Source organism: Panthera onca, chromosome D4 (genome assembly GCF_046562875.1).
Source record: "Panthera onca isolate mPanOnc1 chromosome D4, mPanOnc1 haplotype 2, whole genome shotgun sequence".
Classification (NCBI taxonomy): domain Eukaryota; kingdom Metazoa; phylum Chordata; class Mammalia; order Carnivora; family Felidae; genus Panthera; species Panthera onca.
In genome coordinates, this window is record NC_138351.1 from 32061760 (window position 1) to 32133848 (window position 72089).

At 37.0% G+C, this 72089-nt stretch overlaps 1 protein-coding gene and 1 pseudogene across 6 annotated transcripts; one reads left to right on the forward strand and one right to left on the reverse strand.

Annotated features, from left to right (window-relative positions):
- Positions 1–10131: 10131 nt before the first annotated feature.
- LOC132663397 (L-lactate dehydrogenase B chain-like) lies at positions 10132–10936 on the forward strand (annotated as a pseudogene).
- Positions 10937–16059: 5123 nt separating this feature from the next.
- Positions 16060–34615, reverse strand: ZNF658 (zinc finger protein 658). 6 transcript variants are annotated; one of them, XM_078436874.2, is made up of 7 exons: positions 34452–34558; positions 32336–32434; positions 32106–32164; positions 30260–30413; positions 26925–27051; positions 26533–26628; positions 16060–19867 (listed from the first exon to the last, which is right to left on the reverse strand). In XM_078436874.2, exons 4-7 carry the CDS (start codon positions 30269–30271, stop codon positions 16974–16976), a joined length of 3129 nt encoding a protein of 1042 aa, XP_078293000.2. In that variant the 5' UTR covers positions 30272–30413; positions 32106–32164; positions 32336–32434; positions 34452–34558; the 3' UTR covers positions 16060–16973. The 6 variants fall into 6 exon arrangements, with proteins under 6 accessions (XP_078293000.2, XP_078292997.2, XP_078292996.2 ...); XM_078436871.2 differs by lacking the exon at positions 30260–30413 and having other exon boundaries at positions 34504–34606; XM_078436870.2 differs by lacking the exon at positions 30260–30413.
- Between the last annotated feature and the right edge of the window lie 37474 nt (positions 34616–72089).

Sequence of the window (72089 nt, forward strand, 5' to 3'; positions counted from 1 at the left end):
CCTGGTGGAAGGTCCAAAACATCACAACAAGTAGGGAGATAAAGCAACCAGAGTCAGAACAACAGACAGCATGTAACACACTCCTAAAAACACCTCTTGAAGGGCCAGGCCCTGGACAGTGAGTGTATGACCCCTCTTTAATATAGTAGCACTCACAGGTACAGGACATATAACAAGCTTTCAAAACACATTAGGGACAGAAAACTAGCTAAAAATGACAAAATAGAAGAATTCTCCTCAAAAGAAATTCCAGGAAGAAATGACAGCTAAAGAATTGATCAAAACAGATATAAACAGTATATCTGATCAAGAATTTAGAATAATAGTCATGAGATTAATCTCTGGGCTTGAAAAAATCATAGAAGACAGCAGAGAATCTATTGCTGCAGAGATCAAGTAACTAAAAAATAGTCATGACAAATTAAGAAATGCTGTAAATGAGGTGTAAAAAAAACTAGATGCAGTGACAGTGAAGATTGAAGAGGCAGAGGGGAGATGAAAGAGAAATAGAAGATAAAATTATGGGAAAAGATGAAGCTGAGAAAAAGAGAGATAAAAAATTCTAAACCATGATGGGAGAATTAGAGAACTAAGTTATTCAATAAAACATAATAGTATCTGTATCATAGGAGTTTCAGAAGAAGAAGAGAGAGAGAAAGGGGAGGAAGGTGTACTTGAACAAATAATAGCTGAGAACTTCTCCAGTCTGGGCAAGCAAACAGACATTGAAATCCAGGAGGTACAAAGCACTCCCTTCAGATGTAACAGGAATTGATCTTCTGCATGACATATCATAGTGAAACTGACAAAATACAAAGATAAAGAGAGAATTCTGAAGGCAGCTAGGGACAAATGGGCCTTAACCTACAAAGGTAGACACATAAGGGTAGTAGTAGACCTATCTACTGAAACTTGGCAGGCCAGAAGGGAGTGGCAGGAAATACTCAATGTGCTGAATAGGAGGAATATGCATCCAAGAATCCTTTATCCAGCAGGGCTGTCATTCAGAATAGAAGGAGAGATCAAAGTTTTCCCAAACAAAAACCAAAGGAGTTCATCACCACTAAACTAGCCCTACAAGAGATCCTAAGGGGAACTCTGTGAGTGGAATGCTGCAAAGACTACAAAGGACCAGAGACATCAGCACAAGCATGAAACCTACAGATAACACAATGACACTAAATCCAAATCTTTCGATAGTAACGCTGAATGTAAATGGATTAATGCTCCAATCAAAACACATAGAGTACCAGAATGGATAAAAAAACAAGACCCATTTATTTGCTGTCTACAAGAGACCCATTTAAGACCTGAGGACACCTTCAGGACCCCTCACCTTGAAAGTGAGGGGATGGAGAACCATCTATCATGCTACTAGAAGTCAAAAGAAAATTGGAATAGCCATACTTATATCAGACAAACTAGATTTAACCTAAAGTCTGTAACAAGAGATGAAGAAGGGCATTATATCACAAGTAAGGGGTCTATCAATCAAGAAGAGATAACAATTATAAATATTTATGCACCCAATTTGGAGCAACCAGATACATAAAACAATTACAAACATAAGCAACCTTATTGTTAAGAATGCAGTAATTGCAGTGACTTCAATACTGCACTTACAACAATGGACGGATCATCTAGGCAGAAAATCAATAAAGAAACAGTGGCCCTGAATGAAACACTGGACCAGATAGACTTGACAGATATATTCAGTGCATATGGAACATTATCCAAGATAGATCACATACTGGGTCACAAAACATTCCTCAATAAATATAAAAGAATTGAGATCATACTACACACATTTTCAGATCACAATGTTAGGAAACTTGAAATCAACCACAGAAAAAGTCTGGAAAACCTTCAAATGCATGGAGGTTAAAGAACATCCTACTAAAGAATGAATGGGTCAACCAGGCAATTAAAGAAGAAATTTAAAAATATATGGAAACAAATGAAAATGAAAACACAACAATCCAAACCCTTTGGGCTGCAGCAAAGGCATTCCTAAGAGGAAAATGCATTGCAATCCAGGCCTATCTCAAGAAACAAGAAAAATCCAAAATATAAAATCTAACAGCACACCTAAAGGAACTAGAAGCAGAACAGCAAAGAAACCCCAAGGCCAGCAAAAGAAAAGATATAATAAAGATCAGAGAAGAAATAAACTATATAGGATCCAAAAAATAAAAATAACAACAACAGTAGAACAGATCAATGAAACTAAGAGCTGGTTTTTTGAAAAAGTAAAATTGATAAATCCCTAGCCAGACTCTCAAAAATAAATTAGAGAGGACCCAAATAGACAAAATCACAAATGAGAATGGATTTACCATAACCAATCCCTCAGAAATACAAGCAGTTATCACAGAATACTATGAAAAACTAAATACCAACAAACCTGAAAGAAATGGACAGATTCCTAGACACCCACACACTACCAAAACTCAAATGGGAAGAAATAGAAAATTTGAACAGACCCATAACTGCTGAAGAAATTGAATCAGTTATCAAAAATCTCCCAACAAATAAGAGTCCTGGGCCAGATGGCTTCCCAGGGGAATTAACATTTAAAGCAGAGTTAATACCTATCCTTCTCAAGCTGTTCCAAAAAACGAAACAGACAGAAAACTTCTGGACTCATTCTATGAAGCCAACATTACCTTGATTCCCAAACCAGACAGAGACCCCCAAAAAAGGACAATTATAGGCCAATATCCCTGATGAACAGAATGCAAAAATTCTCAATGAGATACTAGCAAATCAAATTCAACAGCATATAAAAAGAATTATTCACTATGATCAGGTGGGATTCATTCCTGGGCTGCAGGGCTGGTTCAATATTTGCCAATCAATCAGTGTGATACATCACATTAATAAAAGAAAGGATAAGAACCATATGATCCTGTCATTAGATGCTGAAAAAATATTGGACAAAATACAGCATCCTTAATAAAAACCCTTGAGAAAGTTGGGATAGAAAGAACATACTTAAACATCATAAAAGCCATTTATGAAAAGCCCACAGCTAATATCATCTTCAATGGGGAAAAACTGAGAGCTTTCCCCCTGAGATCAGGAATATGACACGGATGTCCACTCTCACCACTGTTGCTTGCTTAACATAGTGTTGGAAGTCCTAGCATCAGCAATCAGATAACAAAAGGAAGTCAAAGGCATCAAAATTGTCAAAGAAGAATCAAACTTTCACTTTTGGCAGACGACATGATACTCTATATGGAAAACCCAAAAGAGTCCACCAAAAGTCTGCTAAACCCAATACATGAATTCTGCTCAATGTCACTCCTCATCAGGGAAATACAAATCAAAACCACACTGAGACACCACCTCATGCCAGTCAGAGTAGCCAAAATGAACAGATCAGGAGACTATAGATGCTGGTGAGGATGTGCAGAAATGGGAACTCTCTTGCACTGTTGGTGGGAATGCAAACTGGTGCAGCTTCTCTGGAAAACAGTGTGGAGGTTCCTCAAAAAATTAAAAATAGAACTACCCTATGAACCAGCAATAGCACTACTAGGAATTTATCCAAAGTTACAAGAGGGCTGATTCACAGGGGCACATGCACCCCAATGCTTATAGAAACCCTTTCAACAATAGCCAAATTATGGAAAGAGCCAAAATGTTCATCAACTGATGAATGGATAACGAAGATGTGGCTTATATATACAATGGGATACTACTAGGCAATGAGAAAGAGTGAAATCCTGTCATTTGCAGCAATGTGGATGGCACTGGAGGGTATTATACTAAGTGACATAAGTCAGTCAGAGAAAGACAGATATCATGTTTTCAGTCATATGTGGACCATGAGAAACTTAGCCTTCTGTTAAGACTGGGGGAAGGGAAGGAGGAAAAGTTACAAACAGAAATGAGGGAGGCAAACCATAAGAGACTCTTAAATACAGAGAACAAACTGAGGGTGAATGAGGTGGGGGAGAGCAGAAAATGGGTGATGGGTATTGAGGAGGGAACTTGTTGGGATGAGCACTGGGTATTGTATGTAAGTGATGAATCACAGGTATCTACTCCCAAAACCAAGAGCACACTGTATACCCTGTATGTTAGCCAATTTGAACAATAAATTATATTTTAAAAAATAAGTAAAATAAGAAAGTTAAAAAAAGAAAATCCTGTTAACTTTTTGTTATTGATTTTAATTGTAATCAGAAAACATACTTTATATGACATAAGTGATTTTGGTTACTTACTTAATTACATTTTGAAATGAATTAAATACATAATTTTTCAACTTATTTAATCTTTTTGTTTAATTGATTTAATTAAATAACCCATTGGTTGTGGTTTATTTTATGGTCCATCACATAGTACATAATTTTTTCCCCTAGTTATAGTCTTTGCTCTGAAACCTACTTTGTCTAATATTAATATTTACACTTCAGCTCTCTATTGATTTCTGTTAACATGATATGTATTTTGCATCCCTTTACTTTTAGCTTATTCCTTTCTTTTTTGGGGGAGGTGTCCAGTTTATTTCACCCCATGCCTCATGTGATATTCCCTAAGTTTTTATTCAAATTCCAGTTAGTTGAGATACAGTGTAATATTAGTTTCAGATGTACAATATAGTGATTCAAGGCTTTCTTACAACACCTGGTGCTTATCACAATAAGATATCCAGATTGCCAACAGACAAATGAAAAGATGCTCAACATCACTGATCATCAGAAAAATACAAATCAAAACTACAATGAGATATCACTTCACAGCTGTCAGCATGGATAACATCAACCACACAGGAAATAATAGATTTTAGTGGGGATGTGGAGAAAGGGACTCCTTTTGGACTGTTTGTGGGAATGGAAACTGGTGCAGCCACTGTGGGAAAAAGTATGGAGGTTCCTCAAAAATTTAAAAAGTAGAACGACTCTATGATGCAGCAATTGCACTAGTAGGTATTTACCCAAAGAATATTTATTTCTTTGTTTAAAAAAATGTGTTTCTTGTAAGCACCCAACAGTAGAGTTTGATTCTTTCTTTTATTTTCCTTTTCTTTTTTCTTTTATTTCTTTTCTTCTTTCCTTTCTCTTTCTCTCTTTCCTTCTCTATTTCTTTCTTTTTATTAATCTGACAATCTGACCACTTTAACTGTGGTGTTGAAACCACTTATATTTTTAATGTCAATATTTATATGGCTCATTTTGCTTTTTGTTGCTGACCTATTTTATTTTCCTCTTTTCTGATTTCCTTTTGATTAGATATTTTTATTGTTACATTTTATCTCATTTTATAAGCTCATTACCCAAGATGTAATGATATACATCTTAAACTCATTGCAATCTAACTTAAACTAATATACCACTTTACATATAGCATCAGAACACTACAATAGTGCACCCCACTTCTCTCCTTTCAATTCATATGGTTTTGTTCACTATATATTTTACTTATACATGTATTATAATAATGTGATATTGTTATGTTTAAGCACTCAATTATCTTTAAAGAAAAATAATAGGAAAATAATTTGCTCATGAAGTTCTTTAAGGAACTACAAAATAAACAAAGCCCAAAGTTAGCAGAAGGCAAAAAATAAATAAATAAATAATGAAGATGAGAGGAAATAAATGAAATAGAGACAAGAAAAAAAAATAGAGAAGATCTTTCCTATTGGAATAACATCTGTTTGTTTGTTTTTTTAAAGATAATCAGAATTGACATTTAGCAGATTAAAGGAAAAATTGATTCAAATAAATGAAATCAGAAATGAAAAATAAGACATTGCAACTGATATCACAGAACTACAAAGGATAATGAGTCTGCTATGAACAACTGTAGGTCAATAATATTGAATAACCTAGGTTAAATGGATAAATTCCTAGAAATATATAATATACCCCAAATTAACCATGAAGAAATTTAAAATCTGAATGGGCCAATAACAAGTAAGAATATTAAGGTGGTAACAAAATCCCCAACAAAAAAGCCTGTTCCAGATGTCTTCACTAGTGAATTCTACCAAACGTTTAAAGAAGAATTAACACCAAGTCCTTTCAATGTCTCCCAAAAAAATTAAAAAGGAGGGAACACTTTCAATCTCATTTTACAAAGTATCATTACCCCGATACCAAGGCCAGACAAGGACTGAAAGGAAAGAAAAGTATAGGCCAATATCCCTAATAAACACATGAAAAAATCCTCAACAAAATACTAGCAAACCAAATCAACAGCACATTAAAAGAATAACCTATAATGAGGTGGAATTTATCCCTGAAATGCATGGATGGTTCAACGTACACAATTCAATAAATATGATATATCACATTAACAGAGGGAAGAATAGATATTATGTAATAACCTTAATAGATGGAGAAATAAACACTTGACAGCATTCAACATCCTTTTCCAAAATTTTATTTAAATTTTAGTTAACATACAGTGCAATATTGGTTTTAGTAGAATTCAGTGATTTCATCAATTACATAGAACACCTGGTGCTCATCATAACAAAGGTCCTCTTTAATATCCATCACCCATCTAGCCCATTCCCCACCTAACTCAACAAATTAAGTATAAAAGATATGTACCTCAACATAATAAAGACCATATATGATAAATCCATAGCAAACAATGTACTTAACAATTAAAGACTAAAAGCTTTTCCTCTAAAATCAGGAACAAGGATACCACATTTGCCACTTCTATTAAACATAGTATTGGAAGTCCTAGCCAGAAAACCAGGCAAGAAAAAGAAAAAAGAAAAAAAAACACTTAAATCAAAAAGGAAGAAGTAAAATCGCCTCTATGTGCAGATGATGGTGTTATATATAAAAAAATCCTAAAGACTCCACCAGAAAACTATAAAACTAATAAATAAATTCCATAAACTTGCAGGATACAAAATCAACATACAAAAATCAGTTGTTTCTATACATCAATAGCTATCTGAAATAAACTATCTGAAAGATAAATTAAGAATGCAATACTATTTACAATAGAATCAAAAACAACAAAATGCCTTGGTAAAAACTTAACCAAGGAGGTGAGAGATTTGTACATGGAAAATTTAAGGTACTAATGAAAGAAATTGAAGAAGACATTAATAAAGGAAAAGATATTCCATGTGCATAATTAGGAGAATTAATATTGTTAAAATATCATACTATCCAAAGTGATATACATATTCAATATAATACACATCAAATTCCACTGGCATTTTTCACAGAACTAGAAAAAAATTCCTAAGATTTATATGGAACCCCAAAGTCCCAAACATCCAAATCAATCTTGAGCAAGAAGAATGAGGGTAGAGGTATCATACTTCATGACCCCAAATTATATTACAAATCTATAATAATCAAAACAGTACGGTATTGACATAAAAACAGACATATAGACTAATGGAATAGAATACAAAGCCCAGAAATAAACCCACACATATATGATTAACTAATATTTGAAAAGGGCACCAAAACACAATGGAGAAGAAAAGTCGCTTCAATAAATGTTACTGGAAAAAGTGGATATTCACATGCAAAAGAATGAAACTGAACCCCTATCCTATACCACTCACAGAAATTAACCCTAAATGAATTAAAGATTTAAATAAAAGATCTGAAACTGTAACTCTCCTGGAAGAAAGCATAGGAAAAAATCTCCTTGGTATAATTGTTGGCAATAATTTTTTGGGTATGACATCAAAATTACAGGAAACTAAAGCAAAAATGAAACAAGCCAACAATGACAAAACAAAAACAATGACAAAAAAGCGGGACTACATAAAACTAAAAGGCTTCTACATTGCAAAGGGAAAAAAATCAACAAAAGAAAAATGTAACCTATGAACTGGAAAATTATATTTGCAAACCATACATCTGATAAGGAGTTAATATTTAAAATATATACAAAACTCCTATGACTCAATAGCTAAATAAATAAACAAATAAATAAAATTCTGCCTAAAAAATGAGCAAAGGACCTGACTGGCATTTTCCAAAGAATACATAACAAAGCTAACAAGACATGAACTGATGTTCAAAATTATTAATCATCAGGGAAATCTAAATCAAAATCACAATGAGATATTACTTCACAGTTGTTAGGATGTCTACTATCAAAAAGATAAGAAATAATAAACACTAGTGCGAATGTAGAGAAAAGGAAACTTGTGTACACTTTTGGTGGCAATGTGAACTATCTAGCCACAATAGAAAACAGTATGGAGGTTCCTAAAAAAAAAAAACAACATAGGGGCGCCTGGGTGGCTCAGTTGGTTGAGCTTCCGACTTCCACTCAGGTCATGATCTCACAGTCTGTGAGTTCTAGCCTCACGTGGGGCTCTGTGCTGACAGCTCTGAGCCTGGATCCTGCTTCAGATTCTGTGTCTCCCTCTCTCTCTGCCCCCACCCCCGCCCCCGCTCATGTTCTATCTCTCTCTCTCTCTGTCAAAAATAAATAAACATTAAAAAAAATTAAAAAAAATACAACTACCATATGATCCAGCAATTCCAGTTCTGGGTGTATATCTGAAGGAGACAAAATCATTACCCCAAAGAGATATCTGTACTCCTATGTTCATATCCAAGGTATGGAAACAACCTAAGTGTACACTGATGGATGAATGTGTAAAGATAATGTAGTATATGTATATATACAATGGAATAGTATTCAACCTTAAGAAAAGAAAATCCTGCCATTTGCAACATCATGGATGAAACTGGAGGGCACTATGCTAAGTAATGAAGCCAGACAAAGACAATTAATGTATAGTATCATGTAGATGTGAAATCTAAAAAAAAAAAAAAATTTTTTTTGAACTAATAAAATGGTGGTTGCCAAGATGATGGAGGAAATGGGGAAATGTTAGTAAAATGATACAAATATTGTTATAGGATAAATAAGTTCTGAGGGTTTAATGTAAAGCATGTGGACTATAGTTGATACTGTATTGTATACTTAAAATTTGCTAAGAAAATAGATCTTAAGAGTTCTCATACACACACACACACAACTATGTGAAGTGATAGATGAGTTATTAATGTGATTGTGATAATCATTTCACAAAGTATACATATATCAAATCATCACATTTTACCCTTTAAATGTATACAATTTTGTCAATTACAACCCACTATAGCGGAGGGAAAATATATGAAGAAAAATTATATTTATCTTATAGTTTCTTAATGGTTGCCCTACAGCTTAAAATGTATTCTAAGTCTACTTTTAAATATCACTATATGACTTCACATGTATCATAGGTACCTTATAAGAGTATTCCCTAGTTCTCCCTATGTCCCTGTGACATTCCTGTCATTCATTTTACCCTCCTATATCCTATAATCACCCAACACATTGTGATAGCTATTGCTTTTAAAAACATGTTTTAGATCAATTAAAAGGAAAAAACATTAAAGTTTTAATTTTAATTTCACACCTTCCTTCTTTGAAGTATTGACATACCTTGAAGTTCACTGATTCTTTTTATTCTTTTCTTGTCTATAATGAGTACACTAATGAGCACATTAAAGGCATCCCTTATTTCCATTACTGTATGTTTTATTTCTACCATTTTTTATTGTGCTAAACTACACAGCATAAAATTTACCATTTCAATCATTTAAAATATGAAACTCAATGGCATTATGTACATTCACATTGGTGTGCAACTGCCACAACATCCAATCTTCAGAACTTTGTCATCATCCCAAATTGAAATTTTGTACATATTAAAAAATGACTCTCCATTCCTCTCTTTCTCCACCTTCTGGTAACCAATATTCTACTTTCTGTCTCTATAAATTTGACTATTGTAGGTACCTTATATAAGTGAAATCATACAATTTTTATTATTTTGTCTCTGGCTTATCTCACTAAGTGCGTTTTTAAGATTCATCTATGTTACGGAGGGAAGTGTAGCCCCTCTAAATTCATATGTTGAAATCCTAGCTCTCAGTATTTCAGAATGCCACTGTATTTAGAAACATGGCCTTAAAAGAGGTAATTAAGGAAAATGAGGTTATATGGATGGGCCCTTAGTTCAGGCTGCTATAATAAATTATAGATTAGATGGCTTAAAAAAAACATTTATTCTTCATAGTTCTTAAGGCTATAAGTCTGAGAAAAGAGTGCCAGAAATCTGACATTGTCTCCTTCACATGACTTTTACAGACATTTCTTTCCTGGATACAATGGCAACTCTTAAGGAAAAACTGGTTACACCAGTTGTAGAAGAGGCAACCGTCTCAAACAATAAGATCACTGTAGTGGATGTTGGTACAGTGTGTGCCATCAGTATTTTGGGAAAGCCTCAGGATGATGAGCTTGCCCTGTGGGCATTTTGGAAGATAAACTCAAAGGAGAAATGATGGATCTGCAACATGGGACATTATTTCTTCAGACACCTGAAGCTGTGACATGACAGATAAGGATTACCTGTGACTGCCAGTTCTAAGATTGTGGTGATAACTACAGGAGTCTGCCAGCAGCAGAGAAAGAGCCATCTCAATCCGGTGCAGAGGAATGTTAATGTCTTCAAATTCATTATTCCTCAGATAGTCACATACAGCCCTTATTGATTCATAATTATGGTTTCCAACCCAGCAGATATTCCCACATATGTCACCTAGAGGAAGTGGGTGTAATCTGGATTTTGTTAGATTTAGATATTTTATGGCTGAAAAAACTTGGCATTCAACCCAGCAGCTGCCACGGATGGATTTGGGAAGAACATGGTGTCCCAAGTGTGACTATGTGGAGTGGAGTGAATGTGGCAGACGTTTCTCTCCAGGAACTGAATCCAAAAATGGGAACAGAAAATGACAGTGAAAATTGGGAGGAACTGCATGAGATGGTGGTTGAAAGTTCCTATGAAACTAAAAGATATACCAAACTAAAAGGTTATACTAACTGGACTACTGGATTAAGTGTGGTTAATTTAGTGACCATCTAATAAACAATTAGAATTAGCAATTTAAATATCTGCTTCAATACACAGGGTAGCAAAAGATAGAAGCACTATCTACAAACCTTCAGCATTGTTTTGCAATTTAACATGAGGGACTTAAAGTTGAGTCTTGATTAGTTAAATCACTGTTTTATTGGTAGTACTGGGAAGATAGAATACAATGTCTTAATTCAGACTGCTATAACAAAACACCACACATATGGTGCCTTAAATAACAAATATCTATTTCTCAGTTTTGGAGGCTGGAAATCTGAGATCAGATTGGTAGCATGGTGGGGGTTCTTGGTAAAGGTCCTTTTCCTGGTTTACAGATAGCTTCCTTGCATGCTATATCTTGACATGGAGCAAAGTGCGAGGGCTCTGGTCTCTTTCCCTTATAAGGACATTAAGCCAACATGGGGGCTGCATCCTCATGACTCAACTAAACCTAATTACCTCCTAAATGCTCCATATCTCAAATACTACCACACTGGGGAATTAAGCCTTCAAAGTATGGATTCAGGGGTGGGGTGAGGGTGGGTAGGGACACAAACATTCAGTCCATATCATAGGGGATGAAAAATAAGTTTACATACAACTCATCTATACTTTACAATTTTATTTTTTAAATGCCATATCTGGAAGGCCCTAACAGGGCTAAAATTAAGGTGTAAAAACATTCTAAAACCAGAAACTATGTGTATTAATTTGACTAATAACAAGAATTCCCAAGATATTGATGGGATGGACAAAATTCTCTTTATATTTCACCTAGTTGGGCTTGACTATGCAAATATTTTGTTGCCTAGTGGGTTGAATAGATATATTTCTCTGTATTTATCCAATCCAACTCTATATGATTGGGAATGGCCCAAAGAATAAGGCCTGGTAATCTCATCTTGTTACCGTTACCATCACTGACTTCAAGGAGAAAGGTTTATTTTTCAATTAATGGTAAGTGAGTACAATGTGAGATTGTTGCTTAGTGGAAAGTAGCCAACCTTTGGGTGTTACAAGGGAGGAAAATCTAAGATCACTCTGGTGCCTTTTGAAAAGTTCAGAACAAGTGAATGATATGCTCTTTTAGCTTAGATTTAGATGTCCCTTGGGACAAAGACTACCAAAATTCTTCTTCTAAAAAACGAGGGAGCTGGGGCGCCTGGGTGGCTCAGTCAGTTGAGCTTCCGACTTTGGCTCAGGTCATGATCTCACGGTTCGTGTGTTCGAGTGCGTTGGGCTCTGTGCTGACAGCTCAGAGCCTGGAGCCTGCTTTGGATTCTAGATCTCCCTCTCTCTCTCTCTCTCTGCCCTCTCCTGCTCATGCTGTTTCTCAAAAATAAATAAACATTAAAATTTTTTTTTAATAAAAAAAAATGAGGGAGCTGTACAATGGCTAATTTAATAAACATACTTCCAGGATGGTTTTATGTACTCCTAATCAACAAATAGACCAGAGCTCAGACAATGACTGTGTGGAATAATACTAATGTGTCTGTCTCTTACGGTTTTCATTTCACAGAATACTATTCTATGAAACAGAATTGGCCTACAGATTTAGACTTAAGTGATGATAGATTGACTAGGGTTCTTAATTATTTAATAGATGTATACCAAAAAGTACAGATAGCTATAGATCAGGGAGGCAAACAAAAGGGAAAAATATAAGACAATTTGTGCTGCATTATAGGATGGTTTAAATGATACAAACCCTCCCTGATTATTACAACTCTTTGAAATATGTATATGTGTTTTGATTATCTATTTGATTATATGCTATTGAAAGACACATCTACATGATTGCTATCAAACTAAGAATGAATTTTGTTGTTGTTGTTTTTACTCTTGTTATAAAAGGCTTTGACCCAAAATCAGGATGGTGGACTTTGCTGTGAGGGTTAAGTCCTGCAGACCCAGAATAGTCCTGAGCTAAGGTATCTGCACATCATTACCTGTTGTTTAAGGAATGAAATATATTAACAATGTTTCTTTGTAACCAGCAGTCCAAAATGTTTGGAGGCAGGTTTTAACAACTTATCAACAGTGTTTATTAATAACAGTGTGATTGATGATTTATACCTGTTTTCACTGAGACCTTCAGAGTCCTCTGCTTTTGGGGCTGATTACATAGCAAGAATATGCTTACATATCTGGCAGGGGAAAGAAACCTCAGCAGTAAATCCATTTTGAGCTTCTGAGTGATTCTGTGCACATGGCTCTTTTCTGGCAGTGAAATTGTGTTCATACAATGGAGGAAAATGGGAGCTGATGCCTGGCCATTATCCAAACCTTGTGGTATGAAGCAGCCTTTGGCTGTGATGCAAATCCTTACTTTTAATGACATGCTATATTGCGCCCCTTTCCCTTAATAAATTGCACACTTGTCAGCATTGTCATTTTGGGTCCTATGAGTCTTCTTCAGCACTTTAATCCTGTTTAACTGTCATTGTTAGTGCACCACATTTTCTGGCAATGTGGCAGTATTGTCATTTTAGACTTTGTATTCATTTTTCAATGTGTAACTTTTTTCTTTCTCTTGTCTGGTCACAAGTCATGTATAATCTTTTTTTTTTTTAATGTTGTTTATTTAGTGTTTTGTTGCCTTATTTTCTATGCTAACGACTTTCTCACTGTTCTTGCTGGTTTCTGATCTATTTCTCTTGGATTTACTGCACTCTGGCCATCAACAATCTTCTCTGGATTCCAGAGTAGTGTAGTAAGTGTCTTATTCTTTATCTCAATAGGGACATAATTACATTCTACCTGTGCTATTGCATTACTATCTTCTATCAGAGGCATATGCCTGTTTTGAGAACTTGTTTATCAACAAAACTGTTTTCCACATATACTCTAATCAGCATAGTTTTCTCCCAGAAGTGTTGCTTTTATAAGAATTCCTATTAGATTTTCATTTACACTTATGTTGGACAATATGCATTATATGTGTGCAGTAACATATGCCCATGTGTTCTTGCTTCACTAGTAGCTCTTGCTTCTCTATGATCCTTCCATTGTTTAGTTATTATCTGGGTGTAACCTGCTCCTTCATCTTTATATATCTATGTCATCTACCTATGGCTTTAGCATATATTTCTAAACTTAGCTTTCTAATGATAACACACCCATTCCTTTTAAATCTTCTGACTAGTACCATTCAATTTATCAATGCTTTTGAAAGACCCTATACAAGCTAAAAGCTTTTAATACTCCACCTTTCTAAGTTTTACTTATTTCTCCTATTATCAGATTTCTTAGTTATGATGGCTGGTCATTGTTCATATCTCCTATTGTTATCTGGGTTAATGCAATGATCTGGGTTGATAAGCTCATGAAACACAAACTTTCAGTCTTTTCATTACTCAAAGTCCAAGCTTTAGCAATTAAATGGTTTAGAAGAATTGGGCACTACTCTGATGATGATGTATGAAAATAAAATTCTGAAATTAAATCCTTGGGGTCAAAGGGCAATGATTCATTCATATTCCAATAAACACTAAAAACAAAAATTTTGGACTATATACTGGATCAGTGTGAAGTTTTTAAATTCTTGGTGTTATAATTTTTATCTATCTGTATTTATAGTTTCCAACATTAAAATCAGAAATATATAAAAAGGATTCTGATATTAGTTTGTGTACAATATAAACTAAATAAGATAAAATAATATTTTACCAAGTAGCATAGTGCTCACCTACACAATTTTGAGGGATACAACCTAAACCAGGTGATCAAGCTTAGCATTATCAGTGATTATTCATGTTGATAGCATATACTATTAATATGGTAAGAATATCATTTTATCTCTGTGATCTTCCTACAAAATAAAATGAATACACAAAACAAATCTGTAGTGCCAGTGCAATCATTAAAAAAAAAAAAGATATAAGAAATCCAAATCGAGAGGTATTCTATAAAATACTTGACAAGTCCTTCTCAAAACTGTCAAGGTAACTGACACATGGAAGGTCTACAAAATTGTCACAGACTAGTGGAAGATAAGGAGACATGACTATTAAATGTAATGTGGTATCCTGAATGGCATCTTGAAATATAAAAAAAATATTAGGAAAAAACAGTGCAATCTGAAAAATGATGTTTAGTTAATAATGTATCAGTGTCATTATTTAGTTAAGACAAATATACCAGAGTAACAAAAGATGTTAATAAGAGGAACTGGGTGAGTATATAGGACCTAGTATTGGTAATTATTTAAATCTAACACTATTCTAAACTGAAGTTAATTTTTTTAATGTATTCAAGATTTGATAATTTCCTTTTCATACAGTTTTCTGAAAAAATCAGACATGTGGAAAGAGATGTTTTTTTCCTTCATTTCCCTTTGAACATTGTGCAATAAGCTCAAGTTGCATCAAGGTATCAGAGACTGAGGAAGAGCACAGAGACTGAGGAAGAGCAAACATTTTCTTAGCTGCTGGAACTTCCTTGTCACAAGGAGTGCTGATTCAGTGGCTGGTGTAGTAGCCCTGGTACTATGATGATACAGCCTTCATCCAATGGCTTTCTTTGGTAGTGATGCCGCTGGGTGGTAACAACCCACTGTCAAAAAAATACCTGTTCTCAAGTTAGTCTGTTTTTCAATATCAGTGTGGTACTTATGACATGAAAGTAGCCTTTTTCATTCCAATTCCAAAACCTACTGTCCTAGCAGGATAGAAATAACACTGGTTTGCAACGCTGCAGTGTGAGCATACATTATGAGGTTGGAAAACGAGCCTACACGAGATGCCCAGGCTACATGCATACAAGAGGGATGAGGAGATGATTTCCTTTATAATTACACAGTGCAAAATAAGCCACTAGTGCGATATAATGAAGGCCAAAAAACCATGTAAGAATCAACATTCAGCCCACTCACCCATCCAGATACACGAGGATACTTAGGAAATCTTATGGATCTCCAATATCCTAGAAAAACAGGGCCACACTAGCAGGCAGGCCAAAATCTCACAGCATCAACAGCATCAAGCTGAAGGAAGCCAACAGAAGAACATAAATTATAAATCAAAAAGGAAAATGGATTAGGTCCAGAGGAGGTTTGGTTGCTGTCTTCTACTAGAACTCATCACCAATAATAAATTATTACACAAACTAATACAGATGTACCACATAGCTCAGAGACTAGCCACAAACATTTATTGGGGTTGTACACAGAATTTAAGTTATTCCTCCATCTTTAAAACTTCACATTCCACAGTGAGTTTCTGTACAGGTGAATATTTTATTATATATTTTCTATAAAACTTGAAGTTATATATAAATCACAAATTTAGGTACAACAGTTCTGGGTGAAGATTTTATCTTCAATTCTGAAACTGATACATTTCCTCAGGAAAAAAAATCTGAAACAACTGTTCAATATGCATTAAAATATAAATTATCAAATTATAAGATTTTGGTCAAATCTTAATTATTTGATGTTTAACATCTAGTAAAGGCTTTTGTGTTTTTCCCTGAGATTTCTCTAATTTTTAATGAAGGCTTCTGATCACTCAAGATGTTGACAGCTTTTCTCCTCATATGAAATCTCTGATACATAGTGACAGGCTGAATTTTATAGGTCTTCCTGACATTTATATTCATAGGGTTTTGTCCCACCATAACAGAATTATCTAAGCTATGTGTGTTTAACCAATAGAACAAAATCCGTAAAAGCTCAACAGAGTACAACTTGATGTTTTTCTTTTAAGCCAATTTGTGAAGATGTTAGTGGAGATGCTGTTTCACCCAGTTATTCAGATTTGGCTTCTTTCACCTTATGTTCTACCATATTTAATACATGGCACTGAAGTCTGCCCTGGAAATATCTCTATACAGTATAAGACAGAAAGAATGTAAGGTGACTTCTGAAGGTTAGACTTAGATTAAATGTAATAGTGTCATATTCCATGACCAGCCTCACTTGAATGAAGGACAGATTGTGAAATTAGACAAGCTATGGATGTGCCTAGTGGAAAAGGAAACAATTTGCCAGTCTATGTGACATGAGCTTCTTTAATATATGTTATCCAATAAGATCTGAGTCCCATTAGGACTTCCCAAATTCACTACATGTAAGGGTTTCCTCTCTGGTGTGCATTCTGGTGTGATGTACTCTAAGAGCTGCCTTACGGACAAAAGTTTTTCTGCATTCATTACATTCATAGGGTTTCTCTCCTGTGTGAATTCTCTGGTGTACTCGGAGAGTTGAATTTTGTGCAAAAGCTTTCCCACATTCATTACACTCATAGGGTTTCTCCCCTGTGTGAATTCTCTGGTGTGCACTTAGGTGTGACTTCTGGGAGAAAGTCTTCCCACATTCATTACATTCATAGGATTTTACACCTGTGTGAATTCTCTGATGTACTCTGAGAGTTGAATTATGGGCAAAAGGTTTCCCACATATATTACATTCAAAGGGTTTCTCACCTGTATGAATTCTCTGATGTGCAATAACATATGACTTCTGGGAAAAAGTTTTCCCACATTCATTACATTCATAGGGTTTCTCCCCTGTCTGAGTCCTCAAATGTGCTCTGAGGTGTGATGTCTTGGAGAAAGTTTTCCCACATTCACTACACTCATAGGGTTTCTCCCCTGTGTGAATTCTCTGATGTGTCCTGAGGGCTGAATTATCAGCAAAAGTTTTCCCACATTCATTGCATTCATAAGGTTTCTCCCCTGTGTGGATTCTCTGATGTGCACAGAGGTGTGTCCTTTGGGAGAAAGTTTTCCCACATTCATTACATTCATAGGGTTTCTCTCCTGTGTGAGTTCTTTGATGGACAATGAGAGCTGCCTTATAAACAAATGTTTTCCCACATTCATTACATTTATAAGGTTTTTCCCCTTTGTGAATTCTTTCATGTCCACTGAGGTATGATTTCTGAGAGAAGGTTTTCCCACATTCACTACATTCATAAGGTTTCTCACCTGTGTGAATTCTCTGATGTGTACTGAGGTGTGTCTTCTGTGAAAAAGTTTTCCCACATTCATTACATTCATAGAGTTTCTCCCCTGTGTGCATTTTCTGATGTGCTCTGAGGGCTGAATTATGGGCAAAAGTTTTTGCACATTCATTACATTCATATGGTTTCTCTCCTGTGTGAATTCTCTGATGTACTTTGAGAGCTGAATTATGGGCAAAAGTTTTTTCACAGTCACTACACTCATAGGGTTTTTCTCCTGTGTGAATTCTCTGATGTGCTCTAAGGGCTGAATTATGGGCAAAAGATCTCCCACAGTCATTACATTCATAGGGTTTCTCACCGGTATGAATTCTCTGATGTGCTCTGAGAACAGATATATGGGTAAAAGGCCTCCCACATTCATTACACTCATAGGGTTTCTCCCCTGTGTGAATTCTTTGATGTGCTCTGAGGGTTGAATTATCAGCAAAAGTTTTCCCACATCCATTACATTCATAGGGTTTCTCCCCGGTATGAATTCTCTGATGTGCACTAAGGTGTGTCTTATGAGAGAAAGTTTTCCCACATTCAACACATTTGTAGGGTTTTTCGCCTGTGTGAATTCTCTGATGTGCTCTGAGATGTGATGTCTTAGAGAAAGCTTTCCCACATTCAATACATTTGTAGGATTTCTCCCTTGTGTGAATTCTCTGATGTTCTCTGATATGTGACGTCTTGGAGAATGTTTTTCCATATACATTACTTTGACAGAGTTTCATCCCTGTGTGTGTTCTTTGGCATACTACGAGAGCAGACTTCTTGTAAGATTTCCCACATCCACTATTATCATAAGGTGTCTCCTTTGTGTGAACTGTCAGATTTTCACTGAGGTTTAACTTCTGACAGAAAGTTTTCTCACATTTACTACATCCATAGAGAGTGACCCCTATATCAGTTCCAGGATAATGAATAGGGTGTGAATTTGAACAAAAAGATTCCCCACATTCCTCAGGTCTCTCCCCTGGATGGGTCCTCTGATGATGAATGAGTTGTACTTTCTGGTAAAAGGATTTCTTGCATTCATTACATTCAAATGACTTCTCTCCAGTTTCACTTTGCTGATGTACACTAAGGGCTAAGTTCTGATGGAAGGACCTCCTGTATTTACCACGCTGGTACAATTCCTCTTCTGTGTGAGTTCTCTGACATACTATAAGGTCTAATTTCTGGTAGAAGGTATTTATACATCCATTATACACACAAAATTCATCTCTAGTTTGTGTCTTTTTTTGTACTATATGGGCTGAGCTCTGGCTCAAGTTTTCGTCACACTTATTGCTTGCAAAACTAGTCTGTTCTGTAGCAGTTCTCTGAGATTGAGTGAGAGATGAGATACTGCTGAAGTTATTCCCACTTTCATTACATTCATAGTGTGCCACAGCCACGTGAACTTTATTATAATTCTCAATAGTGGTTTTGGATTTCCTACATTCATTAAGATGAAAGCATTTCTCTTTTGTGCCAGTTCTCATGTAGTTATCACAGTTTTTCCTAAATTCATCATCCTTATAGGATTCCTCTCCCATAACACAAACAGTCTTATCATGCAAAATTTTCCCAAATTCATTACATTCAAAAGATTGTTCCAGGGTTTGAAGTTTCTGATGATTTTTCCAATAACTGAGAGGTTTTACATTTTTATTATATCTGTAAGACTTCTCTCCAGTGTAAGTTTTCTCATGCTTAGTATCAAGCTTCAATTTTTTGCATACATCTATGTAATCAGCCTTCTTTCTTGAATAGTTTCTATCACAAATAATTAATTCAGAAACACCTGGCAAATTCATTCTACATGAGTCATATTTACAAGGCATATTTCCTGAAGAATTTGGAGTTATATCCAGATTAAATGGTTTTTCTAAGACTTTCTGCTCTTCTTTACTCAATGTTTTGTTATTAGTGAGTATTACTTGCCACAGAGGTTTCTCTTGTTTTTCCTGGTTCTCCTCAATGTGAATATCAATGCTGAAATATCCTAAAATGAGAAAAATAGAAAACATCTCTGTATCTTACATTTCTTATGGAAAGGAATTTATAGCCATATGTTTGTTATGTATTGTAATCTACTGTTACAGGTCACATTCCCAGAGATTAGTAATTCATACACACAGAGAAAAAGAAATATACTCTCTCTCTCTTCATCCATGTTATTTAAAGAAAACAGGTATTATTTCCAGTGCTGGCCAAGATGGAGTAGCTATCTTCCCAAGTCCTCCCTCTTACAATTAAAATATCCCTGGAAAATCAATAAATCAATCAGTAATAAATAAAAAAGTAAGATGCTACAAAATGGAATGTGGAACTTTGGGACTCAAGAAATGACATGGCAGAGGATTTCAAGGCTTTTCTGTTTCCCATAATTCTTATATGGGGTACTGGAGTGTTGGAGAAGCCTGCAATCCAAAGTCAACAACACACAGACAAAAAGAGCTACAAGAAAACCCTATTCCTTCTGGCCAAAGGTCTGAAATAAAGATAGTCTAACAGAACAGAAAATCTTTTTGACAATATGCACCCTACTCAAGCCTAACAAAAATGGAATATTTCCCTGTGGTTCTAGATAGGTTTAACAGGAAATGAAAGTTCCATTGCCACAGGTACAAAGGACTGGACACTTGCAAAATTTCTTTCCATGAGCCAAACCAAGAGCTTAGTGGAAAGATCATGAAGAATCCTAAGCAAGTTCTATTTATAGGACATTCAGGGATGGTAACAACAATCACTACCGCAACTATTCCTAAAACTACATTCCTATCTACTCCATGGAATCTGCAAAAGAAATAAATCTGTTTTAGGGTACTTGTGACAACACAGCAGGTAGGGGAAGGAAAAAAGGGAAAAGAGGCAGGAATACAATATTATAGCTAGAAGGGATGCAGCAGCATTTAGAATAACTATACTCTCAAAATCCAAGAACATTTTAAAAATAGCTTAATTCATATTATTCTTAAATATACATAAAATATTCATCAAGGCATACCACATCATGGACTACAAGAAAAATCTTTACAAATATAAAAGAACAGAAATTGTATAAAGTATAATCTCAAGCCACAGAGAAATTATACTAGAAATGATTAACACAAAGTTACCTGGAGAGACACGAAATATTTGTAAGTTAATATACTTCCAATTAATCCATTAGTCAAAGAGAAAATCTCCCAAGAAATTAAGATGTTTAGAATTGAATGAAAAACTGTTTAGAACATATACAAATTTGTGGGATGCAGCTAAAGTAGTTCTCAGAGATAAATTCATAGCTTACAATCTTTTATATTAGAAAAGAAAGACCTCTAATCAGTCACCTAAGCTTCTACTTTAAGAAACTTGACAAAGAGAACAAATTAAATCTAAAGAAAGAAAAAAGAAAATAATAAAGACTAAAGATGACAATGAAAATGGAAATGAAAAGCAGAGAAAAAAATGAAACCAAAGCTTAGTTCATTGAAGATTTTTTTTAAGTGCTAGAACCAAGAAGAAAAAAGAGAAGACACACAGTATTAATATCAGAAAAAAATGCAAGAGGGGACATAAATACTGATACGATACTAAAAAGACAGTAAAAGAATATTAGGGGAAACTCTATGCCCGTAAGTTTGACAATTTAAGTGAAATGGACAAATTTCATTTGAAAAAACTACCAAATTAACTCATGAAGGAAGAGGTAACACAACAGGTCAGCATCTGAGAAACTGAATATGTGATTGACAAAGATGTAGTTCCAAGAAACTGCTCCAGGATCAGATGGTAGTAACTAGTGAACTCTGCCAAACATTAAAAATAATAATAATAATAATAATAATAATAATAATAAAATACCAATTTTACATAATTTCTTCTAGAAAACACAAGAAAAGAAACCTACAGACCAATATCCCTCATGACATAAATGTAAAAATCCTCAAAAAAAAAGCATCAAAAAGAACTATATATGAAAAGAAATGATTTATCAGGATCAAGTGGGGGTTCATCCCAAGAATACTATTGCAATATTTAAAAGTCAATCAATGTAATCCATCATCTTAATCATCTAAAGAATGAAGACAAATCACATCATTTAAGGGAAAAAATATTTTACAAAATTCAAATTCCATCCATTAACCTATTATAAAGGGAATATACAGAAAGCCTGTATCTAATATCATAATTAAGAATAAGAGACTTACTTAAGAATAAGAGACTGAATACTAAGATTGGAAAAAGACAAGGCTGTCTACCCTCAGCACTTCTATTCCAGACTGTGGAAGTTCCAACCAATGCAATAAAGCAAGAATAGAAATAAACGATACACAGTAAGTCTACCCAGAGAGCCCCAAGAAGATCTTCAAAAGAGCTCCTTAACTAATAACTGTTTTCAGCAAGGCAAAATGCAAAGCCAATATACAAAAGCCAATCATATACAAGCAATTATCACTGGAATTTTAAATCTGACAAGGAATATGATTTACCATAGTGCTGAAAAAACAAAAAACAAAATACTTGGTATCTGCTGAAAACTACTGATAAAAAGAATCAAATAAACCATAAATAAAAGGATATGTATATGTTCTTTATTGATTGGAAGAATCTATATTGTTAAGATATCAATCCTCTTTTGATCTATAAATTCAATACAATCCCAGTTGAATAGCTGGCATGCTTTTTGTAAATATCAAGAAGATCATTTTAAAATTTATACATAAGAAAATTGGTGGACTCACATTACCTGACTTCAAGGTCTAATTAAGAATCTAGAGTAATAAAATTAATGTGGTACTGGGGAAGGATAAATATGTAGATAAATAAAAAAGAATAGAGATACCACAGAAATATATAGTCTAAAACGTACAGAATAAAAGTACAAATATACACATATATTTATACTTATGTACCATATACAAAATATATGTTCATCCATTTTCTAAGAACAATGGAAATGCTATTCAATAGGAAATGATAATTTTTTCAATAAAATGGTGCTAGAATAACTAGACTCCCCTTTTCAAAAATTTTAACTTAACACATAACTCATCCTGTCTATGAAAACTAACACCAAGTGGATCATAAAATATAAAATGTGAAATTTAAAAATTTCTAGAAGAAAACATGAATAAATCTGTGTTACTTTGAGTTTTGATACTTCTAGACAGCACAACAAATGCATGATCCTTAAGAAAAAATTAATAAATAGGACTTATCAAAATTAATGTTCAGTATTAGCCAACCTCTTCTGAAATCATGCCAACAAAAGAAGTGGAGTGCAGCTTCACTACTGCCAAGTGTGGACTAAACTTCCACAGACACCTTTGGGAGTTGGAGGAGTGGGTTGCTCTATTAACAATGGAGAAGGGTAAGAGATCAGGGTCCCTACCAGCATTTTCCTAACACTAACCACCCTGTATTTTATCAAGTGCCAAGGCCCCTAGTTCACCTTCATTGTTTTGTTATCTATCAGAATGTTACATTTCCCCTCTCTCCCTCTCTCTCTGTCTCTTTCTCCCTCTCTCTCTCTCTCTAAACATACAAATATATATATATATATATATATATATATATATATATATATACTTTTATATATAATATGCATATACATATATATAGGTCTATGTTTATGTCTGTACACACACACACACACACACACACACACACACGTATACATTTTGCTGTACTTAGTGGGCAGAGTAAAACAAAATACATTACTCCATCTTTCCCCCAGTTAATACTTTTTATATCTTATTAATTTCTTCCCTAAGCAGAGTCATGAACACATTCTCATTATCATATAGAATATTTCTAGTTTTGCTTTGAAAATCAGGACTTTAAGCCACCTGAATCTCATTTTTCATGTAGATCCAAAAGATTACCTCAAGATTCTTTCTCCACTGATCTGTGGGAATAGAACCACCTGTCAAAGACCAATTATCTATAAAGCATATGTGTTTTTCTTGACCTTTCTTTTCTGTTTCACTATTATATTAAACTATCCCACCTCCAGTTTCATACTACTTAACTCTCACAGCTTTACATATCTAACAGAGCAAATCCTATCACATCACTTCTATGAATGAGATTTGCTTTGATATTGCATTAAATTTTACAATCTTGAATTTATCACATAAGTGCTTCTTTTCTTTTGTTTTTGTTAGGGTTAGCTCATTCATTTTACTGTTTTTTATTCTAAGAAACATACGACAATTTCTCAATCCTCCAGTTTATTAATTTTTAATTTCACTCTTAAATTCTGCTTGTATTAGTACATTTTTGTTATTGTTCTTGCTTAATTTATTACTAGGAGACTACCAATTTACCTCTGTTCATTAACTTACACATATCCTAATGTTAATAATATGCATATTTATTTTTATAAATGTCATGCAATTTTGGATTTGATATCCTTTTGTATTTATATGTTGTTTAAAAGAGGTAATCTTTGAAATATCCATATCAATAGATTTTTTTTACTCATGTTATCATTAATTTCTAGATTTATCAAAATATGTTCAGATTACTATTTATGGGATTCTAATTTGGATTTACTGAGGTTTTCTTTTTTAGACTAATATTGCATTTCACTATCTTATAATAAATCCATGGGAACTTGAAAGGCTTGTTCTTTGATTTCAGGATACATGTACAAATATATGGTTCCCTTTAATATAAATATCATCTACGTTTATATAGGCATACTTATTTAATGTTCATAGCATGTCTAATATAATCAGATAAAGTACATTATTACCTCCTAATACTGGTGAATTTTAAATTCTTAGTACTCCATTATTTTGTGTTTTATGATAATTGGTATGATATTGTTTGGTGTAGTCATTCAAATGCGTAACTTGTGCTCTTGACTAGAGGGCGTTTTTTTTTAAGTTATGCATTTATTGCCTAAATTCAAACCTGAATGATAACATGAAACCCTAAACTATTTGATTTTTAAAAAAATTTTTTTTTAACGTTTATTTATTTTTGAGACAGAGAGAGACAAAGTATGAACGGGGGAGGGTCAGAGAGAGGGAGACACAGAATCCGAAACAGGCTCCAGGCTCTGAGCTGTCAGCACAGAGCCCGACGTGGGGCTCGAACTCACGGACCATGAGATCATGACCTGAGCTGAAGTCGGCCGCCCAACCGACTGAGCCACCCAGGCGCCCGCCTAAACTATTTTATTTTTGCCTTAATAACTTTACTATCCTTTTATTACAATCTTTCAAAGATACTTATTTAGGAATATCTTTTTTAGCTAACTAATATGATCAAATCATTTATATTTAGTGACTGGGAAACATGCATGGTCCAAAAATTATGTCAATTTTTATGTTATGCAATCTGTTTTAATAGTTTCACAACAAAAACTTTCAGTAAACACGCTCAGGATGATTTTACCTTTTTGCTCTAAGAGTTAAGTTGAAACTATAATTTTTGAAATTCTTGAAATTGTTTATTAGTTTGCACAAATACTAACAAGCACATGAAAAAATGCTTGACATCACTAGTGAACAGGTAAATTGTCATAGACTGAATTGCAATTCATATGTTGAAGCCCTCAACCTCAATGTAATTTGGTGATAAGGCCTTTGGAGAAATAATTAAGGCTAAATGAAGTCATAATGGTACAGCTCCAACTCTTATAGGGTTGGTGTCCTTATAAGAATAGGAAGAGACATCACAGCTCTCTTTCTCTCCATGCAAGTACACGGGAAAGGCCATATGAAGGCATAGTCAAAGGCAGTCCTCTGCAAGCCAGGAAGATGCCTCACTGAAATTAACTATGCTGGCACCTTGATGTTGGACTTCCAGCCTCCAGAACTATGAAAAATGTCTGTTGTTTAAACCACCCAGACTATGGTATTTTATTATGCCAGGCCAGATGACTAATACAGAAATGCAAATCAAAACTTAAATAATACATCACTTCTCTTTTACTAGGATGGCTACAAGTCAGATAATAACAATTATTGGTGAAGATGTGGAAAAATCAGAACCCTCATATGCTGTCATTAGGAATGAAAAATGGTGCAGGCACTGTGAAAAATAGTCTGGAGTTTCCTGAAATAGTTACCATAAAACCCAGTGATTCCATTCTTAAGTATAACTCAATAAATAAAAACACATGTCAAAAAAAGCATAAATCCATGCAAAAACTTGTAAATGAATGTTTCTATTAGCATTATTCAATAATAGCCAAAAGGTAGAATCCCAAACATCTAATGACTGAAGAATGAACAAACAATGAGACCTTATTTTGTCAATCAAAGGATGAAATATTGATACATATGAATCTTGTAATCCTATGTGAAAGAAACCAATCATAAAAGACCACATAATGTGTGATTCCATTTACATGAAATGTAATAGGCATATCTATAGAGACAGAAAGTAGATTAGTGACTGCTAAGGCTGTAGGGGACAGGAGGAAGGGAGACAATAGCTAAAGGGTATAAGGTTTCTTTTTGAGGTGATGAAAATGGGAGTGTGGTTATGTTTACATGTATCTGTGAATATATGAACAGCCACCGAATTGTACTCTTTAAATGGGTGGATTGTCCAATATGTAAACTATCTCAATAGAGCTGTTTAAAAGGATAAAACAAACTTTCGAAGGTATTCCCCTAAAAGTTGAACTACCCCAAGTGTTTCCTTTTGTCAGTGCTCACCCACCTGGGTACCTCTGGTTTAGGAATTCTTCCTCTAAGGACCAGGGCTCTTCTTCTTGCTCCAACCTGAAGATCATCTTGGGTTTGGTCAAGCAATACCCTGTAAACATGACAATTGAGGGTATATATAGACCAGATCCATTGGCTTTTTGGTTTCCAAAGGTGTAGAAAGTTAACAGTAGCAAGAGAAGCAAAATAATGTGCTCAATTGAAGTTTTCCATGGAAAGTAGTAACATAAACATTGTTTCTGTTTCCTTAAAGGCTTCAGTTATCTTGGACCTCTTACTCAAAAGCCTGTACAACATTAATCTCTACAAAGAGTCCATGTGTTTTGTTAACTTTAAAAAAAAAAGTAAACGTAACCTAGAGGAAGTCACATACTAAGGTATGCTTACCCACTGAGATGAGGTGGCTATAGTTCTCCAGCATCACATCTCTGTACAGTGTCCTCTGAGCAGGGCTCATGTACTGCCATTCGTCCTGGGTAAATTCGACAACCACGTCTTCGAATGACACAGACCCCTGTGACAATACATTTTATTCACGGATTCAGAATTAAGTGAAAAGAAAGTATCTTTAAGAATTACTATTTTTCCTGTTTACTTTTAAGCTTTAAAACAAATGGTTTAAAAGGCATCTATTTCTGACCTAATTTTGTCTTTGTGGAGTTAATCAGTTATCAAGATTTTTAACTTACTATAATTCATTTATATCTGTTTATAAACCATAGATTTTTTTAAGACAAAAAAATTCAACGTATAGAGGCTTCCTACAATTCTTCCTCTACATCCCAAGTGATTACCGTGGGTATTTAGAGAATTCTAAGATGTTCATTCCCTCTTCAGGCATCATCATTGTAAATAATGAGAGACAAAGAAGAGATAACATGTAAGCTGTGAAGATATTTTACACAATCAAACTTAGGTATAAATAAATACGTAAAGATAACATAAATCTAGAGTTCATGAAGAGCAAAGAACAACTTACCAGGCAGTTGGAACCATAGAGAGCAATATAAGAGAACATTATTTTAACTGAAGTAACAACAATGAATATAATGATAGGGATATAATCACAGAGCAGCAGCAAAAACCAATTTGATAACTACCTTCTTGTGCAACCACCTAGTCTAACTGTACGAGCAGCTTCTGGAATGTTGATGCTAAACACTGACATTTAGGAAACAAAAGGAAAATAAATGTTAGAAGTTTGAGTGAACAGATCTGTTCATGTTGTTCTTGAAGGGTCTGTGAACATAAAACCGGACCTATCTCTTAAACTAGTATACACATGGTTTTAGAACACAGAAGCGAGGTCTAAAATGAAGGCAAGAATTTAGGACTTATTAGCAATTTGGGTTGTACCTAAAATTTTAAGAGGCAAACAGACAACAATTTGAGCTATATGCTTGCTATGCATCCTATATGGGACTGAGGAAAGAAAAATACCAAACAGAATTTGAGGAAGCCTGAATATTAAAGAGGGTGGCAAATAAAGTATAGGCCACAAAGCTAAATAAAAAGTTTTCTGAAAAGTAGTAAGAGTCAGGAAAGGGTAGAATCTTAGAAAACGAGAAAAGGGAAAATTTCCACAACAAAGCACTTCAAAGGGGCTGGGAGGAGGGGAAATTGGGGAGTTGCTGTTCAATTGGTAAAAAGTTTCAGTTATGCAAAATCATTAAGTTCTAGAGATCTGCTGTGTAGCTCACCTATAGTTAACAGTATTGTACTATACACATAAAAAATGTGCTAAGAGAGTAGATCTCATGTAAGTGTTCTTATCACAATTATAAATAGGAAAGAAAAAGAAAAAGACTAAGAAATAATAGGATAGAAGCAAGTTTTTTCCCCCCTGTTATGTATCCAATTATTTGTTCATTCATGTCTTCGGTATTACTAAGTGAGTACCTCCTGTGTGTGAAACTCAGTAGTAGTAGCTGGTAACTAAAAAAAACAAAAGAACAGGAATACCCCTCATAAAATTTAATCTAAAAAAATTTTTTAATTATATCCTCCAAAACTAAAAAAATTAGTGAGAAAAGTGGCATTGCTTTCATTTTGCCAATCTCTTTACTATCTGACTTAATGAAATCACTTGGATTAAAAAAAAATAAGCTAACAAGTGACGTAAATATTAAATGTTGAAGGATCTAAGAAATTTCTCTCGCCCATAAATAACAATGAAAAAACTGGCAAAATTATAGAAATTAACAAAGGCTATCTCCAAAACATTAAAAAAAACCAGCGGAATCATAATAAGAATGCTGATCCATATCCTTTTAACTTACCCTGTTCCCATCCCTCTCTCTCCCAACTCTGCAGTAGTTTGAGAACCAATGGTCTGCAACCAGAAGCCTGGCAACCACAACAACAGCAGAACTGGGTTGGAGATCCATCAAAGCCTCATTCACAGAAAACTGTCATTATTTGACCTGTTTGGTGGTTTCCTAAAAGACCCTGCTTATCAGGATGCCTTTGTTTGAGCTAGCTCAGAGCGTGAAAAGCCTTATTCTCACAGGTATTTGTCAAAAACAACTAAAGGCAGGGCACCTGGGTGGCTCAGTCGGTTAAGTGTCCGACTCTTGGTATCGGCTCAGGTCATGACCTCACAGTTTGTGGGATTGAGCTCTGCAATGGCTCTGTGCGAACAGCATGGTGCCTGCTTGGAATTCTCTCTTTACCTCTCTCCCTGCTCCTCCCACATGCACATGCTTTCTCTCTCTCAAGATAAATAAACATTAAATACAACAACAACTAAAGGCATTTGTTTAACTTAATGGCTATCTGAGGTGGTAGATAACAGCTGGGGCAATTAATGGCTTAACTAAGAAGCTTGAAAGGAAAAGCTGGATAATGAGATGTCCATAAATGTTTTGAAAAGCTCTGATATATTCCTGAAATCTAGGAGGTCATATACTTGCACAGAGCTGTGCATACACCCAAGGCTGTGAGTATGCTCAGGAAAGATGTGAGAAGGGTCTAAGCTGTCAATTCTAGGTGACTCTGAGTTTGGCATTAGAAGGAAGTGTAGGTTAATGCAGAGTTATTAACTGCCTGTCTGACTGTAGAAGGAATTCCCAAACATGCACAGATCTCCTTAGCAAAGACTGGAAAATTTACTGGTTCTAGGCATTTAAAGAAATTTCTGTAGACAACTTTAGCTGCCTCAGATGACAAGAAACAGGCTCTACGGAATTTTTTAAAAAGTCACTGAACAAAATAAATTTTGACAATGACCCCTGTGGAGAGGAGAAATTCTCGAGTTGTCACATTATTTTATTTAAAATGTCCAATTTGCAACAAAAATATTAGTAAACAAGAAAAGAAAGAAAGACATATGTGCAGAAAAGGTATAATTAATAGAAACTGCTCCTAAGGAAGCAGACATAGACTTACTAGGCAATAACTTTACATCAGCTATTTTAAATATGGTCAAATACCTAGAGAAAACAATGTCCAAGGACTAAAGGAAAATATAAAAAAAAAATTTCACTAAATAAAGAATATCAATAAAGAGATAGAAATATAACAAATATAAATTATATAGAAACTCAAGAGTTGAAAAATATAAGAACTAAATCAAAATTTCACCAGAGGGGTTCAACAGCAGATTTGAGCAGGTGAAAGAAAGAATGAACAAAGTGGACAATATGCCCACTGAAATTATGTAGTGTGAGAAACAAAAAAAAAATAATGACAGAAAATGAAATATGGGATAGCATTAAGCTTACCAACATATGCATGAGTCCCAAACAGAAAGTCTGAAAGAATATTTGAAGAAACAATGGCCAAGAAGTCTCCAAATTTCATGATAAACATTAATCTACAAATCCAAGAAGCTCAACAAACTTCAAGTAGGATAAATTTAGAGTTCGAGATCCACACCTAAACACATGGAAATCAAACAGTCAAATACAAAGACAAAGAGACAATACTGAAAGTAGCAAGAATGAAGTGACTCATCATGTACAACAGTATTAAAAACAGATTACTAATCAGAAACCATGGAGGACAGAAGGTAATGAAATGATGTATGACAAATGCTGAAAGAAAAAAAGTTGTCAACCAAGAATTATATAACTAGTAAAAATAGAAAAATTAAAACCCTCCTAGATAAACAAAAACAAAATTTGTCATAGGCAGAACCCTCCTACAAGAAATAATAGAGTCAGCAAATCTATACAGACAGAAAATAGATTAGTGGTTGCTTGGGGCTTAGAGGCAAATGAGCAGATGAGAAGGGATAAAATGTAGAGGTGCTTTTTAAGGTGATGAAAGTATTTTCAAATTGAGTGTGGTGATATCTGCACATTTACACTAAAACATCACTGAATTCTACACTTAAAATGGGTGAATGGCATGGTATATGACCTGAATCTCAATAAAGTTTAGATAAAAATAAAGAGAATAAAACCATACCAAGATAATAGAGCAGATTAAAGGCCAAGGACAAAAATGGGGGATGAGCCACATGAAAGTACAAGGGAAAGTAGATGACTCCACAAAGATAGTAGCAGGGGAAGGAAAAAGCCAGTGGAGGGTGTCACAGACACTAACAAAGAAATTTTCCAGAAGGGCAGAGTGAGAAGCAGAGACAAGTGCTCAGAAAAGTCAGGTAAAGAAAGGACTTGACAAGACTCAAGGATGTGATCACAGTCAAGTCTCTGGTCACTGGATATGACAGGCAAGTGGGAGAGAAACCAAGTGTGAACAGAAAGTATTTAAACATTTGAAACAGAACACAATTTTAAATTGTCTGCTGAGCAATCCAAATACCAAGGGTACTCAAAATATTTATGGACAGTAATTTTAAGGATATTCAGTTGATTCATCAGAAAAAATGTCTTATTCAACTCTTATGTTTGAATTTCTGGAAAATAGAATTGACCAAGTTCACATTTAGCATTATGTCTTCTACTTTTACTGAAGAACAAGTAGAGACAATGTTCTATATTATTTTAGAGTTATTACTGACAAATTGTTAACTAAATCACCTACTCGAAAAACAGATTTTTTGGGAGGTGCCTGGGTAGCTCAGTCGGTTAAGCGTCCGACTTCGGCTCAGGTCATGATCTCGCAGTCCGTGGGTTCGAGCCCCGCGTTGGGCTCTGTGCTGACAGCTCAGAGCCTGGAGCCTGTTTCAGATTCTGTCTCCCTCTTTCTCTGACCCTCCCCTGTTCATGCTCTCTCTCTGTCTCAAAAATAAATAAATGTTAAAAAAAAAATTAAAAAAAAAAAGATAAACAGATTTTTTTTGAACTTCAAATGTCTTAACATTCTATGAGGTATCAGTTTGCATAATCATCTCATCAGTGTTGACCTTTAAAAGCATTGTTTGTCTAACACTCTGACATGGCTACCAAAAATTCAAAAATAAATTTAGAGCTCCAATTTGATAAAATTGTAATATAAGAGCATCTACATATATCCACATGCTACCTTTGCTCTGCTCTTCATCTGTATCTCCACCTATGAAGGCATCTGATCCATTTCTATTTTTACTTTTCCATGTGAATAGACACCTAAGCCCTTATAAAATCTACTGTAAAACAAACAGATTATTAAAACAGAACTCACCTGAGCTATGTTCATTTTCTGCTGCTCCTTGAAGAATGTAAAGAAATGAAAAGGTTCTCCTGGGGAAGAGGAAAGAAAAATAGAGTTATGAGAAACCTGGTCTGCCTTACAACTATTTTCATTTGCCTAAAAATTTCTATAACACCAGCTAGAAAAAAAGGTTTCCCTATAGAAGAATGTCCTTTTGACATTCTTGAGAAAGAACAGGAGGGACCACACAGAGGCAGTACCTGAACAAGTGCATCTCCAATATGATTATGTCGGCTTAAACTTGTCTTTTCACTGCTGTGTAACTCAAAAGTCGATGAATTAACAATTTATGTCCCCTTCTAATTAAGAACAACAACAAAAAACACAAAATAAAACAAAAGGAGATTGGTTAAACAAATTCAGGCATACAAAGGTAAAACCTTCTACCTTCATTTAAACTGTGAAAAAAATTACTTAGATGTGATTGTTAATCAAGTTTGTGTTGTCTTTATACCTTGAGTTAGAACTTCCCCAGAAAACTCCAAAACAAAGATGGGATGCTTTATGCAAGAAATATATTTTCTAACTTTTTGTTCTAACTTGGTTGCAACTTATAAGACATATTTTTTAATAAGATGCCTATAGTACTTATCTATTTAAGTAAACAGTACTGTGCTTAGTTCTTGATTCTGCCTTGGGTGTCTTTACAAAAATCATTCTTTCAGGCCCAATATTTTGGGCTTCCAAAGTGTCCAATATAGAACGCCTTTCTTCTACTCTCCTTTTATTATTACCTACATTCAGGAAAGAGGGAGCATCGCATAACTAGATGCCATATGTGCTGATGGACATAGAGTGAGGGCAGCTCAGAATCTGGAAAGAGGGGAGAATGAAGGAAACTGGGTGCTGTTTAAGATTTCACCAGTTCTGGCTGGTTATATCGTCCCTGGGCATCATGTCCTCACCAGCCATCCAGTGACATGCCTGTTCCTGTGCAGCATGACAGTAACCCACCCCTCTCAACCTCAAGTTACCACCTTCTGCAAGGAGGTCCAGTGCCACTGTCCAGTCTGTGATGGCTTCAGGGGTGTGATGACATTACCAAGAGTCATATTTTGGCAGGATTTATTGGGGGGGCGGTGGAGGTGGGGTAAGCTAGCTGTTTAAAATTACACAATTCATGAAAATACTCCTGAATATACATCACTCATGCTGTACAGGGATCAAGAACTGCTTCTGGTGTAGAAAATCAGGACCTGTGCCTTTCCTGAACCTTCTGCCTCTGTTCTGAAACTCCAGTGAAGGATCTGTCAGAAGAGCTGACAATGGTTTCTAGGGCTCTCATTTTCCTATCTTAAGACCTACTTTCCTCCAGAGGGGCTGGGATCCAGGTCTGAGAAACAAATTTACTGCATTTGAAATCTCCATTTAACACTCTAAATGTGACTTTGGAATTCACTACAAATCCAGTAACGTAGTCATTAGTTGCATGCAACTACTGCACCTGAAGTGTGCCTACTCACAAATCAAAATAGTAATTTGGATATACTGAGTTAAACACATCAGTAAAACAAATTTCACCTCTTTAATCTTTTCACTGTTGCTACTGAAAAATTTTAAATTATGGTTGGTTTGTGTTATCTTTCTACTGGCCAGCACTGCGTTAGATTATCAGAATGTGCCTCTGAGAATGGAGATAGCTTAGTGCAGGAAGGTTCAAGACTCTCTGTCTGAAGGAGGGGCTCTAAAAAGAATCCACAAATCCCAGGAAATATTTACCACATTGTGAGGTTCTGTCCATATTCACTTCACAATCATATCTCCTCTGAAAATTTGGGGACTCTGCTAAGAGCTCCAGAGGTTTCACCTCTGGGTTTGGGGCAGAATGGATATTGGAAAGAGTAAAAAGTAGGGAGTAAAATCTACTTGTATTTATTCCAGCCTCTCTCACCTACCAGCCGTGCCCTCAGGTATATCATTCCGTCCCCAGTAAGTTCCTTTCACTTTTTAACATGGAATGTTAAAGGCAATTGTGAGGCTTAAATAAAATACCAAAGGGAACAAAGCATCTTGTGACAGTAACTTACACACTTAATTCTCAGACTAATGCACAAGCTACTGTTGGTAGCCTCATGTTCATCGAAAACATCATAAAGGCGGATTCCCTTTCCACTGCCCACAGTCCCAGCACCCAGAACCCACAGGAAGTACCTTCTCCAGACAGGGGACTCAGCCCCACCTGCTCCGCAGAAGTAGGTGGGAACCAACACCCGCCCCCCCCCGCCCCCCCCGCACATGCACAGAGGCTGGAGGAGGGGAGAATCTGCCAGGAGCTTCCTCGAACTTCCCCCTGGCTTTCGCCGCACACAAACCTACCCGACCTAGCAGAGCCCCACACTTCGCGAAGCCGTGTCCCCAGTGCTCTCACCCCCGGCGCGCAGCCTCTATTCCCCCACAGACCCAAGGAAACCGAGATCGTGTCCTCTTCAGGCAGGGAAGGCCCTCGGAAAGAGATAGGGCTGGATGTGCACTTGCGCAGAATGAGCCCCCAAGCTGGATTCCCAGAGTGCTGCGCGGTAGGCCCGTGACGTTTAAAACTACATTTCCCAGGGGGCCTGGGTGGCGCAGTAGGTTAAGTATCCCACTTTGGCTCAGGTCGTGATCTCACCCTTCCTGCGGTCCAGTATGCCTCCCGCCACCCCCGCCCCGCCGTCAGCACAGAGCCAGCTTCAAATCCTCTGTCTCCCTCCCCCTCTCTCTGCCTCTCCCCGGCTCACACACTCTCCCTCTCTCTCAAAAATAAATAAACATTAAAAAAAGATTACATTTCCCACAAAACTTGGAAACTGCAGGAAGTAATGTTAGAAGCCTCCCCCCCCCCCCCCCCCCCCCCCCGCAATTAGCGCCTTGGGACATGACAACTGGACTTGACCCTTGAAGACTTTTCCTAAGTCTCCAGATACGTGGATTAGACTTTAACTTTATGACATGGCAACATATTGCAAAGCATGGTTCTCAGTTGGATTCTAGTTGGAAAAAAACAACAGCTACAAGAGACTACAATTGGAGAAACATGAATATAGCCTAGATACTAGAAATATAAAGGAAAATTACCATTACTTTGGTTAGTGTGATTATTTGTACAATGTAGGAAATTGTTCTTATTTTTAAAGATACATAAAGAAATGTGGAGTTTGAGCGGCAGAACAGATGTACATAGGGGAAGGAAAGATAAGAAGGGCGATGGGGTTCACTGTGGGAGACTTTTTTTTTTTTTTTTAAGTTTTACTTATTTATTTTGAAACAGAGCAGGAGAGAGCATGACCCTGGGATCATGACCTGAGCGTAATCAATAGATGCTTAATCGACTGAGCCACCCAGGGGCCCTGAGACACTCTTGACTGTGGGGACTGGCGGGTGCTGGGAGTACTGGGAGGAGAGGTGGGCAGAGGATGGGCAGGATGGGTGATGAGTGTTGCGGAAGGCATCTGTTGGGGTGAGCACTGGGTGTTGTGTGTGGGTGGTGAATCACTATATTCTACTCCTGAAAGTATTGCACTAAATGTTCACTAACTGGAATTTAAATAGAAACTTGAAACATAAAAAAAAATTCAATTATTAAATCATATATTTATAATTTACTTTCTAAAATGCAGCAAAACAGAAAAGAAAATATGGCAAAGTTAAGAATTGTTAAATCTGTAATATGTGCATACGATGCTCATTTTACTATATCTAGAATGTTTGAATTTATTTTTAATACACAGTAAAAATGGGAGCAGGGACAATGAGTTGGTGGTGGGAGGAGGGTTAAAGAGAGCTTACTTCCCCTCCAGAAGTATACCTTTTTTTTTTAAGTCTATTTATTTATTTTGAAAGAGAGAGAAAGCTCAAGTCAGGGAGGGGCAGAGAGGGAGGGAGAGAGAGAGAGAATCCCACACAGGCTCTGCACTGTCAGTATAGAGCCCTACATGGGCCTTGAACCTACCAAAAATGAGATTGTGACCTAGCCGAAATCAGATGCTTAACTGACTTGGCCACCCAGGTGCCCCCAGAAGTATATCTTTTAAAATAAAGTTTCAAGGGTATACACAAGTATCTCTTATGAATATTGCTGTGCAATAGAACAAATACCACAAAACGGGGCAAGCATTAACAAAAAAAGAAAGAGTCATATTTTGGCAGGATTTATCTGGGGGTTGGAGGTGGGTAAGCTAACTTTAAAATTACGCAATACATGAAAATATATACAACCAACAGTAAGAAAATTAATTTTATCAATTTTGCATTTCCACGAGTAAACTTTCTTTCAAAATTAATGCATGCACACATCAGACTCTAACAAATTAGAGACCTAAGGACACAAAAACAAATTATTTGTAGACTTTTAAAGAGTATTTTTAGGTTTACAAAATAATTGAGAAGAAAGTAGAGTTCCCATATACCCCACACACAGTATCCTCTGTTATTAACATCTTACATTAGTGTGGTACATTTTCTACAACTAATGAATGATATATTATTACTACCTAAAATCCATAGTTGACATTGGCAGTCAATCTTTGTGTTGTATAGTTCTTTTGCTACATGAATAATCTCATCTACTGTAATACCCATTATTACATTATCATAGAGAACAACAGTCTCACTACCCTAAAACATAAAGAACAGTTTCACTGGCCTGGAAAACCTGCTCTGTGTCTATTCAACCTCTCCCCTTTGGCTTTTCCCTCTTGAACTCCTGGCAGCCATTTTTCTTTTCATTATCTCAATAGTTTTGCCTTTTCCAGAATGTCATATAGTTAAAAGATTTTAGACTGGCTTTTTTTCAGTTAGAATATGCATTTAGGCTTTCTCCCTTTTTGTGGCTTAATAACTCATTTATTTTTTAATGCTGAATAAAATTCCATTATATGGATGTGCATAGTTTGTTTATACACTCTCTTACTGAAAAGCATCTTGGTTGCTTTCAAGTGTTTGGAATCACAAAATAAAAGGGCTTGTGTGTGTGTGTGTGTGTGTAGGCTTTTGCATGGACATAACTTTTCAAAGCAATGAGGAAATAGCAAGGAAAACAATGCTGGATTGTGTAGCGGAGACTGTGTTTAAATTTACAGGAAACTGGTAAACTGTCTGCCAAAAGTGGATGTGTCATTTTGCATTCTCACTAGCAGTGAATGAGAGTTTCCCTTGCTCCATATCTTCACCAGCTTTAGGTGTTGTCACTGCACTGGATTTTGGCCATTCTCATAGGTGTGTAGTAGTATCTCATAATTTGCAATTCTGTAATACCAGGTGACACTGGGCTTTTCATATGCCTATTGCTATAAGTATATCTTATTTTGTGAGTTATCTGTTCAACTCCTTCATCCACTTTTTATTGGGTTGTTCATTGTCTTATTGTTGAATTTTAAGAGTTCTTATATATTTTAGATAAAATTCCTTCACCAGATATTTTCTTGCAAATATTTTCTATCAGTCTGTAGCTTCTCTTCATTCTCTTGACATTCTTTTACACAGCAGAAATTTCAATTTTAATGAGGTTAAACTGACCAATTTGTTCATTAATGGATTGTGCCTTGATGTTACCTAAATATTGGTTGCCAAACTCAAGGTCACCTAGATTTTCTTTTATGTTTTAATCTAGAAGTTTTATAGTTTTGCATTTTATTTTTAGAATTCTGATCCATTTTGAGTTAATGTTTGAGTTAATGTGTAAGGTCTGTGTTATCTTTTTGCATATGGATGTCCAAATGTTCTATCACCATTGTTTTAAAGGACTGTCTTTTGTTTGTTGATTTGTCTTTGCTCCATGATCAAACATCAGTTGACAATATTTGTATGAGTCTATTTCTGGGCTCTGTATGCTGTTCCATTTAAATTTTTGGTTAATTCTGTCTCCAACACCACACTGATTTGATCATTGTAGCATTATAGTAGTTTTGGGCATTAAGTAGTGTCAGTCTTCTGACTGACTTCTTCAATACCAGTTTAACTTTTCTGGACAATTTGCATTTCCATATAAATTTTAGAATCAGTTGATGGTATGTACGAATAACTTCCTGTGATTTTGATTGCGATTGAGTGAATCTATTGATCAAGTTAGTTGGAAAAGACATGTTAAAATATTGAGAATTCTATTCATTAACATGGAATACCTCCATCTAGTTCTTCTTTGATTTATTTCATCTGAATGTTGTAGTTTTACTCATATAGATTATGTACATATTTTGTTAAATTTATTTCTAAGCATTTTAATGTTTTGGTGCTAAGGTAAATGGTATTGTGTTTTTCATTTCAAATACCAGTTGTCCATTGCTGGTTTATAGGAAGGCAATTGAGTTTTATATAATGACATTGTATCCTGCAATCTTCCTATATTCACTTTTTAGTTACATATGTTTCTTTCTGGTAAATTATTTGACATAGAAAATAATGTCATCTCTGAACAAAGATATTTTATTTCTTTCTTCCCAATCCGTATGCCTTTTATCTATGTATCTATCTATCTATCTATCTATCATCTATCTATTTTGTTCTGCTGCATTAGCTAGGATTTCCAGTACCATGTTGAGTAGGAGCAATGAAAGGGTACATCTTTCTTCTGTTCTCTATCTTGGAAAAAATCATTTAGTTTGTCAGCATTTAAGTATGAAATTAGCTGCCCGTTTCTGCAGGTGTTCTTTATTAAGTTGAGGAAGTCCCCTCTGCACCTTGTTTCCAGAGAGATTTGTGTGTACGTGAATGGGTGCTGGATTTTGTCAAATGCATTTTATGTTTCTATTGATATGATTGTATGTTTTTCTTCTTCATTCTGTTGATATCATTGATTGCATTAACTGATTTTCAATGTTAAAACAGCCTTGCATACCAGGGATAAATCACACTTGGTTATGGTACACAATTGCTTTTATACATTTTTGGATTAAGTTTTTGCTAAATTTTGTTGAAGGGTTATACATTTACATTCATGTATTCTGTACTTTTTTCTGAATTGTAATATCTTTGTCTGGTTTTAGTTGGCTAATGCTGGCCTCGGAGAATGAGTTAGGAATCGTTTTCTCCACTCTGTTTTATGAAAGGGATTGTATAGAATTGATAACATTTTAACCTTAATTTTTGGGTAGAATTCACCAGTGAAACAATATTACCTGAAGTATTTTTTAGAAAGGTTATTAACTACTGATCAAAATATTTAATATATATATTGGCCTATTAAGATTGTATATTTATTTTGGGTGTGTTTTAATGAATGTGTTTTTTAATACGAAATTTATTGTCAAATTGGTTTCCATACAACACCCAGTGCTCATCCCAACAGGTGTCCTCCTCAATGCCCATCACCCACCCTCCTGTCCCTCCCACCCCCCCCATCAACCCTTAGTTTATTCTCAGTTTTTAAGAGTGTCTTATGGTTTGGCTCCCTGCCTCTCTTTTTTTTTTTCCTTCCCCTCCCCCATGGCCTTCTGTTAAGTTTCTCAGGATCCACATAAGAGTGAAAACATATGGTATCTGTCTTTCTCTGTATGACTTATTTCACTTAGAATAACACTCTCCAGTTCCATCCAAGTTGCTACAAAAGGCCATATTTCATTCTTTCTCATTGCCACTTAGTATTCCATTGTGTATATAAACCACAAATTCTTTACCCGTTCATCAGTTGATGGACATGTAGGCTCTTTCCATAATTTGGCTATTGTTGCAAGTTCTATACACATTGGGGTACAAGTGCCCCTATGCATCAGCACTCCTATATCCCTTGGGTAAATTCCTAGCAGTGCTATTGCTAGGTCATAAGGTAGATCTATTTTTAATTTTTTTAAAAACCTCCACACCATTTTCCAGGGCAGCTGCACCAGTTTGCAATCCCAACAACAGTGCAAGAGGGTTCCCGTTTCTCCACATCCACGCCAGCATCTATGGTCTCCTGATTTGTTCATTTTAGCCACTCTGACTGGTGTGAGGCAATATCTGAGTGTGGTTTTGATTTGTATTTCCCTGATGAGGAGCGACGTTGAGCATCTTTTCATGTGCCTGTTGGCTATCTGGGTGTCTTCTTTAGACAAGTGTCTATTCATGTTTTCTGCCCATTTCTTCACTGGATTATTTGTTTTTCAGGTGTGGAGTTTGGTGAGTTCTTTATAGATTTAGGATACTAGCCCTTTCTTCCATATGTCATTTCCAAATATCTTTCCCATTCTGTTGGTTGCCTTTTAGTTTTGTTGGTTGTTTCCTTTGCAGTGCAGAAGCTTTTTATCTTCATGAGGTCCCAATAGTTCATTTTTGCTTTTAATTCCCTTGCCTTTGGGGATGTGTCAAGTAAGAAATTGCTGTGGCTGAGGACAGAGAGATTTTTTTCCTGCTTTCTCCTCTAGGGTTTTGATGGTTTCCTGTCTCACATTCAGGTCCTTCATCCATTTTGAGTTTATTTTTGTGAATGGTGTAAGAAAGTGCTCTAGTCGCATTCTTCTGCATGTTACTGTCCAGTTCTCCCAGCACCATTTGTTAAAGAGACTGTCTTTTTTCCATTGGATATTCTTTCCTGCTATGTCAAAGATGAGTTGGCCATACTTTTGTGGGTCTAATTCTGGAGTCTCTATTCTATTCCATTGGCCTATGTGTCTGTTTTTGTGCCAATACCATGCTGTCTTGATGATTACAGCTTTGTAGTAGAGGCTAAAGTCTGGGATTGTGATGCCTCCTGCTTTGGTCTTCTTCTTCAAAATTACTTTGGCTATTCGGGGTCTTTTGTGGTTACATACAAATTTTAGGATTGCTTGTTCTAGCTTCGAGAAGAATGCTGGTGCAATTTTGATTGGGATTGCATCGAATGTGTAGGTAGCTTTGGGTAGTATTGACATTTTAACAATATTTGTTCTTCCAATCCATGAGCATGGAATGTTTTTCCATTTCTTTATACCTTCTTCAATTTCCTTCATAAGCTTTCTATAGTTTTCAGCATACAGATCTTTTACATCTTTGGTTAGGTTTATTCCTAGGTATTTTATGCTTCTTGGTGCAATTGTGAATGGGATCGGTTTCTTTATTTATCTTTCTGTTGCTTCATTATTAGTTGTATAAGAATACAACTGATTTCTGTACATTAATTTTGTATCCTGCGACTTTGCTGAATTCATGTATCAGTTCTAGCAGACTTTTGGTGGAGTCTATCGGATTTTCCATGTATAATATCATGTCATCTGCAAACTGAAAGCTTGACTTCACCTTTGCCTATTTTGATGCCTTTGATTTCCTTTTGTTGTCTGATTGCTGATGCTAGAACTTCCAACACTATGTTAAACAACAGCAGTGAGAGTGGACATCCCTGTCGTGTTCCTGATCTCAGGGAGAAAGCTCTCAGCTTTTCCCCATTGAGGATGATATTAGCTGTGGGCTTTTCATAAATGGCTTTTATGATGTTTAAGTATGTTCCTTCCACCCCAACTTTCTTGAGGGTTTTTATTAAGAAAGGATGCTGAATTTTGTCAAATGCTTTTTTCTGCATTGATTGACAGGATCATATGGTTCTTTTCTTTTCTTTTCTTTTCTTTTCCTAATGTGATGTATCACATTGATTGATTTGTGAATGTTGAAAGAGCCCTGCAACCCAGGAATGAATCCCACTTCATCATGGTGAATAATTCTTTTTATATGCTGTTGAATTCGATTTGCTAGTATCTTTTTGAGAATTTTTGCATCCATATTCATCAGGGATATTGGCCTGTAGTTCTCTTTTTTTGCTGGGTCTCTGTCTTGTTTGGGAATCAAAGTAATGCTGGCTTCATAAAATGAGTCTGGACGTTTTCCTTCCCTTTCTATTTTTTGGAACAGCTTGAGAAGGATAGGTATTATCTCTGCTTTAAATGTCTGGTAGAATTCCCCAGGGAAGCCACTTGGTCCTGGACTCTTATTTGTTGGGAGATTTTTGATAACTGGTTCAACTTCTTCACTGGTTATGGGTCTGTTTAAATTTTCTATTTCTTCCTGTTTGAGTTTTGGAAGTGTGTGGGTGTTTAGGAATTTGCCCATTTCTTCCAGGTTGTCCAGTTTGTTGGCATATAAGTTTTTATACTAGTCCCTGATAATTGCTTGTGTTTCTGAGGGATTGGTTGTAATAATTCCATTTTCATTCATGATTTTATCTATTTGGGTCCTCTTCTTTTTCTTTTTTGAGAAGCCTGGCTGGAGGTTTAGCAATTTTGTTGATTTTTTCACAAAACCAACTCTTGGTTTCATTGATCTGCTGTACTGTTTTTTTTTAAAAATATTCTATATTGTTTATTTCTGCTCTGATCTTTATTATTTCTCTTCTTCTGCTGGGTTTGGGGTGTCTTTGCTGTTCTGCTTCTATTTCCTTTAGGTGTGCTGTTAGATTTTGTATTCTTGTTTCTTGAGATAGGCCTGGATTGCAATATATTTTCCTCTCAAGACTGCCTTCACTGCATCCCAAAGCGTTTGGATTGATGTATTTTCATTTTCATTTGTTTCCATATATTTTTAAATATCTTCTCTAATTGCCTGGTTGACCCATTTATTCTTTAGTAGGGTGTTCTTTAACCTCCATGCTTTTGGAGGTTTTCCAGACTTTTTCCTGTGGTTGATTTCAAGTTTCATAGCATTGTGGTCTGAAAGTGTGCATGGTATGATCTCAATTCTTGTATACTTATGAAGGGCTGTTTTGTGACCTAGTATGTGATCTATGTTGGAGAAGTTTCCATGTGCGCTCGAGAAGAAAGTATATTCTGTTGCTTTGGGATGCAGAGTTCTAAATATATCTGTCAAGTCCATCTGATCCAGAGTATCATTCAGGGCCCTTGTTTCTTTATTGATCCTGTGTCTAGATGTTCTATCCATTGTTGTAAGTGGAGTATTAAAGTCCCCTGCAATTACCACATTCTTATCAATAAGGTTCCTTATGTTTGTGATTAATTGTTTTATATGTTTGGGTGCTTTTGTATTTGGTGCATAGGCATTTATAATTGTTAGCTCTTCCGGATGGATAGACCCTGTAATTATTATATAATGCCCTTCTTCATCTCTTGTTACAGACTTTAATTGAAATTCTAGTTTGTCTGATGTAAGTATGGCTACTCCAGCTTTCTTTTGACTTCCAGTAGCATGATAGATAGTTCTCCATCCCCTCACTTTCAATCTGAAGGTGTCCTCAGGTCTAAAATGAGTCTCTTGTAGACAGAAAATAGATGGGTCTTTTTTTTTTTATCCATTCTGTTATCCTATGTCTTTTTGTTGGAGCCTTTAGTCCATTTACATTCAGTGTTATTATTGAAAGATATGGGTTTAGAGTCATTGTGATGTCTATAGGTTTCATGCTTGTAGTGGTGTCTCTGGTACTTTGTGGTCCTTGCAACATTTCACTCACAGAATCCCTTAGGATCTCTTGTAGGGCTGGTTTAGTGGTGATGAATTCCTTCAGTTTTTGTTTGTTTGGGAAGACCATTATCTCTCCTTCTATTCTGAATGACAGACTTGCTGGATAAAGGATTTTTGGCTGCATATTTTTCCTGTTCATCACACTGAAGATTTCCTGCCATTCCTTTCTGGCCTGCCAAGTTTCAGTAGATAGGTCTGCCACTACTCTTCTGTGTCTCGTTTGTAAGTTAGAGCCTGTTTATCCCTAGATGCTTTCAGAATTTTCTCTTTATCCTTGTATCTTGCCAGTTTCACTATGATATGACGTGCAGAAGATCAATTCAAGTTACGTCTGAAGGGAGTTATCTGTGCTTCTTGGATTTCAATGCCTTTTTCCTTCCCCAGATGCGGGAAGTTCTCAGCTATGATTTGTTCAAGTCCACCTTCAGTCCCTTTCTCTCACTCCTCTTCTTCTGGAATTCCTATGATACGGATATTGTTCCATTTGATTGCATCACTTGGTTCTCTAATTCTCCCCTCATACTCCTGGATTTTTTTATCTCTTTTTCTAAATTTCCTCTTTTTCCATAATTTTATCTTCTAATTCACCTATTCTCTCCTCTGCCTCTTCAATCCGTGCTATGGCCACCTCCATTTTATTTTGCACCTCATTTATAGCATTTTTTAGCTCTTCATTAGTATTTCTTAGTCCCTTGATCTCTGTAGCAATAGCAATAGATTCTCTGCTCTCCTCTATGCTTTTTTCAAGCCCAGAGATTAATTTTATTATTCTAAATTCTTGTTCGGATATATTGCTTAAATCGTTTTTGATCAATTCGTTAGCTGTCGCTACTTCCTGGAGTTTCTTTTGAGGAGAATTCTTCCGTTTCATCATTGTGGTAGTCCCTGCCGTGGCTGCAGACTGCAGGGCACTTCCCCTGTGCTGTCTGGAGAAACTTGTGTTGGTTGACGGGGCCACAGTCAGACTGGTGTGCACCTTATCTTCCCCTCTCCCAGGGGTGTGGAGTGGTGTGGCCCCTGTCTGGGCTATTTGCACATTGCCAGGCTTGTGGTGCTGCTTTGATGGGATCTGGTGTATTAGCTGGCGGATCTGCAAGATGCACAGGGGTGGGAGGGGAAGGCTGAGCTCCCTTTGCCTTCCATGGTTCCCTGCAGGAGGGGCCCTGCAGAACCAGGAGGGAGGCTGACCTGTCAGAGAGATGGATCCACAGAAGCCACAGAAGCACAGCATTGGCATTTGCGCAGTGCAAGCAAGTTCGGTGATAGGAACTGGTTCCCTTTGGAAGTTTGGCTGGGAGATGGGAGAGGCAGATGGTGCTTCCCAGCACCTTTGTTTCCCTGCTGAGCTAAGTTCTGTCTTCCAGGGCTCAACAACTCTCCCTCCCAGCATCTTTTTGACCTCCCCACTCTCCCAGAGCAGAGCTGTTGACTTTTCACATTCCAAATGTTAAGTCCCACTGGCTGTCAGAACTCAGGCAGTCCAGCCCCTCTGCTTTTGCAAGGGGCTCTGCCTTGCCATGGTGGGCTGCTCCTCCACCTCCCCAGCTCCCTCCCACCAGTCCATGTAGCACACACTGCCTCTCCGCCCTTCCTACCCTCTTCCATGGGCTTCTTGTCTACACTTGGCTCCAGAGAATCCATTCTGCTAGTCTTCTGGTGGTTTTCTGGGTTAGTTAGGCAGATGTGGATGGAATCTAAGTGATCAGCAGGACAAGGTGAGCTCAGAGTCCTCCTACACTGCCATCTTCCCAGGTCTCTTTCTTAATGAATGTGTTTTTTAAGAAATTGGTTCATTTTTTCTAGGTTATAAAATTTGTAGGTATAAAGTTGTATATCATATACAAAGTCTACATTGGTGTGGTTTTTATTTCAACATCAAATAATTCACTCCACTTTATTCTTGCTTGAATGGTTTCTGAAGAGAAGTCCAAAGTACTTCTTGTTCTGTTTCTCTATATCTAAGGTTTTACACCCACCACAACTACCACTGGCTTCAAGATGTTTTCTTTGCCTTTGATTTTCTGAAGTTGAATATGACATTCCAAGGTGTATATTTTCTGGTATTTTTCATAGTTGACGTTTTCTGAGCTTCTCAGATCTGTAGTTTTGTGTCTGTTAATTAGAGAATTCTCGGCCACTATTGCTTCAAATATTTCTAATGTTCTCTCTCCTTTCCTTCTAATACCCCATTATGTATATCTTAGACCTTTTTGTAATTATTTCACAGTTCTTGGATATTCTATCCCATTGTTTTTATTCTTTTATCTCTTTGCATTTAACTTTTGGAAGTTTCCATTGACATATCTTCAAATTTGCTGATTCTGTCTAGTCTGTTGAGTTCATCAATACATTCTTCATTTCTATTATAGTATTTTTGTTTTCTAACATTTTCTCTTGATTCTTTTTTAGAGTTCTCATGTCTCTGCTTACATTACCCATCTGTTCTTGCATGTTATCCATTTCTTCCATTAAATACATCAGCATATTTATCATAGTTATTTTAAACTCAAAGTCTGATAATTCCAAAATCTCTGCCAGTTCTGAGTCTAGTTCTAATGCTTACTTTGTTTCTTCAGACCATTTTGCCTTTTAGTGTGCATTGTAATTTTCTTTAACAGGTATATATATATATATGTGTGTGTGTGTGTGTGTGTGTGTGTGTGTGTTTGAGATATATATATATGTTTGAGATATATATATACATATATATATATTAATATTAGTTGAAAGGCACTGAAGTAGATTGGTCTTTAGTGTAAGCTTTTATGTTTTTCTGGCTAAAATTAGACTGTGTTTACTATTTGCTATAGCTGTGATGTTAGAGGCTAAAATTTCCTCTACTGTCCTTGTTTTTTCTCCCATATTGTCTTTAGTTATCCATAGATCCTATAATAAGGTCTGAGGCTTTCAATTCTTTCAGCTATAATCCCCTGCTATTATTCAGGAGTTCTACTGATGTGGTCTTAATGTATGGGAGGAGAGTAAGCAAGACTTGTGTGGTCCTATAATTAGGTTTTATTCTTTTCATGGGCCTAAATTATGCATTTTCCTTCCTCTTTGTCAAAATCTAAAGAGAGATGGACTTGGGAGTTTCCTTTGCCAGGTTTGTCAGGCTTTGGTAAAATTCTCTTATGTTAGGCTATGGTAGAATAATTTCCTTGAAGGAAGGCCTCGTTTAAGGAGAAGAAACCTCTGGATATATTTGAGAATGGTTGCTTTTATTTTCCCCTGTGAGAGGCACTACAGTTTTTTCTCTGATATTCATAGTGGAAAACTGGTAGGGATATTTCAAGAAAAATTATGGAAAGTGTAGGGCTTAAGAGTAGGCTCCTTCAGAGTTTTAAGCTCTAAGCTTAGTCTGCACAAAGACTCCAGAAATTCATCAATTATAGTTTAAATATACTGACCTAAGCTATGGGCTTCTGTTCCTGGTAAGTTGTAATTCTCTATAATTGCCTATTTGATTATTTAGTTTTCAGGATCACAGTTTGTCTTATGTTCTCAATTCTTTGATGAATCAAGAATTGTTGCATTTCAGTTTGTTCAGCTTTATTCTTATTGTGAGGATGCATGTGATGACTGTCAAGCTCTTTACATGTCAGAAATAAGAAGTTTATTTTTGTTTATTGTGTTTTGAATTGCTTTCAAGCTGTATAAACAGATCATTTGAAGTTTAGTCAGACTTTACAGATGAAACTCTGCTTACTTTACAAGTGTTAATGTAATTCTTAGGGTATCTTTCATTAGCTTTCCATGTTGTTAAAAAGTAGTACAAAGTGTTCTATTATTTCTGATAATAGTAGTAATAGATAGCTCTGTGGTTGTTAGGAGGGGGAAATGATTAAATGCTTTGTCATTTTTTATGTTAGTGATAGTGCCTTTGAATTAGAATGATACTCTAGAACTATCAAATAGAAAAATATCCTTGTAGCAAAATAGCAAAAGTAAAAATAAGGAATTTGTCTTCAAATGTAAGTTAACACATGAAGTGAGGCTGAAAGATTGGCTATTTGTTCTCCTTTAAGTACATTTTAAAAGTTATTTAAAAGGTAACTGGAAGAATCAAGGTAATGCTGGCCTCATAGAATGAGTTTGGAAGTTTTCCTTCCATTTATACTTTTTGGAACAGTTTGAGAATAGGTATCAACTCTTTTTAAAACATCTGGTAGAATTCTGCTGGGAAGCCATCTAGTCATCTTGTTTGTTGGGAAATTTTTTGTTGCAGACTATGAGTCTGGAGTTCTCTCTTGTCCAGCAAGAGAGTGAACACAGAATTGAATATAAGAGAGGCTAATGTCTAGAAGGAGACAAGAGCCCTCAACAGTGGTTTTGTCTCCATATTTATTGAGCTCTCAAGATCTTACACATGTGGTGAATGTGAAGAAAACAATCAGTAATCATTATCTTGTATGTGTGAGAAGCAAAGGGTCTGGGGAGCAAGTGGTGTTTGTGATCAAGGTATATTAGTGCCAGATGGAAAGTAATTTCCTGCAGGTGATATAACAAGTTACTCATGATCCCATTACAATATCTCGCTAGCTAACATCGGGCACTTTCACCTCATGGTGGTGGCTTTCCACCCTAAGCTTTTTTCTAACCCATTTATGTAAGTAGAACCTACTTCCCCGCAATTTTTGGTTACTGATTCAATTTCTTTGCTGGCTATGGAACTATTCAAATTTTCTGTTTCTTCCTCTGCCCATTTTGGTAGTTTGTGTGTTTCTAGGAATTTATCTATTTCTTCCAGATTGCCCAGTTTGTTGGTATATAACTTTTCATAATATACTCTTGTGATTTTTAAAAAAATCTTAAAAAATGTTTTTTTAATGTTTATTATTTTTGAGACAGAGAGACAGAAAGAGAGCAAGCAGGGAAGGGGCAGAGAGAGGGAGACACAGAATTGGAAGCAGGCTCCAGGTTCTGAGCGCTCAGCACAGAGCCTGACACAGGGCTCAAACTCAAAGACCGTGAGATCATGACCTGAGCTGAAGTCGACCTCCAGCCGACTGAGCCACCCAGGTGCCCCAAAAATCTTTTTTTAATGTTTATTTATTTTTGAGAGAGACAGAGTGCAAGCAGGGGAGGGGCAGAAAGAGAGATGGGTCCCAGAATCCAAAGCAGGCTCCAGGCTCTGAGGTATCAGTACAGAGCCAGACTCAGGACTTGAACTCCTGAGCCATGAGATCATGACCTGAACTGAAGTTGGACGCTTAACCAACTGAGCCACGCAGGCACCCCTCATAGTATTCTCTTATACTTGTTAGTATTTCTGTAGTGTTGGTTGAGCTCTCTCATCTTCCATTTGTGATTTTATTTATTTGGATCCTTTCTCTTCTTTTTGATAAGTCTGGATAGAGGTTTATCAATTTTATTCCAAGGAATTAGCTCTTAGTTTCATTAAACTGTTCTACTGTTTTGGCTTTTTTTGTTTGTTTCTATATTGTTTATTTCTCCTCAAATCTTTATTATTTCCCTTCTTCTCTTTGACTTAGACTTTATTTGCTACTCCTTCTCTAGTTCCTTTTGGTGTAAGTTTACGTTGTGTATTTGAAAGCTTTCTTGTTTCTTGAAGTAGGTCTGTATGGCAATCACTCTCCTCTTGGGACTGCCTTTGCTGCATCCCAAAGGTTTTGGACTGTTGTGTTTTAATTTTCATTTGCTTTCTTGTATGTTTTTTAAATTTCTCCTTTAATTTCCTGGTGTATCCATTCATTCTTTAGTAGCATGTTCTTAAAACTCTATGTTTTTGTGGTCTTCCCAAATGTTTTCTTGTGGTTGACATCAAGTCTCATAGCATTGTAGTCTCAAAATATGCATGGTGTGGTCTCAATCTTTTGTACTTGTTGAGGGATGATTTGTGATCCAATATGTGATCTATTCTGGAGAATGTTCCATGTGCACTTGAGAAGAATGTGTATTCTACTGCTTTAAGATACAATGTTCTGAATATATCTGTTAAGTCCATCTGCCAGTGTGTCATTCAAAGCCATTGTTTCCTTATTTATTTTCTGCTTAGATGATCTGTCCATTGCTATAAGTGGGGTATTAAAATCCTTTGTATTTGTTATTAATTGATTTATACATTTGAGTGTTTCAAGCTGGCGGCATAAATATTGGCAATTGTTAGATCTTGATGGATAGACCCTTCAATTATGGTATAGTGCCCTTCTTCATCTTCTTGTTACAGTCTATGGGTTAAAATCTAGTTCGTCTGACATAACTATGGCTACTCAGGCTTTCTTTTGACAAGACGAAGACCCCACTAAAAAGGAGAATTATAGGCCAACATTCTTGATGAACCTGAATGCAAAAATTATCAACAAGATACTAGTAAATCAAGTCTAACAGTCCATTAAAACAATTATTTACCATGATCAAGTGCGATTTATACCTGGGCTGCAAATCAATCAACGCAATACACTAAATTAATAAAAGAATGAATAAGAACCATGTGATACTCTCAATAGATGCAGAAAAAGCTTTTGATGAAATACAGCATACATTCCTAATAAAAACCCTTTAAAAAGCATGTATAGATGGGACATACCTCCACATCATAAAGACCATATACAAAACAAAACAAAAACAAAAACAAAAACAAAACATAGCTAATATGACTCTCACTGGGGAAAAATACTGAGAGCCTTTCCTCTACAGCCAGGAACAAGACAGGGATGTCCACTCTCACCATTGTTATTTAACATAGTACTGGAAGTCTTAACCTCAGTAATCAGATAATAAAAAGAAGTTAAAATCATCCAAATCACCAAGGAATAAGTAGAACTTCCAATATTTGCATGTTACATAATACTCTATGTAGAAAACCCAAAAGACTCCACAAAAAAAAAATTATGAGAAATAATATATGAATTCAGGAAAGTCACAGGGTATAAAATCAATATACAGAAATCAGTTGCATTTTTATACACCAATAATCAAGCAGCAGAAAAAGAAATCAAGGAATCGATCCCATTTACAATTTCACCAAAAACAGTAAGATACCTAGGAATAAACCCAACAAAAGAGGTAAAAGATCTGTACTCTGAAAACTATAGAACACTATGAAAAAATTGAAAAGGACACAAAGAGATGGAAAAATATTCCATGTTAATGGATTGGAAAAACAAACATTGTTAAAATGTCTATACTGCCCAAAGCAATCTATACATTTAATGCAATCTCCACACACACACACACACACACACACTCACCATCATTTTTCACAGGGCTAGAACAAACAATCCTAAAATTTGTATGGGCCCACAAAAGATCCCAAATAGCCAAATAAATGCTGAAAAAGAAAAGAAAAGCTGAAGAAACCATGATTCTGTATTTCAAGGTATATTACAAAGCTGTACTCATCAAGACGGTGTGGTACTGAATAAAAGCAGACACATTAGATCGGTGGAACAAACCAGAATTCGACTCATAACTATATGGTCAACTAAATCTTGGCAAAGCAGAAAAGAATATACAATGAGTAAAAAACAGTCTTTTCAACAAATGGTTTTGGGAAAACTGGATAGCAACATGCAGAAGAATGACACTGGACCACTTTCTTACACCATACACAAAAATAAATTCAAAATGTATGAAAGATCTAAATATGAGACCTGAAACAATAAAAATTCTAGAAGAGAACACAGGCAGCATCCTCTTTGACCTTGGCCACAACAACTTCTCACTAGACATGTATCCAGAGGCAAGAGAAACAAAAGAAAAAATGAACTATTGGGACTTCATCAGCATAAAAAGCTTCTGCACAACTGTTAACTTCTGTAGTTAACAAAACTACAAAATGGGAGAAGATATTTTCAAATAACATATCTGATAGAGGGCTAGTTTCCAAAATCTATAAAGAATTTATAAAACTCAACAGCACAAAACCAAATAATCTAGTTTAAAAATGGGCAGAATACATGAATAGACACTTTACCAAAGAAGACATCCAGATGGCTAACAGACATATGAAAAGATGTTCAACATCATTCATCAGGAAAGTACAAATCCAACCCATGATGAGATACCACCTCACAACTGTCAGAATGGTTAAAATTAACAATGCAGGAAACAACAGATGTTGGTGATGATGCGGAGAAAGGGGAACCCTCTTGCACTTTTGATGGGAATACAAACTGGTGCAGCCTCTTGAAGAACACTATGGAGGTTCCTCAAAAAAATTAAAAATAAAAGTACCCTATGATCCAGGACTGCCATACTAGGTATTTACCCAATGGATAAAAAAATACAGATCCAAAGGGGCACATGAACCTCAATTTTTATAGCAACATTATGAACAGCTAAACTATGCAAAGAGCCCATGTTCTTGACTAATGAATGGATAAAGAAGATGCGGTATATATAAAATAGAATACTACTTGGGAATCAAAAAGAATGAAATTCTACTGTTTGCAATGACATGAATGGAGCTAGAAGGTATTATGCTAAGTGAAATAAGTCAATCAGAGAAAGAAAATACCATATGATTTCACTCATTAGTGGAATTTAAGAATCAAAACAGATGAACATATGGGAAGGAAAAAAAGAGGGTGGGGGACAAACCATAATAGACTCAACTATAGAGAACAAACTGAGGGTTGATGGAGGGAGGTGGATGGGGGAGGAGCTAAATGGGTGATGGATATTAAGGATGGCATTTGTTATGATGAGCGCTGGGTTTATATGTAAGTGATGAACCAGTAAATTCTACTTCTTAAACCAATATTACATTGTATGTTAACTAACTAGACTTTAAATAAAATTTGGAATAAAACAAAACAAAACAAAAATGGAATTACAAGAGACTAGAGTACAAAGAAATTTCCCCTACTTGTCTCAGAATCACATCTTGTATATTCTTTCCATATGATCAATTTGTAATTGGAAAGCTTCTTTTTCATGTTTTTTAAAATTTAAACATTTAATAATGTTTGGATGTATACACATGAAATTGAGAGAACTGGATCTAAGCCATGTTGCAGTTTATATCATCAATAAAAGTTTTAAGCATGAAGGAAAATAAACTTAAAAATGATGAAATCCTGACTTGTAAATAGAGATATTTCTACTATACGTTAGATAATCAACTTTTACTGACATTTTTAATTAAAATACATGCTTTAAAACAATAGAAAATTACAGGAAAGAATATCCAATAGAAAAGGACAGTCTCTTCAACAAATGGTGTTGGAAAAACTGGTCTCTACTTGCAAAAGAATGAAACTGGACCACTTTCTACACCATATACAAAATAAAGGGTTAATGTACAAAATATATAAAGAACTTATACAAGTCAACAATCAGAAACTAAATAATTGAATTAAAAATGGGTCGAAGAGGGGCACCTGGGTGGTTCAGTCAGTTAAGCGTCCGACTTCAGGTCAGGTCATGATCTCGCAATTTGTGGGTTCCACCCTCATGTCGGGCTCTGTGCTGACAGCTCAGAGCCTGGAGCCTGCTCCAGATTCTGTGTCTCCCTCTCTCTGCCCCTCCCCTGCTCATACTGTGTCTATCTTCCTCTTTCTCAAAAATAAATAAAACATTTTAAAAAATGGATGGAAGAAATGAACAGACATTTCTCCAAAAAAGACATTCAGATAACCAACACACACATGAAAAGATGCTGAACATCACTCATTATCAGGGCAATGCAAATGAAAACTGGAATGACATTATCACCTCATATCTGTTAGAATGGCTAAAATAAAAAACACAAGAAACAGCCAAGTGTTGGTGAGAATGTGGAGAAAAAGGAAGCCTTGTGCACAGTTGGTGGGAATGCAAACTGGTGCAGCCACTGTGGAAAACAATATAGAGGTTCCTTAAAAAATTAGATATAGAATTACCCTATGATCTAGTAATTGCCCTACTTGATATTTACCCCTAAAATACAAAAACACTAATTCAAAGGGATACATACACTCCTATTTTTATAGCAGCATTATTTATAATACCCAAATTATGGAAGCAGACCTAGTGTCCATTGATAGGTGAATGGATAAAGAAGGAGTGATGTACATATACAGTGGAATATTATTCAGTCATAAAAAGAATGTAATCTTGCCATTTGGAATGACATGGATGGAGCTAGAGAGAATAATGTGATGCTAAGCAAATTAATTCAGTCAGAGAAAGACAAATACCATATGATTTCACTTACATGTGGAATTTAAGAAACAAAACAAGCACACAAAGGAAATAGAAGAGAGAGAGAGATACAAAGAAACAGACTCATAACTATAGAGAACAAAATGATGGTTACCAGATGAAAGGTGAGTGGGGGTTGGGTGCAATAGGTGATGGGAATTAATCCAGAGTGCACGTGTCATGATGAACACTAGGGGATGGATGTTATTGTTGAATCACCTGAAACTAAAATAGCACTGTATGATAGCTATACTGGAATTTTTTTTTTTTTTTAAGTAGGCTCCACACCTAGCAAGGAGCCCAACAAGGGACTTGAATTCACAAACCTGAGATTAAGACCTGAGCTGAGATCAAGAGTCAGATTTTCAACCAACTGAGCAACCCAGGTGCCCCAGGAATTAAAAAAATAAATAAAATCAAACTATAGTAAATTAAGGTGAATTATAAAACTTGTATTTGTCTAGTCAATAGTGTGTGATTAATTATCCATCTGAAACATTTGTTTTTGTTCTGGGGAGTGTTGCTTATCCTCTCTGCTTCCATAAACCAGAACTTCCTCTGTCAGGAGGTAAAATGAGCAATTATTTATTTATTTATTCATAACATTTTTAGATCTAATTTTTTTGAAAACCTTGCTGGTCTGAATTGTATGGTTTCTTTTATTTTAATTTTTAATTTTAATGCCAGTATAGTTAACATGCAGTGTTATATTAGTTTCAGGTGTATAATATAATGATTCAATAATTCTATACATTACTTAGTGCTCATTATGATAAATGTACTCTTTAATCCCCATTCCCTATTTCATACCCCAATCTCCCCTCCTCTCCCCACTTTTCCTCTGGTAGGCATCAATTAGTTTTCTATAGTTAAGAGTCTGTTTCTTTGTTGGTCTTTCTCTCTCTTTCCTTTGTGTGTTTGTTTTGTTTCTTAAATTCCACATATAAGTGAAATCATATGGTAATTGTCTTTCTCTGACAAATTTCACTTAGCCTTATATTCTGTAGCTCCTTCTGTTATTATAACTGGCAAGATTTTATTCTTTTTTATAGACGAATAATATTCCATTGTGTGTATATACCATATTTTCTTTATCCATTTACCTATCGATGGACACTTGGGATGCTTCCATAACTTGGCTATTGCAAATAATGCTGCTATAAATATATGGATGCATGTATTCCTTTGAATTAGTGTTCTTGTATTCTTTGGGTAAATATCCAGTAGTGTGACTTATGGATAGTAAGGTAGTTCTATTATTAACTTTTTGAGGAAACTCCACACTGTTTTACACAGTTGCTTTACTAGTTTGCATTCTCACCAACAGTGCCAAGGTTTCCTTTTTTCTCCAAATACCACTGCTTATTGTTTCTTTTTCTTTTTTTTTTTTTTTTAGTCATTCTGACAGATGTGAGGTGATCTGTCATTCTAGTTTTGATTTGCATTTCCTTGATAGTAAGTGATGTTGGCCATCTTTTCATGTGAATGTTGGCATCTGGATATCTTTTTGGGGAAATGTTTGTTCATTTCTTCTGCCCAATTTGAATTGAATTATTTGGTTTTTGGGTGTTGAATTTTATAAGTCCTTTATATATTTTATACACTAACACTTTTCAGATATGTCATTGCAAATATCTTCTCCCATTCCATCAGTTGTCTTTTAGTTTTATGATTGCTTCCTTCACTGTGCAAAAACGTTTTATTTTGATATAGTCCCAATAGTTCATTTTTGCTTTTATTTCCCTTACCTCAGGAGACATATCTAGAAAAATGTTGCTCTGATTGATGTCAGAGACATTACTGCCTGAGCTTTCTTCTAGAATTTTTATGGTTTAGGTCTTTAATCCATTTTGAGTTTATTTTTGTATATGGTATAAGAGAGTGGTCCCGTTTCATTCCTCTGTATATACCTGTGCAGTTTTCCAACACCATTTTTGAAATGTCTCTTTCTTCTCATGTATTTTTCTTCTCCTTTGTTGAAGATTAATTGACCATATAATTGTAGGGTTATTTCTGGGTTTTCTATTCAGTTCCATTGATCTATGTGTCTAATTTTGTGCCAGTACCATACTCTTTTGATTACTATAGCTTTGTAATATAACTTGAAGTCTGGAATTGTGATATCTCTATTTTTGTATTTCTTTTTCAAGATTGATTTGGCTATTCAGGGCCTTTTGTGGTTCCATACAAATGTTTGATTGTTCGTTCTAGTTCTGTGAAATATGCTGTTGGTGTTTTGATAGGGATTGCCTTAAATGTGTAGATTGCTTTGGATAGTATAGACATTTTAACAATATCTGTTCTTTGTATCCATGGAATGTATTTCCATTTCTTTGTGTTATCTTGAATTTCTTTCATCAATGTTTTAAAAATTTCAGAGTACAAGTCTTTCTGGTTAAGTTGATTACAAGATAATTTATTGTTTTTAGTGCAATTGGAAGTGGGACTGTTTTCTTAATTTCTTTCTGCTGTTTCATTATTAATGTATAGAAATGCAACATTTTTCTTTACATTAATTTTGTATCCTGTGATTATACTGAATTCATTCATCAGTTCTAGTTAATTTTTGGTGAAGTCTTTAGGTTTTCTGTATGTGGTATGATGTCATTGGCAAATAGTGAAAGTTTTACTACTTCCTTACCAATTTGAATGCTTTTTGTTTCTTTTTATTGTCTGCTCTGGCTAGGACTTCTAGTAGCATGCTGAATAAAAATGGTAAAGGTGGACATCCTTGTTTTGTTCCTGAACTTAGGGGGAAAGCTCTCAGTTTTTTCTCATTGAATATGATGTTTTCTGTGGGTTTGACATGTAAGGCCTTTATTATGTTGCGTTAAGACCTTTATTATGTTGCGTTATGTTCCCTCTAGACATGCTTTGTTGAGAGCTTTTATCATGAATGGATGTTGTACTTTGTCAAATGCTTTTCCTGCATCTATTGAAGTGATTGTATGGTTTTTATCCTTTCTATTTTTAGTGTGACATATTGCATTTATAGTTTTGCAAAGATGAATCCCCTTGCATCTTGGGGAAAAAATCCCACTTGATTGTGGTGAATGATTTTTTTTAATATATTGTTGAATTCTGTTTTTAATTTTTTTGAGGACTTTGTGCTCTTATTTTCATCATAGATATTGGCTTGTAGTTCTTTTGTTGTTGTTGTTGTAGCTTTACCAGGTTTTGCTACCAGGTTGATACTGTTCTAATAGAATGGATTTGGAAGTTTTCCTTTGTCTTTTATTTTTTTGGAATAATTTGAGAAGAATTAATTCTTCAAATGTTTGGTAAAATTCACCTGTGTAGATGTCTGTTCCTGGACTTTTGTTTGTTGGGAGTTTTTTGATTAGTGATGCAATTTTATTGCTAGTAATTAGTCTGTTCAAATTTTCTCTTTCTTCCTGCCAGTTTTTGTAGTTTATGTATTTCTAGGAATATATCTGTTTCTTCTAGGTTGTTTAATTTATTGGAATATAATTTTTCATAATATTTTCTTTCAATTGTTTGGATTTTTGGTTGTTATTTCTCTTCTTTCATTTGTGGGTTCTCTCTCTCTCTCTTTCTCTCTCTCTGATGAGCCTGGTTAGGGATTTACTAATTTTGTTCATCTTTTCAAAGAACCAGCTCCTGTTTTTGTTGATCTGTTCTGTTGTTTGCTAGATTGTTTTGTTTATTTGTTTGTTTCTGTATCACTTGGTTCTTCTCTAATCTTTATTTTTTCCTTCCTTCTGCTGGGTTTGGGTTTTGTTTATAGCTCTTCTTTCTAGCTCCTTTAGGTGTAAGGGTAGATGGTTTATTTGAGACTTTTCTTGCTTCTTGAGGTAGTTGCCATAAACTTCCCTCTTAGGACCGCTTTTGCTGCATCCTAAAGTTTTTGGATCATTGTGTTTTCATATTCATTTGTTTCCACATAGTTTTTTATTTCTTCTTTGATTTCTTATTTGAACTTTTATTCTTGAGCAGCATATTATTTAACCTCCATATTTTTGTGTTCTTCCATATTTTTCCTTGTGGTTGATTTTTAGTTTCATAGTATTGTGGTCAGAAATTTGCATGTTATGACTTCAATCTTTTTAAATTTGAATTTGCTTTATGGCCAAATATGTGATGTATTCTCGAAAATGTCCATGTATACTTGAAAAAAATGTGTATTTTGCTCTTTTGCAATGGAATGTTTTGAATATGTTTGTGAAGTCCAACTGGTTGAGTGTGTCATTCAAAAGAACTGTGAACTCGTTGATTATCTGTTTAGATGATCAGTTAATTGATGTAAATGGGGTGGTAAAGTCTACTACTATTATTGTATTTCTATCACTCAGTTCCTTTATGTTTGTTATTAATTGCTTTATGTAGTTGGATACTCCTATGTCGGTTGCATAAATGTTTTTGATTAATATATCTTCTTATTGGATTGTCCCCTTTATTATTACATAGTGTCCTTCTTTGTCTCTTTTATAACCTTCATTCTAAAGTCTATTTTGTCTATATAAGTATGCCACCTGGGCTTTCTTTTGGCAATCATTTGCATAATAAGTATTTCTCCATTTTGTCACTCTCAATCTGCAGGAGTCTTTTGGTCTGAAATGGGTCTTGTAGGCAGCACATATATGGTATTTTTTTTCATTCACTCTGTCACCCTATGTCTTTTTTTGTTTGCTTGAAGTAACCTCTAGGCCCAATATTGGGTTTGAAATCACAGCCCTGAGTTCAAGGTTTGCATGCTTTACTGACTGAGCCAGTTATGCATCCTATACCCTGTGGCTTTTGATTGGAACAATTAGTACATTTTCATTCAAAGTATTGATAGATATTTATTTATTGCCTTTTTTTAAACTTGTTTTGTCATCACTTTTGTAGTTTTTCTCCAATCCTTTTTCTCTTACTGTCTTCCATCGTTTGCTGGCTTTCTTTAGTGTTATACTTCTATTCCTTTCTGTTTATACTTTGCACATCTTCTACTGTTTTTTTATTTGTGGTTACCATTAACTTTGTATGTCACATTTTCTGCATAGCAGTCTATATTTAAACTTTGAATCCATTTTTGACTCCTGTCTCCCCGACATTTTAGGAATATGGCATCATATTTTCAACGCTTGACTGATTTTTATAAAAGTGTTTATTTTTACTGCTTTTGTTTTGTAATTTTCATACTCTGACTTATGATCTTTCCATTTTACTCAAAGATCCCCTTTACTATTTCTTGTAGGGCTAGTTCAGTGGTTGTGAACTCCTTTAACTTTGTTTGAGGAAATCTTTATGTTTCTTTCTAATCTGAATGATAGCCTTGCTGGATAGAATAATCTTGGATACATATTTTTCCTTTTCAGCACTTTGAATATAACATGCCACTTTTGTCCTGCAAAGTTTCTGCTGAAAAATCCACTCCTAGCCTTATGTGGTTTCCCTTGTATATAGTTGTTTTCTATTCTGTTGCTACTTTTACATTATTTTCTTTGTCACTACTGTTTTAGTGCACTTGTGATGAGCACCAGGTGTTGTATGGAAGTATTGAATCACAATATTGTACACCTGAAACTAATATTACACTGTATGTGAACTAACTGGAATTCATATAAAAACTAAAAAAAAAAAACACAGAAGGAGTTAAGATGGTGGAAAATATGGGATCCCTGGGTTTTTCTTGTACATCAAACACAACTGTATTGAGGTCAGATTACTTGGAACACCCAGGAAATAGATCTTCAGAGTGGCAGAAGGATCTACACAGTTGGAGGGAGACAAATTGAAAGATGATAGGTCTATAAATGTGAATTGGGGGAGGAAAATGGCAGAGGTGCAGAGGGAAGGGAACACTTTCTGTTGAGAGACAAAAGGGAGAGAGAGGGGGCATTAAGAAAGTGCAGCATTGAGTTAGCATAAGAGGAAAACCTCTCTGGACCACAGACTGGGGAGCGAGAAGTACTGAGTGTCCCAGTTCTTTTTTGCAAACATTTGGAGCTCCAGCTCAGGTTTTGGAAGTGCATGACTTTCTCCAGATGGGAGCTGTTGTGCATGCCACTGGAGTGGAGGGAGCTGGCCCTGGAGTGCATAGCATGGTGTAGCAATCTCTGAGGCACATTGGGAGAGAACTGTCCCTTTCCCTGGAGTACATATGGAAGAGGGTTTATTGACTCCCCAAGGGCAAAAACCCCACATATGGGGAAAAAAAAACAAGAAAAAGAGATTCTGGACAAGAATCAGACTCTTAACTATTGAGAACAATATAATGGTTATTAGATGGCTGATGGGTGGTGGGAAATGGTGAAATAGGTGATGGGTATTAAGTAGTGCACTTGCATGATGAGCACTGTGTGATGAATGGAACTGTTGAATCATTATATTGTACACCTGAAACTAATATGACACTGTATGTTAACTATACTGGAATAAAAATAAAATAAAATAAAATAATAACATATGGTTAAATAAAAGAAATGCCATATGGTCCAATAATTTTATTACTGGATATTTACCCAAAGAAAATGGAAACACTAATTCAAAAAAGTTATATCCATTCCTCTGTCTATTGTGGCATTATTTACAATAACCAATATATAAAAGCAACCTGTGTCCATTGATAGATGAATGGATAAAGATGTGAATTGAGTTGAATATCTTGAATTGAATATTACTCAGATGCAAGATGAGTGAGATCTTGCCATTTGTGAAAACATGCATGGCCCTAGAAAATACTACATTAAGTGAAATAAATCAGAGAAATACAAATACCAGATGATTTCACTTATTTGTGGAATCTAAAAAGCAAAGCAAAGCAAACAAACAAACAAACTGACTCTTAAATACAGAGGATAGACTTGTTGCCAGAGGAAAGGTGGATGTGGGAATGGGTTAATCGATAAAGAGGATTAAGGGATACAAACTTCCCGTTATAAAATAAAGAGTAAATCACAGAGATGGAGAGTACAGCATAGGGAATATAGTCAATACCATTGATATAGCATTGTGTGATAACTACACTTAGGTTGGTGAGCATTGATTAATGTATAGAATTATGGGTCAATATGTTGTATACCTGCAACTAATAATGTCAATTAAAAAAGTAAATACAAAGTTGTACTAACTGGTAGGAACTGTCTGATCCTCAACTCACCCCTATTTCATGAGTTTCTAGCTGTGAAGATATTTTTCTAGCAGGTACTCAGTAACTCCTGAAGTGTCTGTGTAAACTCATTAGTCTATGTTTCTGTTTAAAAATGGCTAATAGAGTTTCGTTAAATTTTTGTAATAAAGAAAAAATAGGTTAAATTATGTTGTAAATGGGGTTCTTAAATGATTAATTATATGTATTATAAAAATGTAAAATTAGAATTCATATGTTACATGTTTTAACTGTAAACATTTACGAAGTGTTTTTTAAAAATTCCTGTTATGTCCCCAATTTTTAGTTTATAAGTGATATCTTGTTGGTTAGCAATTTAAAAATCTATTTTAGTGGCTTGGATCCCCATCTGTAGTAACAACTTATAAGCCCCACAAAAATCCAAGATCCTGCTTTGATTTGACTCACAAAATTTCTCAAAACAGGCAGACTCAGAACACTAAATTTCTCTGACAAAGATAAAAATGCTGTCTTTAACAAACTAAAGAATTCTCTTGGTAGAAAAGTTGTAACTTCTGCAAAGTTGATCCATTCAGTTTCAATAATAGGCCACATTAGAAAGACTTTGGCTCCACCTACTCCTGATAGGTTAGCTAGATTTGATTTTCAACCCCCAGTTTTAAAGGCTGAAAAAGATCACAGTGCCTTTTTGTAAAAAGGAAGTATTCCATACTTCCAAGGTATGGAATAGGAATCTGGCAAGCAGTATTTCATCTAGTTGATGAAGTGTTCAGTGGCAAGGAAACAAGTGTTTTTTAACTGTCATCCAGGAGACATCTGTTGAGTTGTATCAATGGCTAGAGATAGAGGACAGGTGAGAAGGAAGGATATCACAAAGTTTTAAAATCTGTGGTTGTTGCTCACCCTTCTGTACTACCAGGAAAACAGACCCATTTCCTTCTGGCCCATGGTGGTAACTACAGATAAAATACTCCCTAGTGATTTAGGAGAGTTTCGTTAGAGATGAAATGAGATGCACTCTTAAAATGAGTGGGAAAAGGGCAGTTAGAGGGAGATTATGGCAAAATGCCAATTAGGAAATAGAAGGTTGGTTCATCTGGCTAGCATGTAAGGGAGCCATGCAAGTTTTGCTGGATGACAATAACTAGAAATCACTCAATCACCAATGATCAACACTATGCACTAAGCCATCATGTCCACCACCAACCTGGCTAATGACATGAGCAAAAAGAACATGTAAAGACTGATCAGGACTTTTTGAAGTGGGTCTTCAACTCCATAATGAAACAATAGGATACTGACATTCTGTGGATAACAACAGGGAAAGATGAAATTACATTATGGCCACCATAAAACCCTGATTTGAACTTATAATGGAAAACACGAGAACCTGGATAATGAGATAGTCTACCGGGATCACAGTGTTTTGTGATTTGTTCAATTGATAGGATAATTTTCTTTTTTGCTCCATAGGAGTGCCAACAATAGCAATCCATCTTTGCCCCCCCTGCCATTTTGTTCTCCCCTCTGGTTCATAGGTGGTGGCACTTTAGATAACTACCCTGTGGACATAACCACCATGCCCCTCATTTTATAAAAACTGTAGATTAAGGTCCAGATAGCTGTGGAGAATAGGTGGAGAACAGGCTCAGAGAACAGCTGTGTAGTGCCCTGGCCATCTGTCCACCCACCTGATTGTCCCTGTCAGTAAGTTACCCTGAATAAAACTGTAAATAGTATGGAGTGACTTTCTTCATTTTTTTTGGTATTAAAGTGCCTTCTCAGGCTGGAGGCTGATTCTCCTTCAGCTTCTAACAATTGTCAGGATACTGAAAATGAAAGGGACCATACCAGGGGAAATTCCATTGTCCATGAATGAAATCCTAAGCTGGGCAGCCATCACCATGTCAGGGAGACTTGGCTAAGCATTCCAGACTAGTGAATGAGTACAAGAACATGCCAAAAATGCCCAAGAGATTATTAGTTATTTTATCCAAAATGGTAAGGGAAAGATAGTAGAAAATGAAATTATGACTAAGGAGAAAATTGAAATAGCCCAGAGAAACATAGATTTTAGAGTGGGATGTGTATAACCTGTATGTTACTCTAATATGGACATTATGTCCCAAAGAATTCAATGGAAGGATGGCACATGGGATAGCAAAGATGCATGGACATAGACTGTCACACACTGAAGTGAAAACTATTGTATCTTGGAAGAGTTGGAACCCTGAGACATGGGATCCCTGGGGTGATGATTCCTCTGATGAGGACACTATTATAGAGGAGAAAATTATTTTCAGGCATGCTTTTTTATTTAAGTGGAGACCTGGGCCACTCATGAGCCTGGGGATAACTGAGTAGAAATTCCCACTAGTGCAGAAAATGACTGTAAGTTGGGTTAGTGAAGCTAACAAGCTACTTTAAGCAAAAGAACTGAGAAAGGATGTCTACTTGAGTGTTATGACTGTGGGATACTGCTGGGGTAAATGGCATTTTGTTAAATGGATTTGAGATGTCAAAAATGGCCTGAGTCACTGTTCAATCTGCCTTTCAACAAAGATTATATGTCACAGGCATCAGTGCAAAACTTAGGTGCTTATCTAATTTGACTTATTAGATAAATGCTTGCATTAAGATAATAGGGTATAATGAAAGGGATGCTTCCTCCCTTCCATTATAATACAGTTTTATGAAAGACGTACAAGAAATATACATGGACAGGGAAGGAAACGTGCCATTTACACTCAGCGGTGTATGCAATACCATTGTGTTGTAAGAGGACGCTGGCCTGGTTAGGTATTTAAGGCTTCCCTATGTTATATCAGGGTCAAGGACTTGTATTTGTATAGTGACTTCAGGATGAGGAGTCCATGAAGAGGCTTCTTCCGTCTTGAAAACGGGGGCCAGTGCCTGCTCACTCAGAGTCATTCTCTGGAAGTCTTGCTTCACTAGAAGATATCCTGGGGGTATCCACCATGCCATGGTATGGCTTCACTAACCGAGTGGGGATCCACAGACGTCCAGAATCTGTAAGAACATAAGCATATCCTCCACCCCAGGTGAGAAGTTTAGTGGGCCCAGTCCATGTGGGTTCCCTTCAGGAGTTTTGTATAGCACCATAGGGTGAGAGGGTTTATCTTATTTTGAACAGTGTCACTCAGCTGTAGTTAGTCCTTGGGATTAAGATTTAAAACATTTAAGAGAAATCATAGCATGATCAAGAAGGAGCTGAGGTTGTAATGCAAACAGCCAGGGGTGTCTCCACCCATGCCTTTTTAATATGTTTTTGAGCATAATATGTGCTCATTTACAATTGTTTGGCTTTGTGGATTATAAGGAATGGGTTATTCCAACCAAGGCTTATGTAAAACAACTCAAAAAGGGCGTGTTGTCATTTTACCCTTTTTGTTTTACACTTTTTGTTAAAATTATATTTATTTACTTATTACCATTAATAAAAATGTATTTTCATTTTGTATATCTTTCTTACATATCTCTTACTTTTTTATATACGAAGTTATTTATTTCCATTAGCTTTAATTATATTTAGCAGAATTTTAGAAACCTTAGTCTCCAGTGAAAACTAAGTAGTAACTAATTGTGAATTGCCTGTTACATCAGAAATTTTTTAGGTGGTAGACTAAGAATCCATTAAGAATAAAGCATGGTTTTTAATGGATTTAAATAGTCTTAGTTTTTATTTTTGTTTTTTTTCTTTGCTAAGAAGTCAAAAGCATAAACCTATGTTTAGTAAGCAATGCTTCAGCATTCCATTTGATTTGGAAGAGGCCTAAATGTCTGATGAACATAATTCAAGTTATCATCTAAGCTAATTGTTCAAGTTTTACGTTACCAAAGACCCTGAAAGCTATTTTAACAATTACCCGTGAAAACTATGAGGCAAATTTAACCATTATTTTAATTTATCCTTTTGTTAACAAATTGGAACAGAGATAACATGAGCTTATTTGACCTTTAGTAAACCTTAGTAGAATAGAGTTTTATAATTTAAAAGACAGGTCTATCTTAATAGTATTTTATCTGTGTCCCCTTAAAAGTTTACCATTGTCAATTTTTTCCCATGGAGACGGTAAGGAAATCTGAAGTCCAAGTGGGTGTTTTTTTGCTTTTTGACAATGTGAGGAGGAGGATCTGATGCTACCTGAGGCATTGAAGAGCCAGGTATGCAGTTTGAACCGCAGGTGGTGCAGAAACTGGAGGAGGGGGTAGGGAAGGCAGAAAAGGTGAGGTGCCCCCAAGAGGCCTGAAGGCAGATAAAGGTGCAGAGGACAGAGAAAAGAGTTCAAGTGGTCCTAAAGCTTGTCAGCTCAGATAGATGAGCGGATACCAATTTTTGTTTTGTACTGTATTATTTTGTTTTCCACTAGTGGGATTAGGCAGTCCATGTCAGGCCAGAGAAGACAGGGAAGTTTCCTGAAACAAAAGGAGTCTTGGCAGTTACTTGGGAATATACCTTAAAATCCCTATCCTGAGGTAGACTAGCCAGAGACAATCGGCTCTAATCATCAGAGTTATAATTCCAGGAAATGAATGAGGGAGAAGCCCCAATATATAGTTAGAGTAACCGGAGTGTATAGGGAGAAACAGTGAGAAAGTTAGAATCCCCTATATTAGGGATGGCTTGTGTAAAAAATGTCACAATATGATATGCCCCTATTCGAGAGACCCCCCCCCCCCAAAAACAATCCACCAGAGTCCAGAGTCAAAGCCAAGCGGCAAGGGTCATTTATTGCAAGTTCGAACCCGGTCCTCCGTGCACTTGTTGCCGGTGACGCTAAGAGGCCCCGAGCGAGGATCTTACAGCTTCTTTTGTAGACAGGCACAAACAAGTTAGGGATTTTTTTGCAGTTACAAAGCTGTTACTGGTTGACATTTAAATTTGAACACTCAGCAGAACTTGATTGGTTCCCGCCTTTAGGTCAGACCACAACTGGGCACGCCCTGGCTGGTTCCGGGAACGGCGGGGGGGGGGGGGGGGGGGGGGTGCGGGGGGGGGGAGGTCTTTTCTTTGCAGTTGTGAGTACACCTGGTAATTTTTCTCTTAGTCTCTCATTCCCCCCTCTCTTTGGTGCCTTAAGAGCCAATCTTGGATCTTATGTGTCTGACTCAAATGTTTCGGTAATGACGGGTTGGTATTGGGTCCTAAGGACCATCAGTTGGGTCGTGTTAACTTGGTCTTTGATAAAGGCAACTAGTTTAATAATATAAGGCCCGAAGGTGAGGAGGAGAAGGAGGAGTATAAGGGGCCCAGCTAGAGCAGAAAGCAGGGTGGCTAGCCATGGGGACTGATTGAAACAAGACTCAAACCAGCCTTGTTGTTCTCATTCACGCTTCCGTTTGGCCATGCCTTCTCTAACTTTAGCCATGGACTCTCGGACTACTCCGGTGTGGTCAGCATAAAAACAACATTCTTCTCTTAAGGCTGCACATAAACCTCCCTGTTGGAGGAAGACTAGATCTAGTCCCCTTCGGTTCTGTAGGACCACTTCAGAAAGGGAGGTCAGAGATTTTTTGAGGTGAGAGATTGAGTCCTCAAGTCTGGCTATATCCTCATCAATGGCTTCCCTTAGGCTATTGAACCCCCGGTGCTGGATGGCTAGTGATGAGATCCCTGTTCCTGCCCCTATGGCACCGAGGCCAAATAAGGTGGCCAAGGTTATGGCCATAAAGGGTTCCCGTTTTGTTCTTATTGACTCTCTTGCTTCCGTCCCTTCTGTCCACAGATCATATACAACATTTTCTCGGTGGTAAATAACTTTTGGAAATACTAATACCATGATACAATATTCGGTTGATGAATTAAAAACATTTCTGCTAACATGGGGTGAGCCCTGTCTTAGAACAAATCCACCAATTATCAGGAGCTGGAATTATCCATTTAGATTCATCTATAGAGTAATTAGTCGGGGCACAGAGCTGGATATGGCTAGAGGGTACCTTTCCTATACAAGTCCCATTGCCAGTGACCGCTTGCAGTGTGAGGCCGGGGCCCTTTCGATTCCACTTGCAAGCTGCTGGCGACTCTTCTCCTGACTGTGAAAAAGGGGCAGCAAGACCTATGGCTTCGTAGAAGGGGGGTTTTATATCATAACATAGCCAGCAGGCCCTTGTTGACTCAGGGTCTGATCGGTTTAAGGCCTCATACGCTACTGTTAGCAATTTCCATAGAGAGTCTATGCCTTCTGGGTTCTGATTTTCTTGGACAGCTTGTGCTTTTACTCCTGGGATAAGGACGGGGGTCCTGCTGGAGGGAGTAGTGGGGATCTGCCTGGGGATAGGCTCGTCTCTTTTTTTTTTCTTTTTTCTAATACCTGATTTGGCCCCACCAGTTGTACAAGAGGGGAGACTTTTAATTTTATTTGAATGGCAGTCCCAAAGAGGGGATATAGATATAAGTAGAGTCCCCAAGTGAGTCCTGAGACCCACCGCCTGTCCTTTTTCCCCTCCTCTGTAAATCTTACACGAATAAGGTTACAGTTTTCATCATACCTGGTGCGGGTACATGGTTGGACATAGGACATTTCAATAAATTGAGGTTTTACTTCCCACTTCCCTTCCCCATCATTGGAGGTGACGCAACTCCAGGCTGCGCAATAAAGGGTTTCAAACCCTCCACATGTGCACCTCATCGCTCCCGTCCTAAATCCCGGACATGCATAAAATCCATTTCTACTTATTGATACCCTCCTTTGCGGTTGCCTCCATTTACCTCCTTCCATTTCTTCTAATGGACTAATTTTTTCTAAATTAAAATATAAATCTGGCCACCAAGTATTTAATGGGGCAGTTCCTAGGGTTTTGTTGTAGACTTCATGAGTCTCTAAATTAGTAATTTCCCATGTCAAATTATAGGGGTTGTGGGGGTTTGGATTTACAGACAGAATTTGCAGAACAATCAAGAGGAGGGCAAGTACCATAGTTACGGCTCAGTCCGTTGGCGGTGTAGGGTCAATTTTAAAGGATTGTCCTTAGTCCGATCAACAGTCCAGGCTGTCTTTGAAGGTCCGATGAGGTCTGAGAACAGGTCCCTGGTTTGGCGTGGGCGAAATGGATCTAGGTGGCGATTCCATCTACTTTGATGGCAGTAAGCATTGTCAGGATGACCTGGAAGGGTCCTTTCCACCTGGGCTCCAGAGTTCCCTGCCGATGACGTTTGATGAGGACCCAATCCCCTGGCCGGAATTGATGTGGAATAGGTGGGGGTCCAGTCTCATAGAGTTCCTTTATTTTGGACCATACATCTTCATGGACCCTCTGCAAGGCTTGTAGGGAGAACAAGAATTCAAGACTATTATCGTTCTCAGCTTTGACAAGGTTATCTTTTAGGTTAGGGATGATGGGGGGTGGTCTACCATGTATTATTTCATAGGGTGTGAGTCCCCGTTTGTATGGGGAATTACGCACCCTGAACAGAGCATAGGGGAGAAGGACCACCCAACTAGCACCAGTCTCCATGGTCAATTTGGTTAGGGTCTCCTTTAATGTTCTGTTCATTCTCTCTACCTGTCCTGAGCTTTGGGGTCGGTATGCACAATGTAATTTCCAATCAGCCCCAAGTATGGAAGCCAGTCCCTGACTTACCTTAGAGACGAATGCAGGTTCATTGTCTGACCCTATCATTACTGGAAAACCATACCTGGGCAGGATTTCTTCCAGGATCTTTTTGGTTACAATCTGTGCCGTTTCCTTCTTGGTTGGAAAGGCTTCAGTCCATCCTGAAAAGTTATCTACAAAAACTAGCAAATACTTATATCCATATTTTCCTGGTTTTACCTCAGTGAAATCTACTTCCCAATAGGTCCCCGGTCTGCTCCCTCTTTGTCTTACCCCTGTTGTCTGAGGATTGTTACTCGCATTGTTGAGTTGGCACACTGTACATTTAGTGACTACTTGATCGACCTTATCAGAGACATTTCTGATTTTTGGCCAGTCTGTCTCAGTAAGTCCAACATTCGCCGGGAACCTAAGTGGGTGCTGCAATGGATCCACTCTAGAACTTTCCATCCTAGTTTAGCTGGGAGTATAATGCTGCTTTTTGAGTCTCTCCACCAGCCATCTTTGATTCGGGTCATAGGAAGTTTACTCATCCATTGAATGTAGCTTTCTGAATACTCAGGGCTGGGGGGCAATTCCCGGGGTCCAGGGTCTGGCAGCTGTAGGGTCAGCAATTGCACTGGGGGCTGAGCTATGTTTTTTTGCAGTCTTATCGGCCAAATTGTTGCCCCGGGAAACTGGGTCGGTTGTCTTCTGGTGTCCTGGGCAATGCACAATTGCTAGCTTTTTGGGTTCCCATAAGGCTACTAGCAGGGCTAGAATCTCTTATTTTTGATGTCTTTCCCTTCAGCTGTGAGGAGCCCCCGTTCTCTGTATATCGCCCCATGTACATGAGCTGTGGTGAAGGCATATCAGCTATCAGTGTACACGGTTAGCTTGAGGTCTCTTCCTAACTTTAGGGCCTGGGTTAAGGCTATTAACTCAGCCTTCTGGGCCAAGGTTCCGGGGGGTAGACCTTCTGCCCACACCACCTCGGTCTCTGGAGTCATGGCTGCCCCCACATACCTTTGTCCTTGGTGAACGAAGCTGCTTCCGTCGGTAAACCAGATGGCGTCTGCGTCCGATAATGGCTGATCCTGCAAGTCCTCCCGGACCCCATAAACTTGAGCCAGTATGTCGGCACAGTCATGAAGTGGGGTTCCCATGTCTGGGTCTGGCAGCAGTGATGCTGGGTTCAGGGCCATTGGGGGGGTGAAGATGACCCTGAGGGGGTTCAACAGCAGTCCCTGGTAATGAGTGAGTCGGGCATTGCTCAGCCATCGGTCAGGAGGCTGCTTGAGGATGCCCTCGATGGCATGCAGGGTGGTGACTTGTAGCTCTTGGCCCATGGTCAGCTTATCAGCGTCCTTTACCATTAGGGCAGTGGCTGCAATCATCCGGAGACAGGGTGGCCATCCGGTGGCCACTGGATCTAGCTTTTTAGACAGATAGGTTACTGGCCTGTGCCAAGGGCCTAAATGCTGGGTTAGCACCGCCTTAGCTATGCCTCGGTTTTCATCTACATATAGGTGGAAGGGTTTGGAGACATCGGGAAGTCCCAAGGCAGGTGCTGATAGCAGAGCAGTTTTAATTTGTTGGAAGGCCTGTTCGGCTTCTTCCGTCCAACTAAAGGGCTGTTGATCTTTTGTTGCCTGGTATAAAGGTTTTGCTAATTCAGCAAACCCTGGTATCCATAGTCTGCAGAACCCAGCCGACCCTAGGAATTCCCTCACCTGTCGTGGTGTCTGCGGTCTGGGAATATGAAGGACAGTCTCCTTCTGGGCATCCGTTAGCCAGCGTTGCCCCCCTGTCAGTAAGTAGCCCAGGTAAGTTACCTCTGATTGGCAGATCTGAGCCTTCTTTGCTGAGGCGCGGTAGCCTATGGTTCCCAGAGTTCGCAGGAGACCTTCGGTTCCCTGGGTGCAGGCTTCGGGTGTCTCGGCAGCTATTAAGAGATCATCAACATACTGTAGGAGAGTTATATTAGGGTGTTGTTGTCTGTACTCACTTAAATCTTCGTGTAGAGCCTCGTCGAACAGGGTCGGAGAGTTCTTGAATCCTTGTGGCAGTCTGGTCCAAGTGAGCTGGCCATTTATGCCCCTGTCTGGATCTGTCCACTCGAATGCAAATAGCTCTTGACTTTTAGGCGCTAGTGGTAGGCTGAAAAAAGCATCTTTTAGATCCAGAACAGTATACCATTGTTTTTCTGGGCTGAGGGCGCTCAGGAGAGTATAGGGGTTAGGAACGGTTGGATGTATGTCCACCACCCGCTTATTGACTTCTCTCAGGTCCTGCACTGGTCTGTATTCCCCACTGTTGGGTTTGCACACAGGCAGCAGGGGGTTATTCCATGCTGAGTGGTAGGTGCGTAGGACCCTGAAGTCAAGGAGGCGGCGGATATGCGGTGTGATGCCATTTTTGGCTTCCGCGGGCATAGGGTATTGGCGTACGCGGACGGGGTCCGTCTCGGGCTTGACCTCTATACATAGGGCTGGGAGATGTTTTGCTAGCCCCATACGACCCGTTTCTGCCCACGCGTCTGGGAAGCATTGAAGCCAGGGCTTGATGCCCTGATCCAGAGGAGTGGGTTCCTGATGGAGTCTATATTCATCTTCTAGTTGAACAGTGAGTACAGATATGGGTTGGTTGTGGAAGTCAGTCACTGTGGGTCCTCCTGGTTAGAAATGAATTTGGGCCCCCATTTTGGTAAGCAAATCCCTCCCCACCAGGGGGCAGGGGCTGTCGGGAATGACCAGGAAAGAGTGGGTTACCTTCCCAGTTCCTAAGTCCACAGTCCTCTGAGTTGTCCAGGGGTACTTCTTTATTCCGGTGGCCCCTTGTACCCAGGATGATTTTTCAGATAATTTTCATGGGGCTTGACCCGAACTGAGTGCTGTGCCCCGGTATCAACTAGGAATTGGACCGGGGTCCCCTCCACTTGCAATGTTACCCTAGGTTCGGGGAGGGGATCCGAACCCCATCCTCCCTATTCTGTATCTTGGGTAAACAGTATGGGGGCTATTTTAGGCTGCCATTGTCCTTGGCTGGGGCGGGGTTGTTTCTTCTTGGGGCATTCTCGTATCCAATGGACTTTTTCATTACAATAAACGAATTGATCTTTAAGTGCCGCCTGGGAAGGCGTGTTGTTTGAGTGCCTTCTGGGGGTGGCTGGTCTTTCTGGACTATAGCGGCCAGGACTTTAGTCATTTTCTCTGTGGCCTTGATCTGTCTCTCTTCTGGGGTGTCCCTGTTGTTGTAGACCCATTGTGCTATTCGGAGCAGATCCTGGATCTGTTTACCTTCTAAATCCTCTAGCCTTTGGAGTTTTTTTCCTAATGTCAGGAGCTGCTTGATTTACAAAGGACATAGCGACAGCAGCCTGGTTCTCAGGGACTTCTGGATCCATGGGGGTAAACTGCCTAAAGGCTTCCATTAATCTCTCTAAGTAAGCAGCTGGACTCTCTGCCTTTCCCTGTACGACCGAATATACCTTAGCCAAATTGATGGGCTTGCGAGCTGCAGCCTGGTGACCCGCCATCAGAGTCTGACAATAAATGAGTAACCTTCCCCTACCTTCTGCCGTGTTGCAGTCCCATTCGTCCTGTGGAGGTCTGGTTAGGGGGAAAGCCGCATTAATGAGGTCAGGGTTAGATGTAGGCCGACCGTCGTCTCCAGGAACCAGCTTTCTTGCTTCTAATTGGATCCTCTCTCGCTCCTCTGTAGTGAACAGGATGCGGAGGAGCTGCTGACAGTCGTCCCAGGTGGTCTGGTGGGTGAACATGACATTGTCTAAAAGAGCTATTAGGTCTTCAGGGTTATCATAGAATCGAGCGTTCTGTGTTTTC

What these genes read in the sequence shown, in the direction of transcription:
- ZNF658 (XM_078436873.2), bottom strand. An exon ending in TAGCCACCTCATCTCAGTGG is followed by an intron (nt 26,629 to 26,924) that starts GTAAGCATACCT and finishes TCATGTTTACAG; the next exon opens with GGTATTGCTTGACCAAACCC. An exon ending in CCTAAACCAGAGGTACCCAG is followed by an intron (nt 19,868 to 26,532) that starts GTGGGTGAGCAC and finishes TTCTCATTTTAG; the next exon opens with GATATTTCAGCATTGATATT.